The 72,089-nt window shown below is 43.9% G+C and overlaps 1 protein-coding gene across 2 annotated transcripts; it reads left to right on the top strand.

The window, feature by feature from the left end:
* Positions 1 to 15,570: 15,570 nt before the first annotated feature.
* LOC100276763 (CD2-binding protein-related) lies at positions 15,571 to 31,910 on the top strand. 2 transcript variants are annotated; one of them, XM_008653008.3, is made up of 10 exons: positions 15,571 to 15,882; positions 15,964 to 16,218; positions 16,312 to 16,437; positions 16,520 to 16,675; positions 16,886 to 17,015; positions 17,378 to 17,419; positions 17,882 to 18,178; positions 18,291 to 18,342; positions 18,491 to 18,568; positions 31,060 to 31,910. In XM_008653008.3, the coding sequence occupies exons 2-10, from the start codon at positions 16,099 to 16,101 to the stop codon at positions 31,154 to 31,156; spliced, it is 1,098 nt and encodes a 365-aa protein (XP_008651230.1). In that variant the 5' UTR covers positions 15,571 to 15,882; positions 15,964 to 16,098; the 3' UTR covers positions 31,157 to 31,910. The 2 variants fall into 2 exon arrangements, with proteins under 2 accessions (XP_008651230.1, NP_001143950.1); NM_001150478.1 differs by having other exon boundaries at positions 15,706 to 15,882; positions 16,002 to 16,218; positions 31,060 to 31,500.
* The last annotated feature ends 40,179 nt before the right edge of the window (positions 31,911 to 72,089 follow it).

Below are 72,089 nucleotides of genomic sequence, written 5' to 3'. Positions count from 1 at the left end.
ACTTGAGCTTCATCCTCATTTTGAGTCGGTAGAGATGCTTGCGTGGAGGAGGATGGTTGATCTTGTGCATTTGAAGGCTCTTCGGATTCCTTAGGACACACATCCCCAATGGACATGTTCCTTAGCGCGATGCACGGAGCCTCTTCAATACCTATCTCATCAAGATCAACTTGCTCTACTTGAGAGCCGTTAGTCTCATCAAACACAACGTCAGAAACTTCAACTTGTCCAGTGGACTTGTTAAAGACTCTATATGCCCTTGTGTTTGAATCATATCCTAGTAAAAAGCCTTCTACAGTCTTAGGAGCAAATTTAGATTTTCTACCTCTTTTAACAAGAATAAAACATTTGCTACCAAAGACTCTAAAATATGAAATATTGGGCTTTTTACCGGTTAGGAGCTCATAAGATGTCTTCTTGAGGATTCGGTGTAGATATAACCGGTTGATGGCGTAGCAGGCGGTGTTAACCGCCTCGGCCCAAAACCGATCCGAAGTCTTGTACTCATCAAGCATGGTTCTTGCCATGTCCAATAGAGTTCTATTCTTCCTCTCCACTACACCATTTTGTTGTGGCGTGTAGGGAGAAGAGAACTCATGCTTGATGCCCTCCTCCTCAAGGAAGCCTTCAATTTGTGAGTTCTTGAACTCCGTCCCATTGTCGCTTCTAATTTTCTTGATCCTTAAGCCGAACTCGTTTTGAGCTCGTCTCAAGAATCCTTTTAAGGTCTCTTGGGTATGAGATTTTTCCTGCAAAAAGAACACCCAAGTGAAGCGAGAATAATCATCCACTATTACAAGACAATACTTACTCCCGCCGATGCTTATGTACGCAATCGGGCCGAATAGATCCATGTGGAGTAGCTCAAGCGGCCTGTCGGTCGTCATGATGTTCTTGTGTGGATGATGGGCACCAACTTGCTTTCCTGCTTGGCATGCGCTACAAACCCTGTCTTTCTCAAAATGAACATTGGTTAGTCCTAAAATGTGCTCTCCCTTTAGAAGCTTATGAAGATTCTTCATCCCAACATGGGCTAGTCGGCGGTACCAGAGCCAACCCATGTTAGTCTTAGCAATTAAGCATGTGTCGAGTTCAGCTCTATCAAAATCTACCAAGTATAGCTGACCCTCTAACACTCCCTTAAACACTATTGAATCATCACTTCTTCTAAAGACAGTGACACCTACATCAGTGAATAGACAGTTGTAGCCCATTTTGCATAATTGAGATACAGAAAGCAAATTGTAATCTAATGAATCTACAAGAAAAACATTGGAAATAGAATGGTTAGGAGATATAGCTATTTTACCAAGACCTTTGACCAAACCTTGATTTCCATCCCCGAATGTGATAGCTCGTTGGGGATCCTGGTTTTTCTCATAGGAGGAGAACATCTTCTTCTCCCCTGTCATATGGTTTGTGCACCCGCTGTCGAGTATCCAACTTGAGCCCCCGGATGCATAAACCTTCAAAACAATTTTAGTTCTTGACTTTAGGTACCCAAACGGTTTTGGGTCCTTTAGCATTAGAAACAAGAACTTTGGGTACCCAAACACAAGTCTTAGAGCCCTTGTGCTTACCCCCAACAAACTTGGCAACTACCTTGCCGGATTTGTTAGTCAACACATAAGATGCATCAAAAGTTTTAAAAGAAAGACTATGTTCATTTGATGCACTAGGAGTTTTCTTCTTAGGCAACTTAGCATGGGTTGGTTGCCTAGAGATAGATGTCTCACCCTTATACATAAAAGCATGGTTAGGGCCAGAGTGAGACTTCCTAGAGTGAATTCTCCTAATCTTGCTCTCGGGATAACCGGCAGGGTACAAAATGTAACCCTCGTTATCCTGAGGCATGGGAGCCTTGCCCTTAACAAAATTAGACAATCTTTTAGGAGGGGCATTAAGTTTGACATTGTCTCACCTTTGGAAACCAATGCCATCCTTGATGCCAGGGCGTCTCCCACTATAGAGCATACTTCTAGCAAATTTAAATTTTTCATTCTCTAAGTTATGCTCGGCAATTTTAGCATCTAGTTTTGCTATATGATCATTTTGTTGTCTAATTAATGTCATGTGATCATGAATAGCATTAACATCAATATCTCTACATCTAGTGCAAATAGAAGTGTGCTCAACAGTAGATGTAGAGGGTTTGCAAGATTTTAATTCTACAACCTTAGCATGCAATATATCATTCTTGGTTTTAAGGTCGGAAATAGTAGTATTGCAAACATCAAAATCTTTAGCCTTGGCAATTAATTTTTCATTTTCATTCTTAAGGCTAACAAGAGATAAGTCCAATTCTTCAATCTTAGCAAGCAAATCATCATTATCATTTCTAAGATTGGGAATTGAAACATTACAAGCAATAGAATCAACCTTAGCTAATAAATTAGCATTTTCATTTCTAAGGTTGGTAATGGTGTCATGGCATGTGCTTAGCTCACTAGTTAATTTCTCACATTTTTCTAACTCTAGAGCATAAGCATTTTTAACCTTAACATGTTTCTTATTTTCTTTAATTAGGAAGTCCTCTTGGGAATCCAAAAGGTCATCCTTTTCATGAATGGCACTAATTAATTCATTTAATTTTTCCTTTTGTTCCATGTTAAGGTTGGCAAAAAGGGTGCGCAAATTATCTTCCTCATCACTAGCATTATCATCACTAGAGGACTCATATCTAGTGGAGGATTTAGATTTAACCTTCTTCCTTTTGTCGTCCTTTGCCATGAGGCACTTGTGGCCGACGTTGGGGAAGAGGAGTCCCTTGGTGACGACGATGTTGGCGGCGTCCTCGTCGTCGGAGGAATCGCTAGAGCTTTCGTCGGATTCCCACTCCCGACAAACATGGGCATCGCCGCCCTTCTTCTTGTAGTACCTCTTCTTCTCCTTTCTTCTCCCCTTCTTGTCGTCGCCCCTGTCACTGTCACTAGATATGGGACATTTTGCAATAAAATGACCGGGCTTACCACATTTGTAGCATACTTTCTTGGAGCGGGGTTTGTAGTCCTTCCCCTTCCTTTGTTTGAGGATTTGGCGGAAGCTCTTGATGACGAGCGCCATCTCCTCGTTGTCGAGCTTTGAGGCGTCGATTGGTTGTCTACTCGATGTAGACTCCTCCTTCTTCTCCTCCGTCGCCTTAAATGCGACGGGTTGTGCCGCGAATGTGGAGGGATCATCTAGCTCGTTAATCTTCTTCGAACCCTTGATCATATACTCAAAGCTCACAAAGTTCTCGATTACTTCCTCGGGAGTCATTAGTGTATATCTTGGGTTGCCACGAATTAATTGAACTTGAGTAGGGTTAAGGAAAATAAGAGATCTTAGAATAACCTTAACCACCTCGTGGTCATCCCACTTTTTGCTCTCGAGGTTGCGCACTTGGTTCACCAAGGTCTTGAGCCGGTTGTACATATCTTGTGGCTCTTCCCCTTGGCGGAGACGGAAGCGACCGAGCTCCCCCTCGATCGTTTCCCGCTTGGTGATCTTGGTGAGTTCATCACCCTCGTGCGCGGTTTTGAGTAGATCCCAAATCTCCTTTGCGTTCTTCAACCCTTGCACCTTGTTATATTCATCTCTAATTAGAGAGGCGAGGAGTATGGTTGTGGCTTGGGAGTTGAAGTGCTCGATTTGGGCTACTTCATCCTCCTCATAGTTTTCATCCCCTACGGATGGTACCTGTGCACCAAACTCAACAACATCCCATATACTTTTGTGGAGTGAGGTTAGATGAAATCGCATTAAATCACTCCACCTAGCATAATCTTCACCATCAAATGTTGGTGGTTTGCCTAATGGGACGGAAAGTAAAGGTGTATGTTTAGGAATGTGAGGGTAGCGTAGGGGGATCTTACTATACTTCTTACGCTCTTGGTGCTTAGAAGTGACGGATGCCGCGTCGGAGCCGGAGGTAGATGCCGATGAAGAATCGGTCTCGTAGTAGACCACCTTCCTCATCCTCTTTTTCTTGTCCCCACTCCGATGCGGCTTGTGGGAAGAAGATTTCTCCTTCTTCTCCTTGTGGTGTGAAGAAGACTTCTTCTCCTTCCCTTTGGAGGAGACTTTCTTCTCCTTCCTCTTGGTACGTGACTCTTCCGATGAAGTGCTCCCATGACTTGTAGTGGGCTTTTCGCCGGTCTCCATCTCCTTCTTGGCGTGATCTCCCGACATCACTTCGAGCGGTTAGGCTCTAATGAAGCATCGGGTTCTGATACCAATTGATAGTCGCCTAGAGGGGGGTGAATAGGGCGAAACTGAAATTTACAAATATAAACACAACTACAAGCCGGGTTAGCGTTAGAAATAATAATAAGTCCGAGAGAGAGGGCGCAAAACAAATCGCAAGCAAATGAAGAGTGTGACACACGGATTTGTTTTACCGAGGTTCGGTTCTCACAAACCTACTCCCCGTTGAGGAGGCCACAAAGGCCGGGTCTCTTTCAACCCTTCCCTCTCTCAAACGGTCCCTCGGACCGAGTGAGCTTCTCTTCTCAAATCACTTGGGAAACAAACTTCCCACAAGGACCACCACACAATTGGTGTCTCTTGCCTCAATTACAAGTGAGTGTTTGATCACAAGAAAGAATGCCAAAGAAAAGAAGCGATCCAAGCGCAAGAGCTCAAATGAACACTACAAATCACTCTCTCTAGTCACTAAGGCTTTGTGTGGAGTTGGAGAGGATTTGATCTCTTTTGGTGTGCTTTGCAATGAATGCTAGCTCTTGTATAGTGGTTGGAAGCTGGAAAACTTGGATACAATGAATGGTGGGGTGGTTGGGGTATTTATAGCCCCAACCACCAAACATGACCGTTGGTGGAGGCTGTCTGTCGTATGGTGCACCGGACATGTCCGGTGCACCAGCCACGTCACCAAAGCTGTTGCGATTTGACCATTGGAGTTCTGACTTCTGGGCCCGCCTGGATGTCCGGTGGCGCACCGGACATGTACTGTAGAGTGTCCGGTGCGCCAGTATGGGCGTGCCTGACGCCTGCGCGCTCTGGCGCGCATTAATTGCTGTTGCAGGCGACCGTTGGCGCGAAGTAGCCGTTGCCCCGCAGTTGCACCGGACAGTCCGGTGTACACCGGACATGTCCGGTGTACACCGGACATGTCCGGTGAATTATAGCGGAGCAGCCGCTGTGTTTTCTCGAGGCTGACAAGTTCCAGAGCCGCGTCCTCTTGGAGCACCGGACAGTCCGGTGAATTATAGCGTGCCGGCTTCTGAAAATTCCCGAGGCTGAGGAGTTCTGCGCGAGGTCCCCTGGTGCACCGGACACTGTCCGGTGCGCCACCGGACAGTCCGGTGCGCCATACTAGGGAGCCTTTCGGGATGCCTTTAGCTCTCTATTTTGAACCCAACTTTGGTCTTTTTAATTGACTTGTTGTGAACCTTTGACACCTGTATATCTTATACACTAGAGCAAACTAGTTAGTCCAATTGTTTGTGTTGGGCAATTCAACCACCAAAATTATATAGGGACTAGGTGTAAGCCTAATTCCCTTTCAGAAAGGGTTGAAAGAGACCCGGTCTTTGTGACCACCTCAACAGGGAGTAGGTTTGAAAGAACCGAATCTCAGTAAAACAAATCCTTGTGTCACACTCTTTATTTGCTTGCGATTTGTTTTGCACCCTCTCTCGGACTCGTTTCTATTTCTAACGCTAACCCGGCTTGTAGTTGTGATTAAGTTTGTAAATTTCAGATTCGCCCTATTCACCCCCCTCTAGGCGACTTTCACTCACCGCCACGGCCTTCAACAAATCGTCTCTCTTCCCCAACGAGCATCACACCTGCCTCATGGCAAAGGAGAAGAAGGTAAGCACTCGAAATACTATTGCATATGCTTCTTCAAGTGATGATGAATCTAGTGATGATGAAGTAGACTACGCAAGTTTATTCAAAGGCTTAGATAGAACTAAAATTGATAAGATAAATGAATTAATTGATGCGTTGAATGAGAAGAATAGATTGCTAGAAAAGCAAGATGATCTTTTATATGAAGAGCATGATAAATTTGTAAGTGTGCAAAAGTCTCTTGCTTTAGAAGTTAAAAGAAATGAAATGCTTTCATGTGAATTATCTACTTGTCACGAGTCTATTTCTAGTCTAAAGAGTGTCAATGATGACCTAAATGCTAAGTTAGAAGTAGCAAATAAATCTAGCTCATGTATTGAACATGTAGTAATTTGTAATAGGTGTAAGGATTTTAATGTTGATGCATGTGTTGAGCACCTTACTTCTATTGCAAAATTAAATGGTGAAGTGGCTAGTCTTAATGCCCAACTTAAGACTAGCAAGAATGACTTTGATAAACTAAAATTTGCAAGGGATGCCTACACTATTGGTAGACACCCCTCAATTAAGGATGGGCTTGGCTTTAAGAGGGAAGCCAAGAACTTAACAAGCCAAAGAGCTCCCATTTTCAACAAGGAAAAGGGAAAGGCTCCTATGGCTAATAGTAGTCAAAAGAATCATGCATTTATTTATGATAGAAAATTTTCTAGAAATGCTTATCATAATAGGAGTTGTAATGCTTATGATTCACATGCCATGATTGCTTCAAATTCTTCCTTTGTGCATGGTAGAGATATGCCTAGGAAAAATGTTGTTCATCATATGCCTAGGAGAAATGTTGTTAATATGCCTAGGAAAATGCATAATGAAAATGCTACTGTTATTCATGCCTGCAACACTGATTTTGTACTCACATGCAAAAATAAGAAAGTGGTTGCTAGGAAATTAGGGGCAAAATGCAAGGGAGACAAAACTTGCATTTGGGTCCCTAAGGCTATTGTTACTTACCTTGTAGGACCCAACAAGAGTTGGGTACCTAAAACTCAAGCCTAATTTGTCTTGCAGGTTTATGCATCCGGGGGCTCAAGCAGGATTATCGATAGCGGATGCACAAACCACATGACGGGGGAGAAGAAGATGTTCACCTCCGACGTCAAGAACAAAGACTCCCAAGATTCAATCATATTCGGTGACGGGAATCAAGGCAAGGTTAAAGGACTAGGAAAGATAGCTATTTCATCCGAGCATTCCATATCTAATGTGTTTTTGGTTGAATCGCTTGGGTATAACTTGTTGTTTGTTTGTCAATTATGTAATATGGGGTATAATTGCTTATTTACAAATGTAGATGTGTATGTCTTTAGAAGGAGTGACAGTTCATTAGCTTTTAAGGGTGTACTAGACGGCAAACTCTATTTAGTTGATTTTTCAAAGGAGGAGGCCGATCTAGATGCATGCTTAATCGCTAAGACTAGCATGGGCTGGCTGTGGCATCGCCGTCTAGCACATGTGGGGATGAAGAACCTTCACAAAATTCTAAAGGGAGAACATGTGTTAGGTCTAACAAATGTAACTTTCGAAAAAGATAGACCTTGTGCAGCTTGTCAAGCAGGTAAACAAGTGGGAAGTGCTCATCACAACAAGAATGTGATGACCACATCAAGACCTCTGGAGCTACTTCATATGGATATCTTCGGACCCGTCGCCTACCTCAGCATCGGGGGAAGTAAGTATGGTCTTGTTATAGTTGATGATTTTTCCCGCTTCACTTGGGTATTCTTTTTGCAGGATAAATCAGAAACCCAAGGGACCACCAAGCGCTTTCTAAGACGGGCTCAAAACGAGTTTGAGCTCAAGTTAAAAAAGAAAAGAAGCGACAACGGGTCCGAGTTCAAGAACCTTCAAGTGGAGGAGTACCTTGAGGAGGAAGGAATCAAGCACGAGTTCTCCGCTCCCTACACACCACAACAAAATGGTGTGGTAGAAAGGAAGAACAGGACGCTCATAGACATGGCGAGGACGATGCTTGGAGAGTTCAAGACGCCCAAGCGGTTTTGGTCGGAAGCTGTGAACACGGCTTGCCACGCCATAAACCGGGTCTACCTTCATCGCCTCCTCAAGAAGACGTCGTACGAACTCCTAACTGGAGAGCACCTAGAGGGGGGGTGAATAGGTGATCCTGTAAAAACTTAAAACTTAATGCCACAAACTTGATTAAGTGTTAGAGCAATAAAGCCAAGTGGCTAGAAAGGAGTTCTTGCAAAACACAATAACCACAAAGATATCAACATAGAGAGGCACAATGGTTTATCCCGTGGTTCGGCCAAGTTCAACACTTGCCTACTCCACGTTGTGGCGTCCCAACGGACGAGGGTTGCAATCAACCCCTCTCAAGTGATCCAAAGATCCACTTGAATACCACGATATTTCTTTTCCTTTCACTATATCCCGTTTGCGAGGAATCTCCACCACTTGGAGTCTCTCGCCCTTACAAAAGATTATCACAAATGAACACGGAAGTAAGGATGAGATGAGCAACACACACAAGTCCATAGCAATATATCACACACACGGCCAAGACTTGAGCTCAAATGAATATCTCAAAGTTCTCACTAGAACGGAGCTCAAATCACTAAGGATGTCAAACGAGTGCGCAAAGACGAAGTGTGAATGATCAAGAATGCTCAAAGTATGCTTGGTTTTGTTTCTCCATGCACCTAGGGGTCCCCTTTTATACCCCCAAGGCAGCTAGGAGCCGTTGAGAGCATTCCAGGAAGGCAATTCTTGTCTTCTGTCGACTGGCGCACCGGACAGTCCGGTGCGGATTTCTTTCCTGTTCTGGCGCAGCCGACCGTTGAAGGTTTGGAGCCGTTGGCGCACCGGACACTGTCTGGCACACCGGACAGTCCGGTGCCCCCTTCAGACCGTTGGCCCGGCCACGCGTCACGCGCGGATTGCGCGGCCGACTGTTGGCTCGGCCGACCGTTGGCTCACCGGACAGTCCGGTGAATTTTAGCCGTACGCCACCGATGAATTCCTGAGAGCGGCCTTTTCACCAGAGCCAGCCTGGCGCACCGGACACTGTCCGGTGCACCACCGGACAGTCCGGTGCATCCAGACTGAGCAGAGTCTTGGCTGCTCGAGCCAAGTCTTTTCCAATTGTCTTTTCTTTGATTCTAGCACTTAGACAATATGTTAGTACACAAAAACCAATGTACTAAGTCTAGAATCATACCTTTGTATTGATTTGCACTTTGTCCACCCTTTGGCATATACTCATTCCCTTAATGTGTGTTGGGCACCTAATCACCAAAATCTTCCCTTTCACTAACCGGTAACAAACCCAACGTTTCATATTTTCATGTATTTGGGAGTAAATGCTACATTTAGTGAAGAAAGGTAGGAATTCCAAATTTGCTCCCAAAGCTGTAGAAGGGTTTTTGTTAGGTTATGACTCAAATACAAAGGCGTATAGAGTCTTCAACAAATCATCAGGTTTGGTTGAAGTCTCTAGCGACGTTGTATTTGATGATACTAATGGTTCTCCAAGAGAGCAAGTTGATCTTGATGAAGTAGATGAAGAAGATGTTCCAACGGCCGCAATACACACCATGGCGATTGGAGATGTGCGACCACAGGAACAAAAGGAGCAAGATCAACCTTCTTCCTCAACAATGGTGCATCCCCCAACCCAAGACGATGAACAGGTTCATCAAGAAGAGGTGTGTGATCAAGGGGGAGCACAAGATGATCATGTTATGGAGGAAGAAGCACCACAGGCCCCTCCAACTCAAGTCCGAGCAACGATTCAAAGGAATCATCCCGTCGACCAGATATTGGGTGATATAAGCAAGGGAGTAACTACTCGCTCTAGATTAGCTAATTTTTGTGAGCATTACTCTTTTGTCTCTTCTATTGAGCCTTTCAGGGTAGAAGAAGCCTTGCTAGATCCGGACTGGGTGTTGGCCATGCAGGAAGAGCTCAACAACTTCAAGTGAAATGAAGTTTGGACACTGGTGCCTCGTCCCAAGCAAAACGTTGTGGGAACCAAGTGGGTGTTCCGCAACAAACAGGACGAGCACGGGGTGGTGACAAGGAACAAGGCACGACTTGTGGCAAAAGGTTATGCCCAAGTCGTAGGTTTGGACTTTGAGGAGACTTTTGCTCCTGTGGCTACGCTAGAGTCTATTCGCATTTTGTTGGCCTATGCCGCTCACCATTCTTTTAGGTTGTTCCAAATGGATGTGAAGAGTGCTTTCCTCAACGGGCCAATTAAGGAGGAGGTGTACGTAGAGCAACCCCCTGGCTTTGAGGATGAACGTTACCCCGACCACGTGTGTAAGCTCTCTAAGGCGCTCTATAGACTTAAGCAAGCCCCAAGAGCATGGTATGAATTCCTTAGAGACTTTCTAATTGCTAATGCTTTCAAGGTTGGGAAAGCCGATCCAACTTTATTTACTAAGACTTGTGATGGTGACTTATTTGTATGCTAAATTTATGTCGATGACATAATATTCGGTTCTACTAACCAAAAGTCTTGTGAAAAGTTTAGCAGGGTGATGACTCAAAAATTTGAGATGTCGATGATGGGCGAGTTGAACTACTTCCTTGGGTTCCAAGTGAAGCAACTCAAGGACGACACCTTCATCTCCCAAACGAAGTACACGCAAGATTTGATCAAGCGGTTTGGGATGAAGGACATCAAGCCCGCAAAGACTCCAATAGGAACCGACGGACATGTCGACCTCAACAAAGGAGGTAAGTCCGTTGATCAAAAGGCATACCGGTCTATGATAGGTTCTTTGCTTTATTTATGTGCTAGTAGACCGGATATTATGCTAAGCGTATGCATGTGTGCTAGATTTCAATCCGACCCAAGGGAGTGTCACCTTGTGGCCGTTAAGCGAATTCTTAGATATTTAGTTGCTACGCCTTGCTTCGGGATCTGGTATCCAAAGGGGTCAACCTTTGACTTAATTGGATATTCAGACTCTGATTATGCTGGATGCAAGGTTGATAGGAAGAGTACATCAGGGACGTGCCAATTCTTAGGAAGGTCCCTGGTGTCTTGGAGTTCTAAGAAACAAACTCTGTTGCCCTATCCACCGCTGAGGCCGAGTACGTTGCCGCAGGACAGTGTTGCGCGCAACTACTTTGGATGAGGCAAACCCTTAGGGACTTTGGCTACAATCTGAGCAAAGTCCTACTCCTATGTGATAATGAGAGTGCAATCCGCATGGCGGATAATCCTGTTGAACACAGACGCACAAAGCACATAGACATCCGGCATCACTTTTTGAGAGACCACCAGCAAAAGGGAGATATCGAAGTGTTTTATGTTAGCACTGAGAACCAGCTAGCCGATATCTTTACCAAACCTTTAGATGAGAAGACCTTTTGCAGGCTACGTAGTGAGCTAAATGTCTTAGATTCGCGTAACTTGGATTGATTTATAGCATACATGTGTTTTATGCCTTTGATCAAGTTACTTTATGCATTTATGAAATTTGTTGTTTATATATGGTGCTCAAGTTGTGCAAGGGATCCCCGGACCTCACAAGTCCATATGTGAATGATGCACATATTTAGGGGGAGAAGTGCTACAACTTGACCCTTTGAGACTAACATTTGTGCTTGAGTTTACTTCATGTAGTCTCAAAAGTGGATTGAAAGGGAAAGGTGGACTTGGACCATGAAAGACTTTCACTGCACTCCAATGAGAGGGTAACTTACTCCAAGTTCATCTCCATGCTCTTATTGCTGTTTTGCTCTTAATTGACAATTTTGGTGAGGCAATGAGGTTAAAAGGGCCAGAAATGATCCCGTTTTGGTGCTTGATGCCAAAGGGGGAGAAATTAAGGCCAAAGCAAGAAAAGGATCAGCTACCACTTGAGAATTTTGAAAATAGTAGAGTTAGAACTTTTGTTTTGTCAAAATTCTCTTAGTGTCTCTTATTGTCAAAAGTTGGTCTCTTGTGGGGAGAATGTTTGATTATGGGAAAAAGGGGGAGTTTTTGAATCTTTGATGAATTTCTCTTGGAATACCTCTCTTTATGAACTCAACAAGTGTGTTTGACTTAGAGATAGGAAATTGAATTTGATTTGCAAAAACAAACCAAGTGGTGGCAAAGAATGATCCAAATATGCCAAATTTGAATAAAAAACAATTCTTGTTCTCATTTGCATCGATGTTGCACTTCTATGTGTTGCTTTTTGTTGTGTTGGCATAAATCACCAAAAAGGGGGAGATTGAAAGGGAAATGTGCCCTTGGGCCATTTCTAAGTATTTTGGTGATTAAGTGCCCAACACAAATGGTTTAAGTATTAATTTGTGCCAAAGATTCAAGAAGTGAAAATCAAGGTACAAGGTATGATTCTAGACTTATTACATTGGTTTTTGTGTACTAACATATTTGTCTAAGTGCTAGAATCAGAGAAAATACAAAAGGAAAAAGACTTGGCTAGAGCAGCCAAAACTCTGCGCAGTCTGGGTGCACCGGACTGTCCGGTGGTGCACCGGACAGTGTCCGGTGCGCCAGGCTGGAGTCTGGTCAACTGGCCGCTCTCGGGAATTCGTCGGCGGCGTACGACTAAAATTCACCGGACTGTCCGGTGAGCCAACAGTCGGCCGAGCCAACGGTCGGCCGCGCAATCCGCGCGTGACGCGTGGCCGAGCCAATGGTCTGATGGGGGCACCGGACTATCCGGTGCGCACCAGACAGTGTCCGGTGCGCCAATGGCTCCAAATCTTCAACGGTCGGCTGTGCTAATTTAGGAAAGCAATCTACACCGGACACTGAACAGTGCCTGTCCAGTGGCACACCGGACTGTCCGGTGCGCCACCCGATAGAAGGCAAGAATTGCCTTCCTGGATTGCTCTCAACGGCTCCTAGCTGCCTTGGGGCTATAAAAGGGACCCCTAGGTGAATGGAGGAGTATACCAAGCATACTCTGAACATTCTAAGACTCCCGCACTCCATCCTCGCACACTCTATTGACATTCTTAGTGATTTGAGCTCCGTTCTAGTGGTGAACTTGTTGTGTTTCATTTGAGCTCAAGTCTTGGCTTGTGTGTGTGCGTATTGCTGGGATTTGTGTGTGTTGCTTTCCTCCCTTACATCCGTGCTTCTTTGTGATCATCATTTGTAAGGGCGAGAGACTCCAAGTTGTGGAGATTCCTCGCAAACGAGATATAGTGAAAGAAAGAAAAATACTGTGGTATTCAAGTGGATCTTTGGATCACTTGAAAGGGGTTGAGTGCAACCCTCGTCCATTGGGACGCCACAACGTGGAGTAGGCAAGTGTTGTACTTGGCCGAACCACGGGATAAACCACCGTGTCTCTTGTGCTTGTTCTCACTATGACTATTGTGTTTCACAAGAGCTCGGTCCCTAGTCGCTTGATTTCATTGTGCTAACACTTAATCAAGTTTTGTGGCTTTAAGTTTCAAGTTTTTACAGGATCACCTATTCGCCCCCCCCTCTAGGTGCTTTCAGCAGCTGAATTACATCCTATCATCAAGCCTTGGCCTTTCAGAGGATGAGGATTAGACTTTATAGGAGAAATTCATCCTTCATCATCAAAGGGGCATCAGTTCGTGTTAATTGCCACTGACTACTTTACCAAATGAACCGAAGTCATTGCTCTAAAGAACATGACACATTGGGAGGTAATTGAGTTCATAACTGAACATATTATTCATAGATTCGACATTCCCTAGACCTTGACTACAGATCAAGGGGCTTCTTTTATGTCGAAGGAGGTACGTGAGTTTGCTGAATCATATAGAATTAAATTGCTCAATTCGTCTCCATATTATGCTCAGGCCAATGGACAGGACGAGTCTAGTAATAGAACATTGATTAACTTCATAAAAAAGAAAATATCTGATAATCCTAAGTATTGACATAAGATTTTGTCCGAAGCTTTGTGGGCTCACAGAATATCTAACCACCGTGCTACTAAAGTTTCTCCATTTGAGCTTGTCTATGGGCAGGAAGCAGTTTTACCCGTGGAGATAAGTTTAAATGCTATCAGGATCGCCAGGCAAAATGGCTTAACTATCAGTGATTATTATAATTTGATGATGGACAATATTGATGAGGTGACCGATGAAAGAGTGGCAGCCTTAGGAGAAATATAAAAGGACAAGATCATGGTAGCCAATGCCTACAACAGGAAAGTCAAAGCTAAATCATTTCAGGTAGGTGACCTGGTGTGGAAGACCATCTTGCCTCTAAGAAACAAAGACCAGAAGTTTGGGAAGTGGTCACGAAGCTCGGAGGGTCCATACAAAGTAACACAAGTAATATATGGTAACACCTATTTACTGTAAACATTGCAAGGCAAAGATTTGTCCAAGGCTTTAAATGCACGTTTTCTCAAGCAGTACCATCCTAGTATGTGACAATATGTTTAAGAAAACTGATGTGATCATATTGAGTTAGTTGCTTTTGGTTTGCTCAGCTCCACCAAAAAGCAGGGGGCATATGTTGAGCACCAAGTTGAGGCCGGACAGTCCGGACGGTCCGCGCCGCTGGTTCGGACGGTCCGCGCGCGCAGAACCGATTAGGGTTCCGAGTTTCTTGCTGTGTTTGTTGGCTAGATTCACGAAATTAGCTCGAGGAGTTTGTTTGTAACGGGTCCAGCCCCCCTCCTCTATAAATACAGAGGAATACGTCCGATTTGTAATCATCAATCGAATCAATAACCGGTTTATCTCGCATTTATTTCTTGTACATTTAGGAGTAGTTGTAGTCTAGTTCTAGCTTAGCCTTCTAATCCCTAAATTCTCCGCTTCTCTTCGACTCTACGTCGATTAGAGGAGTCTAGGTTGGCCTGCCGAACCTAGACAACACCTAGGATCTCTCATCCCCGACGGGACCCCTACCGGGAGCGAGATCCAGGCGCCGCCGGTGACTTTCACCGTCCCTGCGCACGCGCGGACCGTCCGGCCGTCAGACAGAAAACCCTAAACCCTACTCCAGGTTGCGGACTGTTCGCGCCTGTGAAGAGAGCACCGCCGCCTGTTCTCACGCAGTGATTGGCGCCCAAAAATGGCACCACCAACCGGTTTTAAGGATCTCTCACGAATTTTTGTATCAAATGTTTTGGTTTTGCAAGAACAAAGTATATATGGTCTCGGTATCTCAGGCGTTTGAAGACGAGACAACATTTTTTTTGCTCCACTGTCCTCTAAAGATTTGTCAATCTAGCTTAAACTTTAAATAAAAATCATACAAATAATTGGTGCTATATTTTTCGGAAAGTGCTATATTTTTTCTTCACACGTGCTTGCGTTTTACTTAGTATTATAATAAATCTTCGAGCTATACAAGTTATCATGACTGTATAAGAGCAACTTCAATAAGTCCCAAAACATAAAAATTAGGTTTTCTTTAAAATATTAAACCCCTAAAAAAGTTTATAGTCCAATAACTATCAATAATTTCCTTAAAATCGTTTTGAATGGGTCACTGCGGGTCTTCTACTGCCGCATGCAAGGCAATAGCAGCAGTCGGTCATGGAGCAGGCTAGCAACGCGGGCTAAACTAGATGGTGGGCCCCATGACGAGCGCTCCCAGCAGAGGCGCGAAGGCAACGTGGGAAAAGGAAATTCTGACGCTTCTGAGTTGCGGGCGTTGGCGAAAATATGCGCAGCGTAGAGCTCGGTTTACGAGTGCGGATTGGGAGCGGGTCTAGAGAGCTATTGAAGCTATGTTTTTCTTTTTTCTTCTGTAATATAGTTTATGAATCGAATATGCAGATTTGTTGGAGTTGCTCTAATATATTTATTCAGTTATATTGTAGAGACACATTTGCTAGTAGAAAAATAAAGTCACCACCAACCAAACACTCCAAAATAAACTGCTTGCCCACCTAGGCCCATCCACGCAGCCCAAACCAGTTTAGAGTTCGAACTCCGTTGGGTTCGTCTCGTTTTGGTCCCACGTTCTCGCAGCTGACGCCGCCCCGTTCGCCTCCGTCGCCGCCGCCATCGCCACCGCCGAACCATGGAGACCACGGAGCCGTCGCGTGGCACCAAGCGCCCTCTCACCGCCACTGCAGGCGATGACGACGATGCTGGCCTGTAAGGCGGCCCGACACCTCTCCCTTGCTTTCCCTCTCGTCAAGTTATCCTGGTTAGGGTTTTGGTCTCACGCCCTAGCAGGGCTCACGTTGATTTTGTGTCTGTCGCCGCGCTCGCAGGGAGCGCAAGCCGCGGTTCCCTAAGGGGAAGAAGGCCAAGTACCGCGACGTCGGTGCGGAGGGAGGCCCCTCTGGCAACGCTGTGGACCTCGACAGCATGCTGAATCCGGAGCTTGCGGCGGAGCGGCGGGCGCGGCAGCGCCACGTCCAGCTCAAGGAGGGAGACGACGCGAAGGGAGGTGCCGCTGAGGTGAAGGGCTTCGAAGTCCGCTACAACGTATGCGCTGCTTCTCTGCTTGCCTCTTTTCCCCTGTTTATTAACATTGACAGCAAATGAATGCTAGGTGAGCTGTGTTTTGGCTCTCAACAGGACAGTGTTAACTTTGTTGACGATGGTATACGGATAGAGCCGTTTAACTTGGAGCGAGAAAGGGAAGAAGGGTATTTCGATGAGAATGGGAACTTTGTGGAGTATGCAAGAGGCAATGAGATTAAGGTATGAAGGTTTTCCGTTTAGCATCGTTAACATTATAGTATAAGAAGTTATCATTGGTGACACAAGCAGGTTTGTCTTGTAGGATGCTTGGTTGGACAGTGTGGAAGTTGACCCAACATATGCTGCAAAGGTTCAGAACAAAGGCAAAGAGAAAGTAGACGAGTTTGAGGACCTCTCTTCCGATGACATTGGGAGGCTAAAAAGGCAGATAGCAAACTTGCTTGAGCCAGGAGAAACGGTGTGTTTTTGTTGCATCATTTGCAAATATTTATGCAGTCCATTTTTTGTCCTTTATTGTTCAACAATTTATAGCATTTAGTTCCTGTGTCTACTTTACTGACTTACTATTTTGGGCTTAGCTACTGAATTATACTTGGTTTCCTCAATGGATTCCCATATATCAAAATATCTAAACTTACAACACTAAATATTGTACAACGACTGCTAGATAATGCAAGCCTTGAAAAGGTTGAAGGGTACATCCACGGATAAACGTGGAAAGATGGCTGAGGGGACTAAACGTATATTTGATGAATTGACTGAAGCTGCCATGAAGCTAATGGAGAACGGCGATTATAGTATGCTTTTCTTTGTTTAAATTTTACTCCCTCCATCCCAAATTATAAGTCATTCCAACTTTCTTGGAGAGTAAAAGCATCTAAAGTTTGACCAAATTTATATGATAAAATAATAACGTATGGGACCAACTAAGCATCATTAGATTCTTCATTAATTATATTTTCATAGTATACCTATCTGATGTCATAAACCTTTATAATTCTCTGTATAGTTTTGGTCAACTTGGGATACTTTGTCTCTTCAAGTGTGTTGGAACGTCTTATAATTTGAAACGGAGGGAGTATTTCATATTTTTTTGTCCCTACATTTGTCATTTCAGTGTCAATGTGACTTATTCCCTGTTGTGCACGTTTTGATGTAGATGTTTACTCAGATGATCGTGAGACCTTTGAACGCGAGGCTGGTTAGTTGTTTTCTTTCTTCCTAGCATATGGAAATTCCATTTCATGACCACCTAATTTCGCTTTGATGGTACTGGTTTATCAGAGCGAACTGATTGCACACAAAAGGATCACCGTCTTTGATTTTTTTTATCATCGCTTGAGTAAAAAAATGCAAAATACATAGGTTTTGCATTATCAAGGTTATCTCTACCTTTCCCCCAATGGAAACAGTCATGCTGTTGCTTTTGTGAATGCATGAGGTGCAGTACTATCGCTTGATTGCATGTTTAATGTTGTCATGTATCCCTGAAGTTAGCACCACTATGGCACTATGCATAACTTGATCTATGTTTATCTTGAGACATCAACCTGACCTACCTAGGGACGCACATTACAGTACTTTACTGCTTACTTAGTCATTTCCTTAAAATTGTCATTTCAAGAAATTTGTTTGATTTTTACTCCCTCTTTTGCCTTTGCAGCTGGGTATGAACGTTTGGCACGTGCTCGACTTGGTTTGCCAGAAGTTGATGGTGTCTCTGAAGACCAAAAATATAATCAGACACCATCATCTGCACTGGAAATTGACCAACCATCATCTGTACTGGAAATGGAACTTGGTCCCTCGACTGCCAATGTATATACAGCCACTGCTGCAATCAATGATGATGACAGTAACCTGGACATGTTTGGTGATGATGACAACGATGATACCAAACATAGTTCTGATGCCAATACTGTAGGTTCAGGTTTGAAACCTGGAACCTCAGATGTGAAGAGTAAGTTCACATCTTTGACTCTTTTTCTCTTTTGTGGAAATCTGTTGCACATTTCCCTTTCTTTCTGGCAACTCTTGTGTTTTCTTTCACAAATATTTTTTCCTTCCTGCAGAAGCCGATAATGGAAGTGTGGACTCAGACTATGTATACGATCCTTCTTCAGGGTAGGCTATAGTTGTTTCTATGCTGCTTTTTCGTAGATTATTATGGGTTGTTTTGAAAATAAAAAAAAAGATCAGCCACACTGATTGTTCTAATGTCTATACAGATTGCATTTGTTGATTGTGTATTTCTATTCATTTTCTCATGCAGTTACTACTATAGCAGCAGCACAGGCTATTACTATGACCCTAACTCTGGATATTATGGTTCTGCATCTACGGGAACCTGGTAAAATTGTCCCCAATTCATCCTTGATTTACGTTTAGTAGTTATTGCTTTTTTAATGTCAATCATTTCTTTAGAATGCAACGTCATTGTGGCTGCATGGTTTCTTTTTTCTTTAATGTACTTAGCTATGGGATAGAGTTATCAATCATCTTCTGAGAGGAATAATGAGTATCTCTTTGAACCAATTTGGGTTCATGCCTGGAAGGTCAACCATGGAAGCTATTTTCTTAATAAGACAAGTGAGTGGAGCAGTATAGAGAACAAAAGAAGGATCTTGATAGGAATCGGGGCTGATTCCCGGATTGATCGCAGGTTGTAGTGGTGGGTGATTGGTGGCCGGGGTTTGGGGCGCGATGCACAGCGGCGGGTCGCCGTGTTCACCGCGCGTGAGAGGAGAGAGGCGCGAGGAAAGGGGCAGCTAGGTCACAGTAATCTCCCGGCTCCCTCTGGGAAGCCGGAACAATCTTGTTTCTGCTTGATCTATAGAGTGGTGCTTACAATTATTTATACTCCCTTCTAATCCTTATCTAATGAGATAGATCTCCTATTTTCTCTCTAACAAATCTTATCTTCTAATCCTTATCTGCATGCAACCTTATCTTCTAATCCTTATCTGCATGCAATCTTATCTTCTAATCCTTATCTGCATGCTTTATGCTGTTGCCCGGCGCCTATAGTGGCGGCCGGTCATAACAGATCTACACATGGTTTTCGTGGACTTAAGAAGGCTTATGATAAAATACCAAGAAATGTTATGTTGTGAGCTTTGGACAAACATAAAATTCCAACGAAGTATGTTGGACTCATTAAGGTTAAGGACATATATAACAATGTTGTGATTAGTGTTCGAGCAAGTGATGTGGACATAGATGACTTCCCGATTAGAATAGGACTACATTAAGGATCATTTTTTGAGCCCTTACATTTTTGCCTTGGTGATGGATAAGGTCACAAGGGACATACAAGGGGATATCCCTTGGTATATGCTTTTTGTGGACGATGTAGTGCTAGTTGATGAAAGTCGGGTAGGACTAAATAGGAAACTAGACTTTTGGCGGATACTCTAGAATCCAAAGGTTTTAGACTCCGTAGAACTAAAACAGAGTATATGATATGAGATGTGATTTCGTGTCACACCCGGGTTTCGGGGCACCAAGACTCGGGCGCGAACATAATCACCAGATGTGCTGGGACCAAGTCTCACACATATGATGAATCATGACACAAGATCGAATGTCACATTTTTACTATATAATAGGAGTTATGTACAAAATAACTAAATAATTACATTATAAGGAGACAACGGTCCAGCAACCCAAAGTTGACTGTGAGACGACGGCCTAGACCTCTCACGAACACATCGCAGCATCCTCCATGCGCCTCATCCAGTGGTACCTGTTCTTGACCTGTGGGGGGTGTGAGACAGCAAGAGTGAGCTCACATACGTTCATAGCTCAACAACTTGTGGGGAATAATGTGCATGAACTCGCCAAAGGTGGGAGCTCACGTGAAGTTTAAGGCTTACCAAAGAGGATGGTTGCATCTGAGCATTGCTTTTAAAGTTGGTCAAAATTTTATTAGCAATTACTAAATATAAGTAAATACCAAACCCAATTAAGTAGTAGAACAAAAGTAACAACAACACCTGCGATGCAATGCATGTGACAAATTGAATTTAAGTTCCATAAATTAATCATGTGAGTGTCCGAGCTGCTCATGACCGTGAGCACGGCTAGTAAACCAGTTTTACACTCTGCAGAGGTTGCACATCTTTACCCACAAGTCATGTTACCCATCTGCCAAGAGACGGCCAATCCCATACACCTCTACCGAGGAGGTGAAGCAGGGTAACACTACGAGGCCTTTACAAAGTTTCACTAGCTTCAGAAAACCCGCTACAGTTTATAGGAAGCTCTAGTGCAGGAATCTCTCGCCTGACCGCCATCGCAGCAAAATCAACCCGAGGACCTCCCTACACTGACCACTCCCCTACTGCCCTTGCCCCTTTCGGGTAAGGTAGTCCTCCACTAGCTTTCGTAATTAGTCAGCCAAGGACGTCTCATAGCACCCTTGTGGTAGCACTGTTTTTTCGGGTGGTTCTCCATGTTCCAATTAACATAATGATCTTTACATGAACAGTAAATAACAACTGATAATAAAAGTATAATCATGAATAATGTGTATCTCTATACCCAAAACAACATAAAGCAATAGCAGGTACTACCAAAAAATTCAGTGGTAAACAAGGTATAAAGTTAGTCAAATTAGGGTAACCTATCAGGTCCCATCAAAATTAACCTATGCAGATCATTATGATTAATCAGAACATGACTGGGTAAAAAGAAGTGATCAAGGGCACAACTTGCCTGTGACTTGAGATTCCAGGTACCAACTTGCTCTTCAGGTGACACGTGTTTTCACTGCTAAACGTAGCAATACAGACAAACATGTATAGGCAAAATTAACATCACACCAAACATAAGAATAAATTGTGTAATAATATTCTACGCTGTGTAACGAGATCGTGGGAATAAGAACCACTAAATTCGGAGTTACGGTTAACAAGTTATGAATTTCTGAAGTTATTAAGCACCTAGAATAGATTAATTCAAATGAACAATTTTGATCCAAGTTTCATGGTTAAACAGTGTTACTAGTTGATAGACAATACTAATACAAAATTATTGCAACTGGAATGGGTTAAAAAGGAGCTAAGATGAATTTTCTATGAATTATACAAGTTCTGGAATTATTTTGCACTAGAAATCAATTTCCTAAATCCTTTTTCCTATTTTATCAGACTTCAGGACTGCGCGCACAATAACCAGAGAGTTCAGGGTTCTGTTTATAAGTTTACATGACTTGCCTGTAATTACTTTACATAACCTGTGGACTGCGGGTTGATTTGACAAAAGGGCAGGGGCTCTTTTAGAAAAGCGACCAGGGCCGAAGGGGTACGAGCGCGGCACAGCCGAGCGATCAAGATCTAACGGCTCAAATTAAATCGTAGCTTATATGAACCGGTACGCAACCGAGACCGCAGGATCTAGGATTGACCGTCTAGATTTTGAACACCAAGATCTGCTCCAAACCGTCCGATCCTATACCTATGGCTCAGATCTTATGCCCGAAGGGTTATAACTCTGATCTAATCTCCCACGTCCGTTCACAATCAAATGGAAGGGAGCCTTTCTCCACGCACCCGACGCAGCCGACGACGGCGCCGCCCCTGCCGCGACGGAGGTCTCGCCAGAGGAGGGGCATTGCCACCCTTGTCGCTCCAAACACCAATCCAAAGCACAACGGTGGAGGGCGGTTCCACGGTAACAGAAGAGCTCCGATGAGCAATTCGCCGGCAGCCGGTTGTTCTCCAGGCTTCAATCCTGCCCAGACACAACCCACGAGCACGCCCCTTCTTCCAAACCGGTTACCGTGCCCAGATTGGAGGTCAGACGGGGATCGACCACGGCGGAGCGCCCGCGCTGGTGCCCTGGTCACCGCTTAATTCGGCCACGGTGCACACAGGCGCGCGATTTGCTGATGGCTATAACTAAGGGAGGAAGAGAGGGGGAATAATAGGAGCCTTATATATCCTAGAGTCCGAGCAAGCAACCCCCACGAGATCTCCGGGTGAACATCCATGGCGGCCATGGTGCCATCGTTCGCGGGGTTCTGTTACTACGAGGAGAAGGAGTTGTCCACTGGAACCCACCACCCAGCTACCCGGTTCACATGGAAGCGGTGCGAGAGGGTGATAAGTACAGCGGCAATCGATTCCTAAGAACCCACGGCGGAGACGGCGAGATCCTCGGGAACGATGCACGGACACGGAGCAGCGACGGGGCTGGCCACGGGGTCCCACGCAGCAGAGACACCGGGATGACAACCATGAGAGCCAGCAGTGGCTGGCCATAGGGCCCCGCGCGGCAGTGACTGCAAGCGACGACGAAAGGCTGGCACGCGGGCCCGCATTGTCGGCGTGAGTAGGTGCGGCAGGGAAGAAAAGGTTTGGGCCGCGGGACTGGTGGCGGGGAAAGGTGCGAGTGGGCCGATCTGGCCAAAAACGGCTCAGCGAGGCATAGAGTGAAATCTTCACTTTTCATTTTTATTTTTCTGATTTATCCTAATTTCAAAACAAGCTTTAAATTTCAATTTTCGAATTAGATTTAAATAGAGTTCAATCTTAAAACAATTTACAGACAAAACTCCGATATGAATTCTAAAGTATAATTTTAGTTATTTATTTATTATTATTTTTTTAGCAAATGTTCTCAACATACAAGCCCTAAAAAATTACTTTTAGGAAAATAATTTTTAATGTGTAACATTCATTAAAAGGTGATTTTACTTACCCTCCTCAAGAATGTCCCTCAACCATATTAAAAAGAAATATATAACCTAATTCATATGAAGATATTTCCACTTTTCATTTAGTTTCTTTAATTAATTAATTAATTAATTTTATTTTTTTCTTTATACCAATTTTGGGCTTTACATTTCGGCACTACACATGAGGAAGGGGATGTTAGTTTGGAAGGTCAAATGTTGCCTAGGAAGGACACCTTTAGGGTTGATTTGGTGATAAGGGGATCACGAGGGGATTGGAGGGGATTGAGGGGGGAAATTAGTTCAGGGTAGCCCTTAGGTAGTTAGGATCAATGCTATAGAGAGACATGGATATTGATGAAGATGCTAGCAATAGAATCATAGCAGGGTGGGTGAAGTGTCGTCAAGCATCTAGAGTTCTATATGAGAAGAGGATACCATAGGAGCTAAATGGCAAGTTTTTTAGGACGACGATAAGACCAGCTAATATGCTATGTTCTATGGTGTAGAATGTTGCCCTACAAAAAGTTGACATGCTAAGTGTTGCGGAACTGCGTAGGTTATGTTGGATTTATGGTCATACAAGAAGGGACCGAGCCTGGAATGATGATATACGTGATAGGCTAAGGGTGGCACCAATTGAAGAAAAACTTGTCTGACATCGGTTGATATGGTTTGGATATGTCTAATGGAGACTGTCGGGTACCTAGGAATGGAGTACCCAAGGTAAGGCCCATAACCATTGTTTTCAGATCGTCCGACTAATTGCGATTAGTCGCGATTAGTCGGGCTGATCGGTACTCAGTGCTCGATAAGTGGGTTCGATTCGGTCAGGTGATCTGATCGTTCGACTAGTCGGCGATATGTAGCGATTAATGTCTGGTTAGCGATCAGTCACGTTAATTACTCAGGTTCAGAGTTTCAGAATTTATTTAAGACTTAAGACTTCAGTTGTATGATGATCTCATATAGGTGTTGCCTTCTTGGTCATGGTCTAGTAAGTTGTAGAATTACAGTTTCATATAGAATTGTTGCTGGAGATGTACTGCTGTTTTGGACTATTCAAGTATTCATACTGCTGTTTTGGACTATTTAAGTATTTATACTGCTGTTTTGGACTATTTATACTGCTGTCTTGTCTATACTTGTGCTTGTCCTAAGTAAGTCTCTATACTATATAAGTATATATCTATATATAGTGCTATGTATGTCCTGGAAATACATAGGACGACCAGGGACGATTAGGGTCGATCAGGGGCGACTGATCGTCGCCTAATCGCGACTAATCGCCCAGTGGCATCGATTAGACGATCTGAAAACAATGCCCATAACCTCTTTCCGGCCCATTTGTTGAGTAAGTCTGCGAGGTGAGACGAACGACCAAGTCCCCGCTGAGCAAGTCTGCGAGGCGAGACAGACGACCAAGCCCCCGCCGAGAAAGTCTACGAGGCGAGGCGGATGACCATGTCCCCGCCAAGCAAGTCCGCAAGGCGGAGCAGACGACCAAGTCTCCGCCGAGCAAGTCCGTGAGGCAGAGCAGACGACCAAGACCCCGCCGAGCAAGTCCGCGAGGCGGGGCGAACGATCGAGTTCCCACCGAGTGGACCCGCGAGGAAGGAGCCCATCCCAATGCTGCTGGCCCACGTTGGCTACGACGGGACACGCCATCCTTAGGCCACACCCGGGTAAATGTGTGGCGCACCGAAGGCGCGTCGAGTGGTCGTCATCAGAACACGAACCGTACACCCCCGCGTACGAACTCAGGCGCGCCACCACTACGATGTGGGGCTAGTCAAGCCCGGTCGTCGGATGACCTCGGTACTAGAATCCCAACAGTGACCCGAACACCCAGAAGGACTGGACAGTATGCCATACTTTGGTGATTACCTGACAAAGTCTTAGGATTTGTATCCCATTACCCCCCCTCCTTTCACTTGCAAACCCTTTCAGTTGATTAGCCACTGACCATTGCTTGTCAGGCATTTTAACACAAGGGGTTCTGTTAAACCTTCCTTGATGTGTTTCTTTTCAACTGTTCCAACAAGAAATTTTAGTAGGTATTGGCTTAGATGACCAAGTTAGTAATGTGAGCATTGTTGTGTATTATCTGGACATCATTGATGTGGTCTGGTCCTTTTGGTTGGTTTGCATAGGGGAGAATAGAGCAACATAGAGGATTGTGGGTGAGAACACCGAGAATATGGCAGACGAACAGAGGGTCGGATCTCTTCATCGGTCGCTCTGGCGTGAGACTCCGCCAGGGTGCCCAAGGAATCACCCCTCTAGGAGATTCTTATTTCTTCCGGTGCTCTCCCTATAACATCGTACTGCGCTTATATAGAGGTATGCACCCTTGACTCAATTGAAAAACCAACTAACCAAACTAGGAAACAGCAAACTGGCACACACCAGGAAGCAACAAACCGACTCCTAAACGAACTATTTGAGGATACTTTTGCTTCTAAACTTATGTAATTGCCAAATCTTAGCCACTTTTGTTGCTATTTTCTTCGTGGTTTGGCTGTCCTGCATGTTTGCGTCTTCTCTGGTGTTGGCGGCCAAAGGAGTCCATAACATTCTCCCCTTCCCAACAAACAACTCGTCTGCATGTTGTACATCTAGAAATCTTCACTTAAATTCTTCCAATTGTTCCCATGAGGAGTCTGTAGCTGGTCTGCCTACCTGATGCATCAAGACTTCCCACACTCCACAATTCAGTCGAGCTTTAATCTCTTTTTCAGGGGCAGGGATGATATATCCATGTAGTATCTCGGGTAAAGGACTGATTACCTTAGGAGCCTGTCCTTCATACTTCTTGAGCAACACCACATGGAAAACATCATGAATGTGGGCCCCTGAGGGCAGCTGTAATCGATAAGAAACTTCACCAATCCTTTGAACACTATATGGGCCATTAAACATAGGACTCAACTTAGAGTGAGAAGTGTCATGACTCACGATTGTCCGTTTCTGCAGCCTCAGCCAAACTCAATCACCTATTACAAAACATGTCTCTTCATGACTTGTCTTGAAAGTGCTTCATTGTTACTTGGGCGTCTAGTGAAAATTCTAACCAATTACAAAAGCGGAAGTCATTTGCAGTTTAACTCTAGCAACACAGAACAATTCTAACCAAAAAGAGCTAGTGAAAATTGTATCTCGGTCACCCAATATGGAGCAAAGAAACTCATGTAGTTTGACAATCTCTTCAAAAAATGCATTTGGTACTGAGGCGGCTGTCTAAGGGTGGCCCAACGAAATAGTAAGAAAATTTGGAGAACCTATCTTCCACTGTAAGCATTAGCTTTGCCACCTACCATAGGAAACCCTTCAATAAAATCCATGGCTATATCACTCTATACCTCATATGGAACGAGAAGGGGCTGCAATAACCCAATAGGATGTAGGTGTTCTAATTTGTGTCATTGACAGATGGAGCAGCCCCACACAAATTCCCTGACTCATGCCTTAGTACGGGGGTTATAAAAAGATGCTCGTAGTCTGTGTATTTGGAACAAAAATCTTTCCTTTGAACAACATATCATCCATCTCGGTCCATTCTTCCGGTGCTGTACTGTCAGTCATCTTGACCCTCTTGCAGCTACTTGTGAATTGGAAGTGTATTTAGTCTGCAATGTATCCAATAGCTAGAAGGTTGGGGATGAAATACTATGGACGATTGCTCCTTCCTTCTCGCTGTGACAACGCATCTGCAACTCCATTGAGTTTGCCCGGTTGATATTCTACCAGTAAACCATTCCTGAATAACTTGCTCACCCATGTATGCTGCAAAATAGTAAATATACAACCGATCAACGATGAACTTGATGTTGTAGTGGTTGGTCCTTACTGTGAAGAGGCACCCCTAGAGATAGGGAACCAGGGACGCAACGCCTTGACGAGCCCAATCAACTCCTCGTAAGACAAAAGCTTCTGGTTGAAGAAAGACATGGCGTCATCACCCTAGTGAAGCACCACGACGAAGCCTATATCAAATGAGTCACAATCTACGATGAAGTGCTTGAAGATATGCGACGTTTCAGTAGAGGTGTCGTCATTAGCGCCTGCTTGAGTTGGTCAAATGCAAGTTCGGTCTCATTCGTCCACACGAAGGTGTTGTGAACTGCGATGCACTCGCAAGATAGTCCCGGTACTCAGCCCTCCCGTAGGAGGCCCTAGGAGTAAACCAGATCTATTCTTCCTCCCCCTCTACTAACACCCTGCCCCTCCTTATATAGAGAGGTAACCCTAACTTAATAGCTAAGCAACATAACAAACCCTATCTGGCCGGCACTGTTCACGCGCTATAGTAACCGCACGTGAACAGTAGCCGCAGCTAACCTAGCCATAATGACATAGCTAATGGGCTAAGGCCCATAACATTCCATCCCTCCTTAAAAACAGCTCGTCCGCGAGCTGTAGTCAAGAAGAATTGACCCATACTAAACTAGCACTTAATGGCTCAATACTAAGTCTTTTACATCTTGACTTAGTATTTTATTCACCTAGAAAAAAATTGAACCACGTCAGTGGTCGGATCTATCGAAGGAGGACGTGTCGGCGACCAGATTGACTGATGACAGATGTGGCTGCGGTGGCGCAGAGGGCTCCCTGCGCCTGGCGAAGGTCGGTGGCACCCTCCGGTGTTGTAGCTCAGGTGACCACGCCGCGGCGGTGGCCAAGGTGGCTGACGTCGACCACAGCTGCGACGACGCAGCAGATGGCTGTCCGTGGTGCAGAAGATTGATGGCCACGACGCGAAGGATTGGTAGCTGTGGCATGGAGGGTTATCCCGCAGCAACACCTCTACAGGTTGGGCCACCATGGTGGCCGATTGTTGCAGATTAGGCGAGCAGATCCGCGCACAGTCAGGCCACGCCTGGACCTCCACGAGCACGAAGGCGGGCTGCAGCAGTGGCACGACCACCACAACGTAGAATGCCGCCTCCACCTCCTCCCTGGGTGTGTCGGGTTGCAGCCCATCGTCCTCGACCCGGCCGCCTTCGCCCGCGCCCAAGCTGCCCTCGCTCGCGCCCAAGCAGCCCGCGGTAGAAGCAGAGGGGCTGACCCACGCCTGCTCGAGCTTGGCTAGACGAGCGTCGTGGGAATCCAAACGGGCATTGATGGTGGCGAGTTGCGTGAGGATGAGGTCCATCTTGGCGGAGTAGGTCACAAGATCGTCGTGCGCGCTGGCCATGGTGGCGATGCGCGCGTAGTGGCTCTGATACCAATTTGTTGTGAACTGCGATGCACTCGCAAGATAGTCCCGGTACTCAGCCCTCCCGTAGAAGGCCCTAGGAGTAAACCAGATCTATTCTTCCTCCCCCTCTACTAACACCCTGCCCCTCCTTATATAGAGAGGTAACCCTAACTTAATAGCTAAGCAACATAACAAACCCTATCTGGCCGACACTGTTCACGCGCTACAGTAACCGCAGCTAACCTAGCCATAATGACATAGCTAATGGGCTAAGGCCCATAACAGAAGGCCTCTCACTTCAAGAGCGTCGCAAGATGCATAACTGCCTCCCCATAGCCTGCAATTAACTTGTGGTTGTATTCAGTGAACCTGAGGAAGCCTCACAATACTTGCAATGATCGAGGGCGTGGCCAAGCTTTTACGACTGATATTTTCATCGGATCCATGGCCATGCCAATTGCTGAAATAATGTGACCAAGAGAGGTCACTGATTATGTGTTGAAAGAACACTTGTATTTCTTTAGAAATAAGTGATGCTCTTGCAATCTCTAGAGAACCTATTTCACGTGTTGCAAGTACTCTGACTAGGATATGCTAAACATCAATATGTCGTCAAAAAACACAAGCACAAATTTTTCGATGAAAGGCTTGAGCATGCTATTCATCAAGGACTGGAATGTGGATGGCGCATTGGTAAGACCGAATGGCTTCACTAGGAACTCAAAGTGGTCCTGATGTGTCCTGAATGTTGTCTTGTCGATATCGTCTAGGTGCATGCACACTTGGTGGTAGCAGTTGCGGAGGTCGAGCTTGGTGAAGAACATCACACCACAGCCCATCCAACAACTCGTTGACCATTGAAGTTAGAAACTTATCTGATGCAATGATTGCGTCGATGAGGTGGAGGCAACCTGCGCAGATCTGTGAAATGTCGTTGAAGGACTCTAGTAGTGCCTCCAGCAGATCACGTGATGCTGAGAGTGGCACATATGTGTTGTGCCGTTGACCCCTATGGCCTTGCCCGCCGCATCGTGTGACCCTGGTACCAGAACGCCATAGATGGCTCTTTGAAGTTCCAGAGAATTGGCCCAAGGGAGCGCAACCATTGGACCCCCAGAACGACATCAAGGTCATCTAGCGGTAGTATGTAACAATTGATGGAGAATCTCTCAACATCGATGTTGACATGGATCTTGGGGTAGACCCCACGGCTGGTGACCTTTTCGCCATTGGTCACCTTAACGGAGAGGCCTAGATGTTGCTTCACTAGTAGATCGAGGCTCGATGCCACTACCTCCCAGATGGTGTGTGTCGAGTCGGTGTCTAGGAGTGCCACCAATGGTGTGTCGTTGATGATGACACACAACTTCATGGTGTTGTTGATGTAGATGTTGTCCAGGGCATGCTAGGAGATGCCTAGGTCATTCGTCGCTGCATGTTCCTCCATATCATCTTCCAGCTTGAGCAAGAACACACCTTTGGAGGCACAGTTGTGGTCGACGATATACTTCTCTGAGTAGTGATTAGCACTCCTCGTCGTGCTTGGTCGCCAATTCCTCAATCGTCGACCATTTAAATCGTGACCTTGCAGGGCCTGCTATCTCCGACTTAGCTTTGGTGTTGGTGCCATGACCTGTTGAACAAGAAACCGTGTTCTTGCTAGTAGGTGTCGTCTCTGATTGGTGCTTGCATGCCCATGCAAGGCTCATGGTTGTATGCAAATTGGAGGGACATTGGAGCTTGACATTGGTCCAGAATGGCTCACTGAGACTTGTAGTGAATAAATTGACTTGTTTTTGAAGCATAAGTCCTTGTAGCAGCACAGTAGCAAGGAGAAATGCCACACCTATTTGTCCATTGTACCCGTGCAATACAAGGTCCTTGAGCTTGACCAAGCCGTTGGTTCAGGGACGAGGCCTGAACTTCATGTTGATGAAGTTCGCAAAGCTAGCCTAGGAGAGGATACTATGGTCGTGGTCGATGGAGTAGTACCACTCGGCTATTGCGCCATCTATGAGCCAAACCTTCTCCTCAGCGAGCTTACGCATACCATGAAAGTAAATTTCATACTTGGTGAGCCGAGGGAGTGTGTCAGACTCGCCATCATAGTTGGGGAATGTCAGCTTGTGGCAATGAGGGTCGAAGTTTTCGTGCAAGCTCCGGTCGAAGAAACCATCGCCACCAGCACTTGGAACACGACCGCTACCTTTGCTGCCACCAATGGAGAGGGGATCAGTTGGAGGCATCTCAGATGTAGAATTATCCGTGGGTCGCTTCTCTAGTCACGCCAACTCGCGATCCTCGGAGGCCATTCAATTGTTGAGGGTTGTAAGCTGCGGCAAGATCTGGTCCAATTTTGCAATGTCGGAAGTCGCTATGTTAGGATCTTTGACAATGCCGGACATGGTTGTCGATGTGTCGGTTGTTCCTGATACCAATTGATGTGTTCTAGTTTTTCTAGGAGGTGTACGCATGGGAGAATAGAGCAACAAAGAGGATTATGGTAGAGAACGCAGAGAACACGGTGGACGAATAGAGGGTCGGATTCCTTCGTCGGCCGCTCTGGCATGAAACTCCACTAGGGTGGTGAAGGAACAAACTGACTCTCGCAATAAGTAGCAAACCAACTCCTAAACAAATTCTTTGAGGATATCTTTGTTTCTAAACTTATCTGATTGCTAAATCTTAGCCACTTCTGTTGTTATTTTCTTTTCGGCTTGGCTGTCCTGTCTGATTATGCGTTCTCTGGTATTGGTGGCCATGGTAAGAGTACATAACTATCACTTGCATTGCAATAGCATTAATCCCTTTTAGCTGACTGAGGTTGAAGGTGTGCTGATTTTGCACTTTGTATGCGTCGCAATAACTGAATACTTGTATTAGTTTTTTTTGCTGCTGCTTTTGTTAGAAAAGTTGTCGACTCTATAGGCCTCAGTTTCTGTGCTTATGTCTACAATCTGCACAGGTATTCATACGATGAGCAAACTGGAACATACAAAGAAATTCAGGATGAACAAACTGGCACGGTTAAAGAAGAGCTGGGAGATGCCATCAAGGAGTAACCGAGTTGCTACGGCCCTTCTCGTTCTTGATTGCTGATGCAACTGAGGTAGTTCAGACCGCCCAGTGTTCTTTAAAGCGAGGCAGCGAGCTGTAGCTTCAGTTTCTCGGTAGGCGCTTTGGGCCACGACTCGCTAAACTGCCTTGATAGATGTTTTATGAAGAAATTAAGAGGAAACCAGTCAGATCATACTATAGGTTGTAAACCAGAAAGTGATCGACTGCAACTGTACAATTGCAATATTACCGTTCTCGGCAGAGGCTTGTTTTATTAGCTACTATTCCTGCTATTTCTGTAGAAATATGCAATAACACCCAATTCCTATGTGAAGATGTGTTTGAACTTAACAGATGAGAACGTTATGTTTGGTGTGATTATGTCTAAGGCTCGAGAGCGTTCAGATTGGTAAACTAAATCGGGCAACCTGTGATCGTTGGAGTCTAAGACCGGCGCGGGGACAGTCAGGCAGAGAAAAGGTTCGGAGGTTGGAGACGCTTCAGGGTTGTTCAATCTTACTGTACTCTACAACCTCTTCCCGAAAAGGTGGGAACAATATTTTAGACCGACAACGTCTTCTCGGGAACACGGTTAGGCCCTGTTTACCTGTTTCGACGCCAAATTCTCTCCCCTGTAAAAACTACACTTATTTCTGTAAATTTCCTGTAATATTTTTTTTTGTGAAATTTCTGTCTCAAACAAGCCTATGGATAGTTTTTTAGCTATACATTGGCGAAGTATTTGTTTTTATGTTCCAACATGTATTCTTTTCTTTCTTTTGGGAATGGGCTGCGGCCCTGTATTCCGGAGCTCAGTACCACAGACCACACACAATAACACGAGCCAGCTTCAGTAATCGTAGATTACTTGGATGACTGCCTATAGCATTCCTATCTTTCTTACTAGTGGATGCCGCACGCCCTGGGCGTGATATCAAATTCGTATGTGATATGCGATAATAAACATAAATATATACATATGATTTATTTTAAGTGTACGGATAATATAATCAATGTAGCATTGTAGAATGCATACATGTCATCATACGAAATGCATTAGTAGCATATTACACAAAGATGTTGAAAGTATCAGTTGTAGGCGAAGGCAACAGAACCAGCAATGTCGTTCTGCAACGGTAGAAATGGATCCTTTTGTTCTGTAAAAGGTAATCAAGCACAGATGGTTAGGTAGTTGTCTTTGTGTCGCGGAACTGTATCGTCGATGCAGTCAATTTTTTGATGAAGGTAAGAAGGAAAATGGCAACACAGTAGCCAGCAACGAAACGCTAAAAGAAAAGAAAAAGATAACAGTTCATGTTGGTCCATGTCAACGATGAAAAAGCAACATAGAATATGGGAAAGAATGGGAATGGAACGTCTACAAACATAATAACTGCAAAAGCAACATGTAGTAAGAGGGCATGAAAAGAACCATGGTAAACTAAAAAATGTTCTTTAAATGCCGCTTTTGTTTTAGTTATAGACGCAAAGTCTGCCTAGAAAGATGGGTTGTATGTGTATGACTGTCAAAATCTATGTTTTAGGAAAAGAATTATTGTATTAAGTATAAATAGGAATTACATTATTCATGGTTTTATAAGGCGGCATTTCAAAATCGAGGGTGTGGACTGCTTCCAAGAGCTGCTTGGTCGTATGGTGTATTATTATTTCGATGAGGGAATGTGGTGAGAATACCTGTCAACGTAATTACAGACATGTAGCATTGGGACTAGAGATGGCAATGGGTAAATACCCACCGGGTATTAGTACCCCATATCCATACCCACAACACAAAAATAACCCCACCGGGTTACCCATATACACTGGCGGGTATGGATTTACCCCCATACCCATACCCATGTGGGTATGGGTCACCCATCGGGTCACCCATACCCACACAAATTAAACAACTATCAAAATATTATACTATACAAATGTCAAGTATATCCATATAAATACCATTACAAAATTTTCTAGCATCATTTAACCATCCATTCAACACATCAAAGATAATTGGATAAAGTAGTAACACTATGATAGTACTACATAGCACATTACGTGTTTCATTACATGGTCATTAAATTGTTGTTAAATAGTAAAAAAGTTGGATGACTAAAGTCCAAGTTCATGATTTGGATAAGTTTATATTGTGTATTTTATACCCACGGGTTAGCGGGTATGGGTGAAGGCAGAACGTTCTAATACCCGTTTACCCATTGGGTGAAGATTTTTGCCCAATAACAGACCCACGGGTAGAATATTTAGCCCACATACATACCCTAATGGAGTAAATACCCATCGGGTATCGGGTCGCGGGTACCCATTGCCATCTCTAATTGGGACAAAAAATTTGGGAAAACCTTTTTGTGGGGGATTGTAATGTATTGGATAGAAGTTTAGGATCATTGGATGTTAAATTGTTGGTATCCTGCGGTGACATTTGGGGTAACAGTTGAAGTATGGTTGCATATAGCTAATTTTTCACGACAGTAAAACATATCTTGTGTGAAGTGTCAGCATCCTTTTTTGAGTTCTTTTTGCCGTTGTTTTGTGTTAAATGGTTTTGTAACAAAAAAATGAGTGTTGTTGGGGGCCTTCTCCCTTCAAAGGTCTTAAAAAACGCAACTGTCTGTATGTTTTCAGTATGATATGGATTGTTACAGGAGGCTTCGGCTTCGGGATGAAGGTTTCTTTTACATAGCAAGGTGAAGATGAAGCCCGAGGATAGTAAGAATGAACGGCGAAGCTGTAACCAAGGAGCTTCGGCTTTGATGTAATGATGAAGGCCAGGAATGATGTTGACCGAAAAGGGACAAAGACTACTTAGTCCTTGATGTTTTGTATTATAAAAATAGATAAGTGTCAGGTACATGAATATAATTTTACCTGGGCCGCGTCCCATGCCTATAAATAGATGAACAGTAGCACCGTACTATTCACGCTGGATTGTAATCACTCTTCCGCATTCACGTCTTTGAGCAAGACGAAGGTATCAATGTAACAGAAATGATGTTGAATATTCATTTATGTTTTATGGAACACGAATATAAATGAATTAATAAGTCTTCATCTTTATCCTTTCGTATTCCTATTCATATATTAAATAATCTCTCGTGATCTTCGTCTGATGAGTATTATCCCTATGTGGAGATAATGCTCCGGAAGACGAAGATCCTTAATCCTTAACGATTGTGTTGCCTTGTTCTTGATTCATACCATTTGAAAACAAGTGACCAACATTGGCGCCCACCTCCGGTGAACCTGAACGACCACCTTTGGCAAGCATCCACATTCGTCATGCCACTGAATAAGACAACAGTGCCAGGGGCTGCTCTGCAGCCACTGGATAAATCAGGACACACTCTCCCTGCGAGAAGCTAGGAGCTAGAAGAGAAAGGCTACTAGCCCAACACTTCATGAGGAGGAACTGGACTAGGAGATTAGGGACTTAGAGACGATTCACCAGCAAGTACAGAGGAAGAAGGAAAAGATGCTTCGGTTGACCGACCTTCAGAGGAAGATTGACGAAGCAGCTGAGGAAATGTGTCATCTCACTCAGGATGACCAAGACCGAAGGCCCCAACATAGGGAGCTTCGTCAAGAAAGCCCAATCAATGAAGACGAATAGTACGACGATTTTCACCACGGTAACTTTGCTTTCGATGATGCTTCTCCTTTGATAGCAGAATTACAGGCTACTCCGTGGCCACCATCCTACAAGCCACCTCAGCTATCCATGTATGATGAGCATTCGGATCTAAAACAGTTCCTGATGAGCTACGAGGCAACAATATCCTCGTATGGGGGCAACACTGCCGTCATGGCGAAGCCCTTCGTCATGGCAGTTAGAAGTGTGGCCCAGACATGGTATTCCTCTCTTCGGCCAGGGACAATTACGTCATGGCAGAAGCTGAAGGACGTGCTAGTCACCAGCTTCCAGGGCTTCCAAATGAAGCCAGCCACTGCTCAGGCCCTGTTCCATTGCACACAGGACCATGAGGAGTACCTGCAAGCATACGTCTGAAGGTTCTTGCATTTGAGAGCTCAAGCGCCTATAGTGCCCAATGAGATTGTCATTGAGACCATGATCAAGGGGCTTCGACCAGGACCCACAACTCAATATTTTGCAAGGAAGCCACTTCAGACCTTGGAGAAACTTCTCCAGAAGATGGATGAATACATCCGAGCCGACAATGATTTCCACCAAAGAAGGGAGGAAGCATATAGATATTCTGAGATGACTAGGGGCTTCGGAGGAAGACTCCATCCCAGGCATGTCAGGACAATCCACAACCCCAATGCTAACGATGATAGGGCCAATAATGCTTAGAGCAGTCAGCACAACTCACAGTCTTCGGGCATGCAACAAACTTCCTATAGACCACCATGAAAGTCGCCTAGAGGAGGGTGAATAGGAAAAATATGAAATTTATAAAGTTTAAGCACAACTACAAGCCGGGGTTAGCGTTAGAAATATAATTGAGTCCGAAAGAGAGGGCGAAAACAAATCACAAGCAAATAAGAATGGATGACACGATGATTTGTTTTTACCGAGGTTCGGTTCTTGCAAACCTACTCCCCGTTGAGGTGGTCACAAAGACCGGGTCTCTTTCAACCCTTTCCCTCTCTCAAACGGTCACCTAGACCGAGTGAGCTTCCTTCCTTGATTTCCTGGGTCACTTAGACCCCGCAAGGACCACCACACAATTGGTGTCTCTTGCTTTGCTTACAAGGCTTTGAGAGTAAGAATGAGAGAAAGAAGAAAGCCAACCAAGCAACAAGAACAACAAAAGAACACAAGCCGATCTTCTCACAAGTCCTAAAAACTAGAGTTGAATTGTGGACTTTGATTTGATCGGAGGCTCTGATTTGTGTCTTGGAGTGTTGTGTATTGCTCTTGTATTGAATGAGGAGTAGTGAATGCTTGGGTGCCTTGAAGAGTGGTGGTTGGGGGGTATTTATAGCCCCAACCACCAAAATGGCCGTTGGGGAACTCTGCTGTCGACGTATGCACCGGACAGTCCGGTGCGCGGACATGTGGGCCACCAGACAGTCCAGTGGTGCACCGGACAGGTCCTGTTCACTGTCCGGTGCGCCATCTGTACCTGCTCTGACTTCTGCGCACGCAGTCCGCGCACTGTAGCGTTGTCAGCCGACCGTTGAACTCGACCGTTGCGCTGGCGACCGTTGCTCCGCTTAGCACACTGGACAGTCCGGTGCTACACCGGATAGTCCGGTGAACTATAGCGGAGTGGCTTCCCAAATTTCCGAAGGTGGCAAGTTTGGAGTTGATCTCCCTGGTGCACCGGACACTGTCCGGTGCGCAAGACCAGGGCAGCCTTCGGTTGTCTTTTGCTCTTTTTATTTGAACCCTTTCTTGGACTTTTTATTGGTTTGTGTTGAACCTTTGGCACCTGTAGAACTTATAATCTAGAGCAAACTAGTTAGTCCAATAATTTGTGTTGGGCAATTCAACCACCAAAATCATTTAGGAAAAGGTGTGAGCCTATTTCCCTTTCAATCTCCCCCTTTTTGGTGATTGATGCCAACACAAACCAAAGCAAATATATAAGTGCAGAATTGAACTAGTTTGCATAAGGTAAGTGCAAAGGTTACTTGGAATTAAACCAATTTACATTACATAAGATATGCATGGATGCTTTCTTCTATTTTAACATTTTGGACCACGCTTACACCACATGTTTTGTTTTTGCAAATGTTTTGGAAATTCTTTTTAAAGTTTTTTTGCAAATAGTCAAAGGTATATGAATAAAATTTCGAGAAGCATTTTCAAGATTTGAAATTTTCTCCCCCTGTTTCAAATGCTTTTCCTTTGATTAAACAAAACTCCCCCTCAATGAAATTCTCCTCTTAGTGTTCAAGAGGGTTTTAGATATTAATTTTGAAAGGGGTCATACCAATTTGAAAGTATATCAAAAATAAGATTCCCATTTGAAAAACTTCTTTAATACAAATTGAAAGAACATAATTTTTGAAATCGGTGGTGGTGTGGTCCTTTTGCTTTGGGCTGATACTTTCTCCCCCTTTGTCATGAATCGCCAAAAATGGATACTTGTGAAATATAAGCCCTTTATTACTTTCTCTCCCTTTGGCAAACAAAATATGAGTGAAGATTATACCAAATTGGAGAGCGGTGCGGAGTGACGGCGAAGGATGAATAGTTCGATGGAGTGGAGTGGAAGCCTTGTCTTCGCCGAAGACTCCATTTCCCTTTCAATCTATGACTTAGCATGTAATACACTTGAAAACCACATTAGTCATAGAAAATGAAAGAGATATGATCAAAGGTATATAAATGAGCTATGTGTGCAAGGAATCAATCAAAGTTCCTAGAATCAAGAATGTTTAGCTCATACCTAAGTTTGGTAAATGTTTTCTCATCTAGTGGTTTTGTAAAGATATCGGCTAATTGTTCTTTGGTGCTAACATAAGCAATCTCGATATCCCCCCTTTGTTGGTGATCCCTCAAAAAGTGATACCGAATGGCTATGTGCTTAATGCGGCTGTGCTCAACGGGATTATCCGCCATGCGGATTGCACTCTCATTATCACATAGGAGGGGAACTTTGGTTAATTTGTAACCATAGTCCCTAAGGGTTTGCCTCATCCAAAGTAATTGCACACAACAATGGCCTGCGGCAATGTACTCGGCTTCGGTGGTAGAAAGATCTACAAAGTTTTGTTTCTTTGAAGCCCAAGACACCAAAGATCTTCCCAAGAACTGGCAAGTCCCTGATGTGCTCTTTCTATCAATTTTACACCCTACCCAATCAGCATCTGAAAAACCAATTAAATCAAAAGTGGATCCCTTGGGGTACCAAAGGCCAAACTTAGGAGTATAAACTAAATATCTCAAGATTCGTTTTACGACCCTAAGGTGAACTTCCTTAGGATCGACTTGGAATCTTGCACACATGCATACAGAAAGCATAATATCCGGTCGAGATGCACATAAATAGAGTAAAGATCCTATCATCGACCGGTATACCTTTTGATCTACGGATTTACCTCCTGTGTCGAGGTCGAGATGCCCATTAGTTCCCATGGGTGTCTTGATGGGCTTGACATCCTTCATCCCAAACTTGGTAAGAATGTCTTGAATGTACTTCGTTTGGCTAATGAAGGTGCCCTCTTGGAGTTGCTTGACTTGAAATCCTAGAAAATACTTCAACTTCCCCATCATAGACATCTCGAATTTTTGAACCGTTATCCTACTAAACTCTTCACAAGTAGATTTGTTAGTAGACCCAAATATGATATCATCAACATAAATTTGGCACACAAACAAATCATTTGCTATTGTTTTAGTAAAGAGAGTATGATCGGCTTTTCTGACTTTGAAGCCATTAGCGATAAGAAAATCTCTTAGGCATTCATACCATGCTCTTGGGGCTTGCTTAAGCCCATAAAGCGCCTTAGAGAGCTTATATACATGGTTAGGATACTCACTATCTTCAATGCTGGGAGGTTATTCAACATAGACCTCCTCCTTGATTGGTCCATTAAGGAAGGCACTTTTCATGTCCATTTGGTAAAGCTTAAAGCCATGGTAAGTAGCATAGGCAAGTAATATACGAATTGACTCAAGCTAGCTACGGGTGCATAGGTTTCACCGAAATCCAAACCTTCGACTTGTGAATAACCCTTGGCCACAAGTCAGGGTTTGTTCCTTGTCACCACACCATGCTCATCTTGTTTGTTGCGGAAGATCCACTTGGTTCCTACAACATTTTGGTTAGGACGTGGAACAAGATGCCATACCTCATTCCTCGTGAAATTGTTGAGTTCCTCTTGCATCGCCAACACCCAATCCGAATCTCTTAATGCATCTTCTACCCTATATGGATCAATAGAAGACATAAAAGAGTAATGTTCACAAAAATGAGCAACACGAGATCGAGTAGTTACCCCCTTATGAATATCGCCGAGGATGGAGTTCACGGGGTGATCTCGTTGTATTGCTTGGTGGACTCTTGGGTGTGGCGGTCTTGGATCCTCATCATCTTCCTTATCTTGATCATTGGCATCTCCCCCTTGAGCATTGTCCTCCTCTTGAGGTGGCTCTTCTTGATCTTCATTTTCATCATCTTAAGCTTGATCCTCATCTTGAGTTGGTGGAGATGCTTGATTTGAAGATGATGGTTGATCTTGTGCATGTGGAGGCTCTTCGGATTCCTTAGGGCACACATCTCCAATGGACATGTTCCTTAGCGCGACGCACGGAGCCTCTTCATCATCTAGCGTATCAAGATCAACTTGCTCTACTTGAGAGCCATTAATCTCATCAAACACAATGTCACAAGAAACTTCAACTAGTCCAGTGGACTTGTTAAAGACTCTATATGCCCTTGTGTTTAAATCATAACCAAGTAAAAAGCCTTCTACAGCCTTAGGAGCAAATTTAGATTTTCTACCTCTTTTAACAAGAATAAATCATTTGCTATGAAAGACTCTAAAATATGAAACATTGGGCTTTTTACCAGTTAGGAGTTCATATGATGTCTTCTTGAGGATTCAATGAAGGTAGAGACAACTGATGGCGTAGCAAGCGGTGTTGATTGCTTCCGCCCAAAACCGGTCCAAAGTCTTGTACTCATCAAGCATGGTTCTTGTCATGTCAAGTAGAGTTCTATTCTTCCTCTCCACTACACCATTTTGTTGTGGCGTGTAGGGAGAAGAGAACTCATGCTTGATGCCCTCATCCTCAAGGAAGCCTTCTATTTGTGAGTTCTTGAACTCCATCCCGTTGTCGCTTCTAATCCTTTTGATCCTTAAGCCAAACTCATTTTGAGCCCATCTCAAGAATCCTTTTAAGGTATCTTGGATTTGAGATTTTTCCTGCAAAAAGAACACCAAAGTGAAGCGAGAATAATCATCCACAATAACAAGACAATACTTACTCCCGCCGATGCTTATGTAAGCTATCGGGCCGAATAGGTCCATGTGGAGTAGCTCAAGCGGCCTATCGGTCGTCATGATGTTCTTGTGTGGATGGTGAACACCAACTTGCTTCCCTGCTTGACATGCGCTACAAATCCTGTCTTTCTCAAAATGAACATTTGTTAGTCCCAAAATGTGCTCTCCCTTTAGAAGCTTGTGAAGATTCTTCATCCCAACGTGGGCTAGTCGGTGATGCGGCGATGCCAGAGCCAACCCATGTTAGTCTTAGCAATTAAGCAAGTGTCGAGTTCAGCTCTATTAAAATCAACTAAGTATAGCTGACCCTCTAACACTCCTTTAAATGCTACTGAATCATCACTTCTTCTAAAGACAGTAACACCTATATCTGTAAAAAGACAATTGTAGCCCATTTTGCATAATTGAGAAATAGAAAGCAAGTTGTAATCTAAGGAATCTACAAGAAAAACATTGGAAATAGAATGGTCAGGAGATATAGCAATTTTACCAAGTCCTTTGACCAAACCTTGATTTCCATCCCCGAATGTGATAGCTCTTTGGGGATCATGGTTTTTCTCGTAGGAGGAGAACATCCTTTTCTCCCCAGTCATGTGGTTTGTGCACCCGCTATCAATTATCCAACTTGAGCCCCCGGATGCATAAACCTATAAAACAAATTTAGGCCTTGTTTTTAGGTACCCAAACGGTCTTGGGTCCTTTGACATTAGAAACAAGCACCTTGGGTACCCAAACACAAGTCTTTGACCCCCTGTGTTTGCCCCCAACATATTTGGCAACTATTTTGCCTGATTTGTTAGTCAAAACATAAAAAGCATCAAAAGTCTTAAATGAAATATTAGGTTAATTTGATGCTATAGGAGTTTTCTTCTTAGGCAATTTAGCATGAGTGGATTGCCTAGAACTAGATTCCTCACTCTTATATATAAAAGCATGATGAGAGCCAGAGTGAGACTTCCTAGATTGAATTCTCCTAATTTTGTGTTCGGGATAACCGGCAGGGTATAAAATGTAGCCTTCATTATCCTGAACCATGGGAGTCTTACCCTTAACAAAATTAGACAACTTCTTAGGGGCATTGAGTTTGACATTGCCTCCCTGTTGGAAGCCAATGCCCTCCTTAATGCCATGACGTCTCCCACTATAGAGCATGCTTCTAGCAAATTTAAACTTTTCATTTTCTAAGTCATGCTCATTAATTTTGGCACTAAGTTGAGCTATGTGATCATTTTGTTGTTTAATTAAAGCTAGGTGATCATGAATAGCATCAACATTAATATCTCTACATCTAGTGCAAATAGTAACATGCTCAACGGTAGATGTAGAGGGTTTGCAAGTGTTTAATTCAACAACCTTAGCATGTAAAATAGCATTCTCATCTCTAAGATTGGAAATAGAAACATTGCAACCATTTAAATCTTTAGCCTTAGCAATTAATTTTTCATTCTCAATTTTAAGGCTAAAGAGAGATGCATTCAATTTGTCAATCTTAGCAATCAAATTAGCATTATCATTTCTAAGTTTGACAAGAGAATCATCACTAACATTTAATTTCTCAACTTTAGCAATCAATTTATCATATTCAAATCTAAGGTTGGAAATAGTGTCATGGCAAGTGCTTAGCTCACTAGTTATTTTTTCACATTTTTCTATCTCCTGAGCATAAGCATTTTTAATTTCAACATGCTTCTTATTTTCTTTAATAAGGAAGTCCTCTTGGATATCCAAGAGTTCATCCTTCTCATGAATAGCACTAATCAATTCATTCAATTTTTCTTTTTGTTGCATGTTTAAGTTGGCAAAAAGGCTGAGCAAATCATCCTCATCATCACTAGAACTAGCCTCATCGCTAGATGTAGCATATTTAGTGGAAGCTCTAGATTTCACCTTCTTGTTTTTGCTGTCCTTTGCCATGAGGCACTTGTGGCTGACGTTGGGGAAGAGGAGACCCTTGTTGATGGTGATGTTTGTGGCGTCCTCGTCGGAGAAGGAGTCGGTGGAGCTCTCATCGGAGTCCCACTCCCGACAAACATGGGCATCGCCGCCCTTCTTCTTGTAATATTCTTCTTCTCCTTCCTTCTTCCCTTCTTGTCGTTGCCCCTGTCACTATCACTTGATAATGGACATTTAACAATGAAATGACCGGGCTTACCACACTTGTAGCAAACTTTCTTGGAGCGGGGCTTGTAGTTGTAACACCCGGATTTTAGGGGTCCAAAACCCGGGCGCTAACATAATCACCAGGTGTGCTGGGACCAGGTCTCACACATATGATGAATCATGGCACAGGATCGAATGTCACATCTTCATATATAACAGGAGTTCTATACAAAATAAATAATTACATTATAAAGAGACAACGGTCCAGCAACCCAAAGTTGACTGGGAGACGACGACCTAGACCTCTCACGAACACATCACGGCATCCTCCAAGCGCCTCATCCTGTGGTACCTGTTCTTGACCTGTGGGGTGTGAGACAGCAAGAGTGAGCTCACATACGTTCATCGCTCAACAAGTTGTGGGGAATAATGTGCATGAACTCGCCAAAGGTGGGAGCTCACATGAAGTGTAAGGCTTACCAAAGAAGATGGTTAGAGCTGAGCATTGCTTTTAAAGTTGGTCAAAATTTTATTAGCAGTTACTAAGTATAAGTAAATACCAACCCAGTTAAATAGTAGAACAAAGGTAACAACTTCACCTGCGATGCAATGCATATGACAAATTGAGTTTAAGTTCCATAATTTAAACATCAGAGAGTCCTGAGCTGCTCATGACCGTGAGCTCGGCTAGTATACCAGTTCTACACTCTGCAGAGGTTGTACCCTTTACCCACAAGTCGTGTATCCCATGTCGCCAGGGTTTGCAAGGCCCTTAGACACTACCAAGGTGAATGGCTAGGGATCCACTACGAGGCCTTTACAAAGTTCCACTAGCTTCCGAAAACCCGCTACAGTTTATAGGAAGTTCCAATGCAGGAATCCCTTGCAGGACCGCCATCGCAGCAAAATCCTCCCGAGGGCCTCCCTACACTGACCACTCCCCTACTGCCCTTGCCCCTTTCGGGTAAGGTAGTCTTCCACTAGCTTTCCTAGTTAATCAGCCAAGGGCGTCCCATTAAACCCTTGTGGTGGCACGTGTTACTCAAGTTAAGCTCTATGTTCCAATTAACATTAATGAACTAGACATGAACATAAACAGAATAACAAGAATAATTGGAACATAGATATAATAAATGATTATCCCAAAACCATGTAAAGCAATAGCAAACTACCCAGTGATTCAGGGGTAAACAAGGTAATGAGATAAACAAATCTAGGGTGACCTATTGGGTCCCATCAAAATTAACCTATGCATGGATAAGTGATATTAAAGAGCATTCTTGGGTAAAAAGTGGTCAAGGGCACAACTTGCCTGAGACTTGAGATTCCAGGTACCAGGATGATCTTCAGATTCTCGTGACCTCACTGCTAGTCGTAGCAATTCAAACAAACATGGTATAGGCAAAATTAACATTACACCAAACATAAGAACAAAATACACATTAATAATATACACATTAAAATAAGATCATAGGAACAGGAATCATTAATTTTGGAGTTATAGATTTGAAGTTATGAATTTTCAAAGGTTTTATGTGTTTAAAATGGATTAAGTGAGAGATTAAATTCCTAATTGTTTTTATGACAAAACAGAGGCTCTAGGTGGTAGAGAATAAAATTACAAAATTTTAGAAAGTGGAATGGATTAATTTGGACTAAAAATGGATTTTCTATGATTTAAACAAGTTCTAGCATTTATTTATCTATTAAAAATCCATTTATAAACTATTTTCTATGTTTTATAATACTCTGGACTGGGCCTCAATTATTGCAAAGCGCAGGGGGCTCTGCGCAATGTTTCCTAGACTCAAAGAACAGCACCCGGGGACTGCGGGTTGTTTTTAAATAAACAGAGGGGCTCTTTAGCAATATGGGCACGACGAAAGGGTATCGGTGAATCTGAGCCGTTGGATCCAACTCTAAGGGCCACGATTAGATCCACATAAGTCTGAACCGGTACGCGTTAACGGCCGCAAGATCGGAGATCGACGGCCATAGATTAATGGAACACGATCTGTTTGGATCCGCAGGATACCGATCCGACGGCACAGATCCAATCACCTAAAGCGGTACGCCTAGCTAATCTGGGCCGCCAGCAGTCAGATCAACGGTCGGGATCTAAACACCGAAGAGGTATGCCCCGATCTAATCTCCATCGTTTATTTCGCGATCGACGGCCACAGGCCCTTCTTCTTCCCTCGACCAAACGCACGGCGGCGCCGCCCCGCACGCTCGGCGGAGCACGCCGGCGAGGATGCAATCGGCCGTTCCCGAGCGCCATATACAAATTGGACCGAGCTACACGTTGAGAAGGAAGAGACGAGCACGGTGTACGGGTCCATACCGAGAATCGCACCGTGAAGCGCCCTGGCCACGGAGAGTTGCGGCCGCGAGCAGATGCTCCACGACGGTGAGAAATCGCCGCGCCGCCAAGGCTTCCCGAGCACCAAATCCTTCACGCACGCGATCTTCACCTCCCAGTGAACCCTTCCGCCCAGTTGCCCGACACCAAGCGCTGGTAGTGGGGAGGGGGCGTAGCGGCGGCGCTCGGCTCGATTCCTCCCAATGCTGCGCTCACGGTAGAGGACCATGAAGAAGGGGGAATCGACGGGTACATTTATAGCGCAGGGAAAGGAGTCCGCGTCGAGGACAATCGGTTGGCGGGGAAGGGAGGACCCCGAGATTCCCGGCGACGACCATGGCGGGATTGCGCTTCTCCGTCGCGGGCTCGGTTCCGAGGTGAACGGTCGAGCTGACAACGCGGGTCCCACGAACAGAGGAAGCAAGGATGCGGCAGTGGAAGCGGCTGACGAGACGGGCCCGCAAGGCAGTGAGCGCGCGCAGTTATCGCATGAAGCCACCGACTGATGGGCCCCGCTGGTCAGTTGCAGTGGGGGGCGTTGCACCTGCGGGAGCGAAGTTGGGCCGCGCGCAGGGGAAGGAAAGGAGGTGGGCCGAGCAGGGGGAATTCGGCCCAAGGTGAGTTTTTCCCTTTTTATTTTCTTTTTCTTTTATAATTTCTGTTTTATTTCCAAATCAAAACTCAAACTAGATTCAAATTATGGTTTTTAATTTCCAGATTTCAAACATCAAATCAAATTCTAATTATTCTATTACTTGTACTGAAATTATTTATTTATTATTCTCCATATTGTGTAAAAGAATAACTTTATTAAAATTTCCTTTCTCCCCTATGTTTTATATTTTCTTTTGAGGTCAATTCAAATTATGTTTCCTTGATTCAAATAAGATGCATCACATAACATCAGTATGGGGTGCACTTTTCTTTATTTGTTCATTTGTTATTTGCATAATTTAATGTCATTAGCTGAGTATAAAAAGGAAATCAAGGAATCCCCGAAACATCCACTTATATATTCACTTATTTATCCATTTTTTTTTCTACCAATTTTTGGGCTTTACAAATCCTACCCCCTTAAAAATAATCTCGTCCTCGAGATTAGTAATAAAAGGGATGTATGCTTATATTGTTCTCGGAACATATGCACAAACAAAGAAATCTCGGCATGATGCATAATCCTTTAACAACACATAGGTTTGATAGACCTTACTGTTCCTTCTAAAATAATATCATATCATCTACTAACTAAAGTAACATCTAGATCTTACAAATCATCATAATTTATATTTATGTAGCTTGGTGGAGCTGGTGGTGGTGGTGGAGGTTGTTGTTGTTGTTGTCTCTCCAACCGTGCTTGCCTTATTTCTTGGCGGACCTGACGTATTTCCTCGCGTTCTTGTCTTATCTGATTTTGCATCTCGGTCACCAGGTCTGTTAATTGTTGTATTACCAGTCTTTGGGAAGCAACCACTTGATCGATTTCAACAGGTGGAGGATTTGGAGGATTCATTTCTGTTTGCTGTTACGTGATAATCTTTCCTTTCCTGGTATTGACCATGAAAGTTAGAAGCATATGGTAATAGTTTTGCAAAGGAAATTATTCAATAAGCGGAATGAATAAGCTAGTAGCTGGTTATAATCTGAAGATTCTTTAGTAGGGCTTAATCTTTGTTTTACGTCCAGATTGGGGTAACCAGTTGTATAAGGTGAATATCCAAGGGTAAGATGGAATCTGTCAAGATGAGAGATATATATGGGTGAGATAGACTACAAGATGTAGGTTAAAAGTTTGTTTGTTATTAGGTGGGAATAGAAAGGTTATACCATTCATCATGGCTCTATGGGTTGGGTTAGCTCATGGTTGAGTTGATCCAATGTGCTAAGTTAAGTTAATACATGGCTAGTGGGGTCTAATCTCTTCTACTAGTGTCATTAATCTGTTTAAGTGGACCACATTAAGTTAGATAACATTAGACCACCCTAGATCAGGTCACATTAGGTAAGATAAGATCTAGATTAGATTGGATATGACTAGATTAGACTAGTTTAGGTTAGATAGGTCCAACAGGGTAGAATATGTATTATTAAGATATGTTAGGATGTTTTGAGATTAGTTAGATATGTTATGCTAAGATAGAATCTCTTCAAGATAAGATGGATTTATTAAGGTAAGAAGAACCTTTTAAGATGAGGTGGATCTAGTAAGATATGAGGGAATCTTATAAGATACGATGAATCTATTAAGATATGGGAGAGTCTTTTAAGATTAGAGGGATCTCTATGGGATAGATACATTTTAATGGAGGATAATCTAAATTGCTTAGTTTTCTTATGAATTCTATTTAAGCCTATGCAGATGTAATTGTGGACATTACTCCACAACCCATCACACTCAAACAAAGTTCCAAATCAGACAAGTATCTTAAGAACAAGCATTCAAGCATACAAATATTTACAAAAATAGTTTTGATTTTGTCCCTAATATGAGGTCTTCTGTTCCTAAAAGTCACTTTAAGCACAGGATTTCAAAGTGTGAAATCCAAGTTTGTCTTTAGAAGGAAAAGGTAAGAATAATCAGAGTAAGCGGAAATAGATGAGAAAAAGATTAAGATAAGTTTAGAAAAGAATCAGAATAAGCAAAGGTAGGTAAGTATTGGTTGTCCAGTTCTATCTAGGTTTCGTCCTACAGTCAACATTCCTCTGATACCACTTCTGTAACACCCGGATTTTAGGGGTCCAAAACCCGGGCGCTAACATAATCACCAGGTGTGCTGGGACCAGGTCTCACACATATGATGAATCATGGCACAGGATCGAATGTCACATCTTCATATATAACAGGAGTTCTATACAAAATAAATAATTACATTATAAAGAGACAACGGTCCAGCAACCCAAAGTTGACTGGGAGACGACGACCTAGACCTCTCACGAACACATCACGGCATCCTCCAAGCGCCTCATCCTGTGGTACCTGTTCTTGACCTGTGGGGTGTGAGACAGCAAGAGTGAGCTCACATACGTTCATCGCTCAACAAGTTGTGGGGAATAATGTGCATGAACTCGCCAAAGGTGGGAGCTCACATGAAGTGTAAGGCTTACCAAAGAAGATGGTTAGAGCTGAGCATTGCTTTTAAAGTTGGTCAAAATTTTATTAGCAGTTACTAAGTATAAGTAAATACCAACCCAGTTAAATAGTAGAACAAAGGTAACAACTTCACCTGCGATGCAATGCATATGACAAATTGAGTTTAAGTTCCATAATTTAAACATCAGAGAGTCCTGAGCTGCTCATGACCGTGAGCTCGGCTAGTATACCAGTTCTACACTCTGCAGAGGTTGTACCCTTTACCCACAAGTCGTGTATCCCATGTCGCCAGGGTTTGCAAGGCCCTTAGACACTACCAAGGTGAATGGCTAGGGATCCACTACGAGGCCTTTACAAAGTTCCACTAGCTTCCGAAAACCCGCTACAGTTTATAGGAAGTTCCAATGCAGGAATCCCTTGCAGGACCGCCATCGCAGCAAAATCCTCCCGAGGGCCTCCCTACACTGACCACTCCCCTACTGCCCTTGCCCCTTTCGGGTAAGGTAGTCTTCCACTAGCTTTCCTAGTTAATCAGCCAAGGGCGTCCCATTAAACCCTTGTGGTGGCACGTGTTACTCAAGTTAAGCTCTATGTTCCAATTAACATTAATGAACTAGACATGAACATAAACAGAATAACAAGAATAATTGGAACATAGATATAATAAATGATTATCCCAAAACCATGTAAAGCAATAGCAAACTACCCAGTGATTCAGGGGTAAACAAGGTAATGAGATAAACAAATCTAGGGTGACCTATTGGGTCCCATCAAAATTAACCTATGCATGGATAAGTGATATTAAAGAGCATTCTTGGGTAAAAAGTGGTCAAGGGCACAACTTGCCTGAGACTTGAGATTCCAGGTACCAGGATGATCTTCAGATTCTCGTGACCTCACTGCTAGTCGTAGCAATTCAAACAAACATGGTATAGGCAAAATTAACATTACACCAAACATAAGAACAAAATACACATTAATAATATACACATTAAAATAAGATCATAGGAACAGGAATCATTAATTTTGGAGTTATAGATTTGAAGTTATGAATTTTCAAAGGTTTTATGTGTTTAAAATGGATTAAGTGAGAGATTAAATTCCTAATTGTTTTTATGACAAAACAGAGGCTCTAGGTGGTAGAGAATAAAATTACAAAATTTTAGAAAGTGGAATGGATTAATTTGGACTAAAAATGGATTTTCTATGATTTAAACAAGTTCTAGCATTTATTTATCTATTAAAAATCCATTTATAAACTATTTTCTTTGTTTTATAATACTCTGGACTGGGCCTCAATTATTGCAAAGCGCAGGGGGCTCTGCGCAATGTTTCCTAGACTCAAAGAACAGCACCCGGGGACTGCAGGTTGTTTTTAAATAAACAGAGGGGCTCTTTAGCAATATGGGCACGACGAAAGGGTATCGGTGAATCTGAGCCGTTGGATCCAACTCTAAGGGCCACGATTAGATCCACATAAGTCTGAACCGGTACGCGTTAACGGCCGCAAGATCGGAGATCGACGGCCACAGATTAATGGAACACGATCTGTTTGGATCCGCAGGATACCGATCCGACGGCACAGATCCAATCACCTAAAGCGGTACGCCTAGCTAATCTGGGCCGCCAGCAGTCAGATCAACGGTCGGGATCTAAACACCGAAGAGGTATGCCCCGATCTAATCTCCATCGTTTATTTCGCGATCGACGGCCACAGGCCCTTCTTCTTCCCTCGACCAAACGCACGGCGGCGCCGCCCCGCACGCTCGGCGGAGCACGCCGGCGAGGATGCAATCGGCCGTTCCCGAGCGCCATATACAAATTGGACCGAGCTACACGTTGAGAAGGAAGAGACGAGCACGGTGTACGGGTCCATACCGAGAATCGCACCGTGAAGCGCCCTGGCCACGGAGAGTTGCGGCCGCGAGCAGATGCTCCACGACGGTGAGAAATCGCCGCGCCGCCAAGGCTTCCCGAGCACCAAATCCTTCACGCACGCGATCTTCACCTCCCAGTGAACCCTTCCGCCCAGTTGCTCGACACCAAGCGCTGGTAGTGGGGAGGGGGCGTAGCGGCGGCGCTCGGCTCGATTCCTCCCAATGCTGCGCTCACGGTAGAGGACCATGAAGAAGGGGGAATCGACGGGTACATTTATAGCGCAGGGAAAGGAGTCCGCGTCGAGGACAATCGGTTGGCGGGGAAGGGAGGACCCCGAGATTCCCGGCGACGACCATGGCGGGATTGCGCTTCTCCGTCGCGGGCTCGGTTCCGAGGTGAACGGTCGAGCTGACAACGCGGGTCCCACGAACAGAGGAAGCAAGGATGCGGCAGTGGAAGCGGCTGACGAGACGGGCCCGCAAGGCAGTGAGCGCGCGCAGTTATCGCATGAAGCCACCGACTGATGGGCCCCGCTGGTCAGTTGCAGTGGGGGGCGTTGCGCCTGCGGGAGCGAAGTTGGGCCGCGCGCAGGGGAAGGAAAGGAGGTGGGCCGAGCAGGGGGAATTCGGCCCAAGGTGAGTTTTTCCCTTTTTATTTTCTTTTTCTTTTATAATTTCTGTTTTATTTCCAAATCAAAACTCAAACTAGATTCAAATTATGGTTTTTAATTTCCAGATTTCAAACATCAAATCAAATTCTAATTATTCTATTACTTGTACTGAAATTATTTATTTATTATTCTCCATATTGTGTAAAAGAATAACTTTATTAAAATTTCCTTTCTCCCCTATGTTTTATATTTTCTTTTGAGGTCAATTCAAATTATGTTTCCTTGATTCAAATAAGATGCATCACATAACATCAGTATGGGGTGCACTTTTCTTTATTTGTTCATTTGTTATTTGCATAATTTAATGTCATTAGCTGAGTATAAAAAGGAAATCAAGGAATCCCCGAAACATCCACTTATATATTCACTTATTTATCCATTTTTTTTCTACCAATTTTTGGGCTTTACAGTAGTCCTTCCCCCTCCTTTGCTTGAGGATTTGGCGAAAGCTTTTGATGATTAAAGCCATCTCCTCATTGTCGAGCTTGGAGGCGTCGATGGGGAGCCTACTTGACGTAGACTCTTCTTTCTTCTCCTCCGTCGCTTTGAATGCGACGGGTTGCACCTTGGGTGTGGAGGTGGCGCCTCGCTCGATGTTTTGTTTGGAGCCTTTGATCATTAACTCAAAGCTCACAAACTTTCCTATCACTTCCCCGGGAGACATTAGTTTATATCTAGGATCACCACGAATTAATTGTACTTGAGTAGGGTTAAGAAAAACAAGTGATCTAAGAATAACCTTGACCATTTCATGGTCATCCCATTTGGTGCTCCCGAGGTTGCGCACTTGGTTCACCAAGGTTTTGAGCCGGTTGTACATGGCTTGTGGCTCCTCCCCTTGGTGAAGCATGAAGCGACCGAGCTCCCCCTCGATCGTTTCCCTCTTGGTGATTTTGGTCACCTCGTCTCCTTCGTGCGCGGTCTTGAGTACATCCCAAATCTCTTTGGCACTCTTCAACCCTTGCACCTTATTATACTCCTCTCGACTTAAAGAGGCGATGAGTATAGTAGTGGCTTGGGAGTTGAAGTGCCGGATTTGGGCAACCTCGTCCGAGCCATAGCCTTCATCCCCCACGGATGGTTCCTGTGCACCAAACTCAACAATGTCCCAAATGCTAGCGTGGAGTGAGGTTAGATGGTGCCTCATTTTATCACTCCACATACAATAATCTTCACCGTTAAAGACCGGTGGTTTGCCTAGTGGGACAGAAAGTAAAGGAGTGCGTTTGGAAATGCGAGGATAGCGTAGGGGGATCTTACTAAACTTCTTGCGCTCATGGCGCTTAGAAGTGACGGACGGCGCGTCGGAGCCGGAGGTAGAAGGCGACAAAGAGTCGGTCTCGTAGTAGACTACCTTCTTCATTTTCTTCTTCTTGTCGCCACTCTGGTGAGACTTGACGTGGGGAGGTGATTCCTTCCTCTTCTTGTTGCCGGACTCCCCCGATGGAGCCTTCCCATGGCTTGTGGCGGGCTTCTCGCTGGTCACCATTTCCTTCTTGGCGTGAGCTCTCGACATCACTTTGAGCGGTTAGGCTCTTAATGAAGTACCGGGCTCCGATACCAATTGAAAGTCGCCTAGAGGGGGGGGGGGGGGGGTGAATAGGCAAATCTGAAATTTATAAAGTTTAAGCACAACTACAAGCCGGAGTTAGCGTTAGAAATATAATTGAGTCCGAAAGAGAGGGCGAAAACAAATCACAAGAGAATAAAAATGGATGTCACGGTGATTTGTTTTACCGAGGTTCGGTTCTTGCAAACCTACTCCCCGTTGAGGTGGTCACAAAGACCGGGTCTCTTTCAACCCTTTCCCTCTCTCAAACGGTCACCTAGACCGAGTGAGCTTCCTTCCTTGATTTCCCGGGTCACTTAGACCCCGCAAGGACCACCAAACAATTGGTGTCTCTTGCTTTGCTTACTAGGCTTTGAGAGCAAGAATGAGAGAAAGAAGAAAGCCAACCAAGCAACAAGAACAACAAAAGAACACAAGCCGATCTTCTCACAAGTCCTAAAAACTAGAGTTGAATTGTGGACTTTGATTTGATTGGAGGCTTTGATTTGTGTCTTGGAGTGTTGTGTATTGCTCTTGTATTGAATGAGGAGTAGTGAATTCTTGGGTGCCTTGAAGAGTGGTGGTTGGGGGGTATTTATAGCCCCAACCACCAAAATGGCCGTTGGGGAACTCTGATGTCGACGGGCGCACCGGACAGTCCGGTGCGCCACCGGACACTGTCCGATGCGCCAGCCACGTCACCCAACCGTTAAGGTTCGACTGTTGGAGCTTCTGACATGTGGGCCACCGGACAGTCCGGTGGTGCACCGGACATGTCCTGTTCACTGTCCGATGCGCCATCTGTGCCTGCTCTGACTTCTGCGCGCACAGTCCGCGCACTATAGCGTTGTCAGCCGACCGTTGAACTCGACCGTTGCGCTGGCGACCGTTGATCCGCTTGGCACCCTGGACAGTCCGGTGCTACACCAGACAGTCCGGTGAATTATAGCGGAGTGGCTTCCCAAATTCCCGAAGGTGGCAAGTTTGGAGTTGATCTCCCTGGTGCACCGGACACTGTTCGGTGGCACACCGGATAGTCCGGTGCGCCAGACCAGGGCAGTCTTCGGTTGTCTTTTGCTCTTTTTATTTGAACCCTTTCTTGGACTTTTTATTGGTTTGTGTTGAACCTTTGGCACTTGTAGAACTTATAATCTAGAGCAAACTAGTTAGTCTAATAATTTATGTTGGGCAATTCAACCACCAAAATCATTTAGGAAAAGGTGTGAGCCTATTTCCCTTTCACACCAGCCCTGAGAGGCAGGGGAGAAGCTTTGGCGGAGGAAGGTACGATAATCAGCCCAAGAAATTGTTCTGCCTGTTCTGTGGTGAGGACAAGGGACACACAACAAGGACGTGCCAAGTCACGATCCAGAAGCAGAAGGAAATTGCTGAAGCCGAAGCACGACAAAATCAGCCGAAGCAGGTCCTACACACTACTTCGTGCTATTCCTGGTATATCCCGGAGTACGTAGGCAATCAACAGCCTACGACTTCTGCCGCTTCGGCAAGTCACTCTCAAGCTTCCTGGGCTCAGTTACCACCACCACCACCACTGGCGCCTGCCCCAAGTCATGATCAGCAGCCAGAAGGGTATCTTCAGCCTCAGCAGCAACGTGACCTTCGGGAGCAGTCCGAAGCTCGCACAGTTAATAGTACTGTACCCGAGTGAAGGCACATCTACTGAAGGTGGCACAACATTTCAGCCAAAAGAGAGCTCTGATTCGTTATATTTTTACTCCTTTTGCTTTTACATTTCTTTCTAAAAGGACAATGCAGGAAGTTTTAACCTTCAGCTTGATGTAATAAACCTGTGGTTATATTATCGAGTGTGACAAGAATGAGTTAAGAAGTTCTAAAGTCATCCCTAAGGAAACACAGAGTAAATTCCGAAGCTCAAAATACGTTCCTAAGGGAGCGTAGAGTAAGTTCCAAAGCTCAAAAGTCGTTCCTAAGGGAGCACAAAGTAAGTTTTGAAGCTCCAAAGTCGTTCCTAAGGGAATGCATAGCTAAGATACCACCTAAATCAAAGGTGAAGAAGCTCCAAAGTCGTTCCTAAGGGGATGCAGAGCTTAGATACCACCTAAATCAGAGGTGAAGAAGCTCCAAAGTCATTCCTAAGGGGATGCAGAGCTTAGCTCAAAAGCCGTTCCTAAGGGAATGCAGAACTAAAAAAACCACCTAAGGGTGAAGAGACTCAAAAGTCGTTCTTAAGGGGATGCATAGTCTGGGTGTGTATTCGTGTGGGTTTTTCTTCGGCATAAACATCATTTCACATCATATTATCATATCGCATAGAATCCCATCATACATCATTTTTGCATCAGCAAGAAACCATGGAGAAGAAGGAAAATTCCTCCTTCAAAAATACATATCGGATCATGAAAAGAATGTGCTATACCACAAGATATGCCTGCGACAGATATATTTTTACACAGGAAAGGGATCTTCATCAGCAGTATTACTACATAACAACTGTGGCCTAATATATAGTATTGGACCGACAGAGGGGAATCTTTTTCTTCGCGACGCATGAAAAGAAGGGAAGGTGTTTTTTTCGCCAGCGGCTCAAAAACGGTATGTACGAAGGTTTCATGCATCACAAAGAAATATATAATATTAATACACATGCAAATAGTTGATACTCGATTTTTACAAAGAGACAAAGGCCATATACAAACATTAAACTCCTAAGTATACAAAGTTTTAATCTTCTTTTACCACTTTCTCAGCGGCTTCGTTCAACAGTTTGTTGACAGCTTCGTCAACAGCTTCGTTAGCGATTTTTACTATATCTAACGCTTCCTTCATGGCCGGGTCAGCTTCGGGGTCATAGGGTTCCGGTGGAGGTGAAAGTTCCGCTGCATCATAAAAAATGTTTGTTAATTCCGAAGCTAAAAACAAACCCTGAAGCCCAACTTTAGTTAAGGTACCTATAAGTCTGGCGCGCTCTGCAGCTTCTTCAGCATTTTTGGCCTCTTCTTGAGCGTCGTGAGATTCCTTTTCATTTTCCTAATAGCTTCGTCAGCTATCTCCCGTCCGCCTTTTGTCCATACTTCGGAGTAAAATTTACCGCTTAACGAAGACGCTTCGGCTGAAGGATTCTTAATGTCGTAGGCTGAGATAACAAATTCTGGCTGAACAACAGCCTTCACATGGTCATAGCCGACCTTTTCTAAAATTGATACAGCCCCGCGGGCACCAGCAAAAGCACAGAAATCCCCTCGGTCGTTGAGTATCTCGTCAAAAGCTTCGACCTCCCCACTGATCCACTGGATAACCCCATCCGGGTCACCGCGGATGAACTTCTGCTTGAAAGAGTACACTCCCACCTTTGCAAAACTGTTCTTTAGGTTCTTGGCGCATTCCAAGGATACTTCGTAGCATCTCTCTTTGGAATCGCGGAGCTCTTCGACATTCTTTTGTGCCCTTGATTTTTCAATTTCGCTTATCTCGTGCTTCGCCATTGCAACTTCAAAATTTTCATTCGTTTCTGCAATCTTCTTCTTTAAATCTTCAACTTCGACTCTGTGAGCTTCGATTTGTGCAGTAAGTTTGGCTTCGCTAGATTTCAACCTGTCCACTAAGGAAAGCAATATATTATCTTTTTCGAGAGCTTTGTTCCTTAGTGTAATGACTTCTGATCGAAGATTCCCATGAGCTATTTGACACCTCTCTTCTTCTGCTTCCTTTTGGGCCTTTAAAGCCTTGCTTAGAATCAAGCCCTAAAAAAACGAACGAAGGATGAGCGCATAATGATAGCAAGAAAAGCTACAAACACAATTTATTTTACAAGAAAAAAATATGCACATTCAGGTTATTCTAAGCAAGGCTATCTGCAAGATCATCCTTCGACATTGCAGATAGGCCAAGTTCAAGCTTCGGGTACCCCATGTTTTTCATCATTTCTCGGCAAACATGGATCTCTTTATTGTCTGGCAGACAATACAGAAAATCATCTTCATCATCGCCACTGTACAACAAGGATCCTCAGGGATACTTCAGATCCTCGGCATACTGTTTTGCTTCGGCAATCTGCTCCTCTGATAACTGCTTCCCTGAAGCATGTCGCACAATGAATTCTAACTCTTTAGCAGGAGCTTTAGGAGCAGAAGATTTGGATTTTTCATAAGCACTCCCTTTTTCCAGGATCATCAGTGCGCTTTTCGAAGGTCTAGCTTCAGCGGAAGCTTTCGAGGGCCCAGCTTCAAAAATAGTTTGCACCATGTTGGCCTCGTCAGATTTCTTTGAAACTTTACCTTCCGTGCTAGGCGCTTCACCAGAAGCAGGAGTTGATGTTTTCACAGACAACATCTAGCACACTGGCCATTCTTCTTTTCCTTGGAGTTGTTGCGGGGATGCTTGATGGCTTCGGCAGTTCCGTTGTGCATGGGGGGGGGGGAGCTCAGTGCTTTTAACTGCTCTAATGCCTTTTCCAGTTTCGGCTCTTCAGCCGGTTTTGTCCTAGCTTCGACTGGCACAGAGCGACTTGGCTCTGTAATAAGAGCGGCCCTCTCAATTAGCTTCGGCACATCGGCCGTTTCAATGCGTCTGGGCCGATGTGTCAAAACTTTAACCTTTTTTGACCTCGACGTACCAGCAGTTGCCGAAGTAGTAGCTTTCCTCTTTTTCCCTTGTTTCCGTGAGGGATAATAGTATTCCGGGTACACAAACCCGATAACATCGAACACTCTATTTAATCTTTTTTTGCCGTGAGCCCCGAAGGCAGTTGTCATGGCTTCATCTTCGACCTTGGAATATGCTCCAAGCAGCTCGTCACTAGTCGCTTCTATGACATTTAGCCGGTCTTCATTCGGTTCATCAAATTGGCTCCTGTACCTGATGGTATACTTCAGGTAGACTAAATCACCTTGGCTAGAGCCAGCAGCAGTCTCCTTCGACATTTCCCACCCATCTGCAAGTGGCCACACTCTATAAGCAATGTGCTCTTGCACTAAGTCTCTTGTGCCTATGTAAGTACACACTGTATTGAAAGCCACCTGACATGTTTGTATATCATTCCCAAGGGCAGTGGCTGACCTCCTAATGCCGAAGCGAGACCATATAGGGCGTTGAATAATCCCTTTTACATCCTCCCTTTGACTTAGGTCATTCTTCACGTAAAACCATTCCTGCATCCAGGAGCCTAGTCATCTCTTCTGAAATGTGGGAACTGGGTATATCTTCTCAGACTGAGGCACGAAACTGTAACAACCAAAGTTGTTGTAATACTGCTCCTTCCCGGTAGCCTTCGTCTCATAAGATAACTCATGGATGTTGCAAAAGCATATTGCATCTAGTTCCAGTCCTTGGCTCCTCATGGCCCATATAAAGATCTCCACTTTAATGATGGCTTCGAGAGTAAGTTGATGAAGGTAAATTTCAAAGGTTTTCAGAACCTCGACCAACAATTTGTCCAGGGGGAACCGAAGCCTGGCTTTCATGAAGCTTCTGAAAACCACCACTTCGTCAGCTTCGGGAAGAGGAACATTATTCTCCCCTCCGGCCCTCACGATTGAGATATCACAAAAATACCTCCCCCTTATTGCATCGATATGCCCTTGTTTAATAGTTGATTTTCCGAAGACAACATGACTTGGTCTCCATGGCCGATCTACGGCATCGTCATTTCCACTTTCCACATCGAAGCTTTCACTATCGCTAAAGTTTTCAGAAATCCCAGCTAACATCTCATTGGCAATCTTCTCTATGTTGGTTTTTTCCATGGCTTCGTAAAACTCGCCCAATGCTGGATCAACGATCTTCTTCTCATCATCCATTTAGACAATGGTTGCTAGAATGCCAAAGCTCAAAAACCAATCAAACTCGACGACGTAAGAAAGGTTAAAATGGCAAACACAATGCGAGTAGCTCAAATAGCATGAAAATACTCACAACACAGGTTTCTATTTATACTCAGAACTCTACAGATTGGTGGGTCCCGCAGGTTAGTGCAATTCGCTATTCTAGCGAAGGGAAGGTGTTTTTTCGGACCTTCGGCTAAAGGCCTTCGTTCACGTCGCAGTCTAAATTTGTTATAAAGAAACAAATCAATACTGCGAGGGGCTACTGTTGGGGGCCTTGGGGCCTTCTCCCTTCGAAGGTCCTCAAAAATGTAACTGACTGTATGTTTTCAGTATGACATGGATTGTTATAGGAGGCTTCGGTTTCGAGATGAAGGTTTCTTTTACATAGCAAGATGAAGATAAAGCCCGATGATAGTAAGAATGAACGACGAAGCTGTAACCAATGAGCTTCAGCTTTGACGTAATGATGAAGGCTGGGCATGATGTTGACCGAAAAGTGACAAAGACTATTTAGTCCTTGATGTTTTGTATTATAAAAATAGATAAGTGTCAGGGACATGAATGTAATTTTATCTGGGTCGCGTCCCGTGCCTATAAATAGATGAACAGTAGCACCGTACTGTTCACGCTGGATTGTAATCACTCTTTCGCATTCACGTCTTCGAGCAAGACGAAGGTATCAATGTAACAGAAATGCTGTTGAATATTCATTTATGTTTTATGGAACACGAATATAAATGAATTAATGAGTCTTCATCTTTATCCTTTCGTATTCCTATTCATATATTAAATAATCTCTCGTGATCTTCGTCTGATGAGTATTATCCCCATGTGGAGATAATGCTCCGGAAGACGAAGATCCTTAATTCTTAAAGATTGTGTTGCATTGTTCTTGATTCATAGCATTTGAGAACAAGTGACCAACAAGTGTTATTAAATATGAATCCGTTGTCGTAATAGATAATAGTGAGATGAAAAGAATGCAAAGAGAAATATGTGTGCCTAGTGTTGTCTTCATCGAAAATGCCAAGGATTTGACTATCTGCATAACAAATTAGTGGAACTAAGGAAGGCTGCAAGAGAATAGAGAGCTATATATTAAAGGAAATCTAAGCAGATTATTGTTCTATGGACATAATTGTTACATAGGAACATCCAAGTGCAGGAGTTTGTCTAATGATAATGGTGAATGTTCTAGCGACAGAGGGAAGTAGTACTATGTTGGAGTAGATGATGTTGTTTCTTCGTTGTCCAAAAGAAAACCTTAGATAATGTTTTGTGTCAACCATGTGATTCAAGGATAGACAATACTTGAAATACTTTCGTGTTAGTATGAAATGAGTATTTTGTAGGAGTAATTGCGAATGCGTATTTTGTGGAAACAATCACAACAATACCAGTAGGGATTGTTGGGCCAATAATAGTAGATATATTTTAAACAGAGTTTGTAGTAGTTCTTTTGTTATCTCCCTCTTTTTTTTGAAGTAAAGGTACTGTAGGAGGGTCCTACAGTAATATTATTAAATCAAAAGAACTGAGTTTAGGGAGGAGGAGGGAGATTACAAAGAAATGAAAGATAGAGTGAGCCGAAGGGGAAGAGTTACAACCCTAAATTGAGAAGCCAAGATGCAATGTCTTCTTTAAGAGCAGGCTTGACTCTATCGCATAACATGGCAATTTCACTCCTAAACATAGCCTTGCACTCAGGAACCGAAGGGGGAATTTCATTGAAGATCCAATTATTTCTGCACCTCCAAATGCACCACGTCATGATGATAATAGCTTCAAGCCTCCAGGGGACTTGCAAGCGTCTTCTAATTCTCATTAGGGTATGTAGAAGATCCGTAGAACATGGCGGTAGGAAGCCCAAAAGAAGCCAACATCTCCTAGCAAAGTTGCACCTGAAGAAAAGATGGATAGGTGTTTCTTCAATCTGGAGGATACAATTATCGCCGGTGAAGGAGTCTAAAGGCATTGCACGACGCCTGAGAAGGGAGCGAGTATTCAATCTATTTTTGAGCAACAGCCAGAAGAAGACTTTGTGCTTGGGCTGACATTTAGACTTCCATAACCAAACGAATAGAGGGAGCGTTTGACGGGTGCCAGACAAGTGAGCATAAACCTTATGAGAGGAAAACCGAGTGGAAGAGGCACTGCATCTCCAAATATCATTGTGATCAAGCAACTGAATATTATCAAGGGTGTCCTGAAGTGAGAGAAGTTGCTCGAACGCTTCAGCAGAGAGGGGGATATGGAGCATTTCATTCGGGGAAGCTAACCAAGCTTGATGGATGTTAATCTCTTTGACAGAGGCAAAAGACCAGAGATCCGGGAACTTTTCAGATAAACATTGCCCATTCCATCGATCATGCCAGAGAAGCGTAGATTTACCATTTCCAATTTCCACTTGGGCAATTTCCTTAAAAGAATCATGGATTTTGAGAATATCTTTCCACCAAAATGAGCCAACAGGTTTAGTTGAGGGCAGAGAGTTGCTGTAATGAGTGTCCCAGATAATGTTAACCCATGGGATGTTGACTCTATTAAAGAATTTGTGGAGGCATTTCATAAGGAGTGCTTTATTCTGCCACTCAAGGTTGATGACTCCAAGACCCCCTTGAATTTTTGGCCTGCAAACTGATTTCCAAGCAACTTGAGGAGGTTTTTTTGCATTTATGTCTGCCCCTCTCCAGAGACAATGCCGTCGAAGTTTGTCAATCTGTTTGATCACAGTTTTTGGGAGCTTCAGGGTGCACATGTAATAGGTTGGAAGAGAAGAAAATACCGCATTGACCATTTGTAGTCTGCCAGCCTAAGGTAGAAAAATAGAGGTTGAAGCTAGTCTTCTTTCAATCTTCTGAATGAGAGGGAGGAAAGCTTCCAAGTTGGGTTTTTTAAGCCCCAAAGGAAGACCAAGATACGTGAAGGGCAAAGCCCCGACCTTGCAGTGGAATGTATTTGCTAGCAAAGCCATTTTCTGCTCTGAAACATTGATGGGGTAAATATTAGATTTGTTATAATTCATATGGAGCCCTGTAGAGTCAGCAAATGAATTAAGCATTGCTTTAAGAAAGAAGAGTTGTCTAGGGCATGCTTCCAGAATCAGAATTGTATCATCTGCGTATTGGATAATCGGGAAGTCGGATCCACAGGAGAGCGGGATCGGGAGCTTGAGGATGCCACAATCCTTGGCCTTGTTAATAATTGACTGGAGCAGATCAGCAGCTAAGACAAAGAGAAGGGGGGACAAGGGGTCCCCCTGCCGAACCCCACGCCTGCAGTGAAAGCGTCTGCCCGGAACCCCATTCAAAAGAACTTGTGACGAGCCAGAGCCAAGAATCAACGAAATCCAGTGAAGCCATCTATCCCCAAAGCCCTTATGCTTCAAAATATCAATGATAGCTGCATGCTCAAGTTTGTCAAAGGCCTTTTCAAAGTCCAATTTTAGGATGACCATTTCCTTACCCGATTTATGACAAATAGAGATGTATTCAAAGGCCCATGCCAGACAATCTTGAATTGTCAGCCCCTTTAGGAAGCCATATTGATTCTGGTGAATTAGACTAGTAATAACCAGTTGCAGTCTATTGGCCAGAAGCTTCGTCAGGATTTTCATGCTTGTATTGAGGAGAGAAATCGGTCTATAGTCCCCCACTGAAGTAGGCGAACTATGTTTAGGGATGAGGGTCACATAAGAACCATTGATGCTTTCTAAGCAGATTGAACCCTCATAAAATTTATCACAAAGCTCATAGAAGTCCGAAGCAATTACCGGCCAGCATTTTTTCACAAAATCCGTGTTAAAACCATCAGGACCTGGGGATTTATTGGAAGGAAGATTTCTGATGATCTGGTCTATCTCACTGTGAGAGAAAGGCAAATCCAGTGTGGACAGGTTATGAGCAGGCTGAATCAATTCAGATAAATTGAAAACCATAGATGTTGGCTGAGAGGACCCTAAACGATTTTTAAAGGCATGAAACAGAACCTCTTCTTTGTCTTTATGAGAGAAAACCACCGAGCCATTGTCACAAGACAGAGACAAGATACTGTTGTGACGATGCTTGGAAGTGGCATTAGCATGAAAAAATTTAGTGCCCGCATCCCCCAACGAGGCCCATTTGATTTGGCCTCTTTGCTTCCAATAGGAACGCTAATTGGAAAGAAGACCCTGCAAGTGTTGGACTAGAGCGCTCTTAAAGTTCCATTCTTGAATCGTTAGATCTCTGCTTTCCTCAATAAAATCCATCAATTGAATAATCAATTCCATCTTAGCAATCAACTTAGCTAGATTGGGTAAAGATTTCTACCACCATGGATCACTTTTCTTGCTCTTTTAAATTTGGCCATAAGCCATTTTGCAGGATCAGGTTGAAAGAGATTTTGTTCCCAGGAATCTTGAAATCTGGAATGAAAGTCCTCAAGCTGAAGCCAATAGTTCTCAAATCTGAAAATGGGCGGTTTGGGAACGTTAGATTGAATGTTGACCATCCTGGGAACATGATCCGAGGCACTCCTGGCCAGGGAAAAGGCAGAGGTGGCCGGGAACATGGAAGACCAGGCAGGAGAAACGAAGCACCAGTCCAATTTTTCAAGCAAAGGATGACGCTGCATATTAGACCAAGTGAAAGCTTGCCCTCTGAGAGGAATTTCTTGTAAACCCAGCTGACTGATTGCCGCATTGAAATTGAGCATTCTAATAGGGTCACCACCCTGCTTGTTACGATTTTCAAGGGACCTAATCATGTTGAAATCACCAAGGAAAATCCAAAGTTTGTCATCATCAATTTCAAGGTTAGAAAACCAGGCAATAAAAGCTTCTCTACCATGAGGAGAGCAAGGGGCATAAATGTTGGAGAGCCACCAGACTTACCCATTTAGTTTGGATTGGAAACGAATAGTGTGCCCAAACGAGTTATGATCAACTACCTCAGTCTCAAAGAGGGAGCTTTTCCAGATAGTGATGAATCCTCCCGAGGCTCCAATAGAAGGGCCGAAAGCAAATTTATCTAAATGGCGATTGCAGAAGAGACGAATATAAGAGTCATCGAAGGATTCCTTTTTTCTTTCCTGAATACAGACAATGTCACATTTGGATTCCAAAATATTGTTCCGCAAAGAGTTCCACTTGGAGTCAGAGTTAATGCCTCTGATGTTGTGAGACAAAATTTTAAGTGACCGATGAGAACTCTGAAAAGGATTATCCATTGAAAACCAGAAATAATTCACTGCATAAGTCGAGTATGCCAAGCATACATCGACAGAAGCCCAAGCATACAATATGAGGGGGTATGCTAATTCATAGTTTCCCAAAAAAGTGGGGCAGTGGGTGCCAACACCCCCCCCGAAATCTAGACATAATAAAAGCCAAAAAGGCTTAAATAAACCCCATATTTTCTTTGAACCCAGAAAACGCTGTCACACCCGGGTTTCGGGCACCAAGACCCGGGCGCGAACATAATCAGCAGGTGTGCTGGGACCAAGTCTCACACATATGATGAATCATGGCACAGGATCGAATGTCACATCTTTACTATATAACAGGAGTTCTATACAAAATAAATAAATAATTACATTATAAGGAGACAACGGTCCAGCAACCCAAAGTTGACTGGGAGACGACGACCTAGACCTCTCACGAACTCATCACAGCATCTTCCACGCGCCTCATCCTGTGGTACCTGTTCTTGACCTATGGGGGGTGTGAGACAGCAAGAGTGAGCTCACATACGTTCATTGCTCAACAAGTTGTGGGGAATAATGTGCATGAACTCGCCAGAGATGGGAGCTCATGTGAAGTGTAAGGCTTACCAAAGAGGATGGTTGAAGCTGAGCATTGCTTTTAAAGTTGTTCAAAATTTTATTAGCAATTACTAAGTATAAGTAAATACCAACCCAATTAAGTAGTAGAACAAAAGTAACAACACCACCTGCGATGCAATGCATATGACAAATTGAATTCAGTTCCATAAATTAATCATGTGAGGGTCCGAGCTGCTCATGACCGTGAGCACGGCTAGTATACCAGTTTTACACTCTGCAGAGGTTGCGCATCTTTACCCACAAGTCATGTTACCCATCTGCCAAGGGATCGCGACTTCCCATACACCTCTACCGAGGAGGCGAGGCAGGGTAACACTACGAGGCCTTTACAAAGTTCCACTAGCTTCAGAAAACCCGCTACAGTTTATAGGAAGCTCCAATGCAGGGTTCTTGCCTGACCGCCATCGCAGCAAAATCAACCAAGGACCTCCCTACACTGACCACTCCCCTACTGCCCTTGCCCCTTTCGGGTAAGGTAGTCCTCCACTAGCTTTCCTAATTAATCAGCCAAGGGCGTCCATAAACCCTTGTGGTAGCACTGTTTTCCCGGGTGGTCGCTCCATGTTCCAATTAACATAATGATCTTATCATGAACAGTGATAATAAACAGATAATAAAAGTGTGATCACGAATAATGTATCTTCATACCCAAAACCACATAAAGCACTAGCAAGTACTACCCAAAAAGTTCAGTGGTAAACAAGGTATAAAGATAGACAAAATAGGGTAACCTATTGGGTCCCATCAAAATTAACCTATGCAGATCATTATGATTAATCAGAACATGGCTGGGTAAAAAGAAGTGATCAAGGGCACAACTTGCCTTCAATGAGCTCTTGCTCAGCTACTTCTATCTGCTGCTCACCAGGATCCTCAGTCACGGACTCTTTTACTCGACACAATACAAACAAGCATAGTGTATATAGAGAAATTAACATCACACCAAACATATAAACAAAATACACAGTAATAACCTACACATTAAAATAAAATCCTAGGAACAGGAATCATAATTTTTGGAGTTATAGATTTTAAGGTATGAATTTTCAAAGTTTTATGTGCTAATAATAGGATTAAGTGAGAAATTATTTTTATTACTGTTTTCATGTCAAAACAGAGACTCTAGGTGATAGAGAATAATATTACAAAATTTTAGGAAGTGGAATGGCTCAATTTGGACCAAGTATGGATTTTCTATTAATTTATCAAGTTCTAGTAATTATTTTCATATTAAAAATCTATTTTCAATTCATTTATTCAAATATAAGTCAGCTCTGGACTAGGCCCAATTTCTGGAAGTCCAGGGGCCCCGGGGTAACATTTCTAAGACACAGCGCACAGCCACGATGGACGTCGGGTTGAATTCTCATTTACTTAGGGTTCTTTTAGCAATTGCGCTAGTTGAAGGGGTACGGGAGAGTCTCTGCCGTCAGATCTAAAGCCGACGACCTAGATTAGGCCTGAGCTCCTGCGAAACGGTAAGCAATCCTAGCCTTTAGATCCTAGTTCAACCGTCCAGATTTTATGTTTCTCTCAATGAACTCTAGGCGCCAGATCAGAAATGAACGGACCGGATCGAAACAGGCGAACCGGTATGCGCGGACTAATCACAGCCGTCCGCACCGATCCGACGGCGCACGATCTCCGCCCCAACTGGGCGGACACCGGTGGCGGAGCGAAGCTCCCACGGCGGTGCGCCATGACCGGCGATCGCACCGACCCGATTACCGGTCCTAAACTTTAATCCGAAAGCAGTAGCACGAAGCGGTAACAGTATGGGATCGCGCAGGATGCTACTCACCGGGATTCGCAGAGGTGAACCGGCCACCCACGGCGCACAGCGGAACTCGAAATCCGGCGACGAATTTCGGACACCACCGCGGTCGCCACCTCCCCGGACGGCCACAAAACCTTAACCAGGCACCCCGCAAAGCTCCCGGACATGACTCGTGCGCCTGGAACTTTGGCGAAGATGATAATGGCGCTGGCGGGCGATTCCTGGCCGTAGTTCAAGCCTGAGCCACCTGTTCTTGCCGCGATTTGCTAGATTAAAGGGGCTATGGGCACAGAGGTTCGTGGGGGTCAGGTCTTATAGGCTAACGACTCGAATCAGCGAGAAACCTGGACAGGGGGCGAGTTCTCCGGAGATTTCGGAGGTCGCTACGCGAATTCTGTTGGCGTGAGAGCGATTGATCTGACGGCTTGGTCCCATCGGTCACGGACAAAGCGACGAAAGCGAGCGCAAGAGGTACTGGCGGGTAGGCCCGGCCCGTCAGTGAGACAGGAACCCAGGCGTGCGCGCGAGATGGGACGAACTGGGCCGAGTTCAGGTAGTTTGGGCCCATGTGCCATTTTCCCATTTTCTTTCCCTTTTTTCTTTCTTTTCCTGGTTCCTTTTTCTCACATTTTTGGAATTCAAGTTCAAACCCAAATTTGGTTGGGGATTCATTACTAAATTTAAGTTTAATTCCAAGACCCTAGTAAGGCTAGAGATATCTACATATAAAATTTTTCTTGCACATTTTAATTAAGATTTTCCTTTCCTCTTCTTTACCTTAGAGTTTTGCTTTCAAATGTAGGAGTTAAATTCTATGTATTCATTAGTATCTTGTTAATGACACCTTTATTTTTATTGTCCACATATGCGCAATCAAGTAAAACCCAGCATGATGCATAATTTAGTGATGTCATTTATTACTTATTTATTCTTTTTTTTAAATGGGGTGTTCACATGAAATGATAAACATGGATAACACATATGGCTATAAAGTGATATAATTTCTCTTTTTAGACTTTTCTTACAAAGTGGGTATTACAAATCCTACCCCCCCTTAAAAATAATCTCGTCCTCGAGATTTGTAAGGAAAGGGATGTAGAAAGCCATAGGTTTTGGTTGTAGTTTAGCTTCAAGTTTTTTTAAGTGGTTTTAAGCACACATGTTTTCATATTTTTTAAGGAATTGATTAGGAAAGCATGGATATCAAGCCATCTAATATGTAGGATAAAAGGTGTCTTTAAAGCGTGGATAGATTTGGGTAAGAAAGAGTAAGGTAAGGAAAGGCTCCATCCAGGATTTGTGGATCATGATTCCTCTTGAAGTTGGATTTGACTCATCTCCTTCCTTGTTGAGGTCGAGCTCTTCTTTTCAGACCTTGGTGTCTTCATCCGTGTTAGGGACAAGAGGTTAGGATAGATTTGTAGGCAACAACTTAGCAGGTAGTGTAGTTGGTTTAGTAGTCAGCTATGGGTTGAATGAGATTAGTTAGAATCTAGTTTGGTTGTTTGCTATTAGATAGGTTATGTAACCTGTTATGTAGGTCAAGTTGTTGGGTATGGCCGGGTTGACCTAAGTCACCAATTTAGGCTTATGTGGATTTGGAGTATGGCTTTATCCTTGTACCAGCATTAAGTAACTCACACTAGGTTGGATCATAATAGATTAGATAAAATCTAGATTAGGTTGGATATAACTAGATTAGACTAGTTTAATTTAGATAAATCCACTAGGGTAGGATATATCTTATTAGAATATGTTAGAATCTGTTGGGATAGTATGGATCATATGGTGTAGGTAGGTTAGAAGCTCTATTAGGTTAACACAGAGGGATTATGCAACCATCGGATGGTTAGGATAGTTGCATGAGGCCGAGTTGGTATAAGACATTAATTTAGGTTAAGTTATGTTTGTGGAAGCAGTGTCTAACCCATATCACTAGATTAACTAACATGTTAATAACTCACTTTAGATTGGATAATATTAGATTAGATGGGATCTAGATTAGATCGGTTAAGATATGAGGTCAGTTAGATCTATTAGGATAAGATAACATCTTTTCAAGATAAGATGAATCTATTAAGGTGAGAGGGTATCTTTTAAGATAAGATGGATCTATTGAGATGAGATAGATCTTTAATGAAGGATAATCTAGATTATTTAGTTATCTTATGAATTATATTTATGCCTATATATATGCAGATGTAATTGAGGACATTACTCCACAATTCATCACACTCAATCAAAGATACAAATCAGACAAGTATCATAAAAACAAACACTCAAGTATACAAATATTTACAAAAATAGTTTTGATTTTGTCCCTAAGATGAGGTCTCCTATTCCTAAAGTCACTTTAGGCACAGGATTTCAAAGTGTAAAATCCATATTTGTCTTTTAGAAAGAAAAGATAAGAATAATCAGAGTAAAGCAAAAATAGATGTGAAAAGATTAAGAAAAGTTTAGAAAGAATCAGAGTAGCAAAGGTAAGTAGATAATGGTTGTCCAGTTCTATCTAGGTTTCGTCCTACAGTCAACATTCCTCTGATACCACTTCTGTCACACCCGGGTTTCGGGCACCAAGACCCGGGCGCGAACATAATCAGCAGGTGTGCTGGGACCAAGTCTCACACATATGATGAATCATGGCACAGGATCGAATGTCACATCTTTACTATATAACAGGAGTTCTATACAAAATAAATAAATAATTACATTATAAGGAGACAACGGTCCAGTAACCCAAAGTTGACTGGGAGACGACGGCCTAGACCTCTCACGAACTCATCACAGCATCCTCCATGCGCCTCATCCTGTGGTACCTGTTCTTGACCTGTGGGGGGTGTGAGACAACAAGAGTGAGCTCACATACGTTCATTGCTGAACAAGTTGTGGGGAATAATGTGCATGAACTCGCCAGAGATGGGAGCTCATGTGAAGTGTAAGGCTTACCAAAGAGGATGGTTGAAGCTGAGCATTGCTTTTAAAGTTGGTCAAAATTTTATTAGCAATTACTAAGTATAAGTAAATACCAACCCAATTAAGTAGTAGAACAAAAGTAACAACACCACCTGCGATGCAATGCATATGACAAATTGAATTTAGTTCCATAAATTAATCATATGAGGGTCCGAGCTGCTCATGACCGTGAGCACGGCTAGTATACCAGTTTTACACTCTGCAGAGGTTGCGCATCTTTACCCACAAGTCATGTTACCCATCTGCCAAGGGATCGCGACTTCCCATACACCTCTACCGAGGAGGCGAGGCAGGGTAACACTACGAGGCCTTTACAAAGTTCCACTAGCTTCAGAAAACTCGCTATAGTTTATAGGAAGCTCCAATGCAGGGTTCTTGCCTGACCGCCATCACAGCAAAATCAACCAAGGACCTCCCTACACTGACCACTCCCCTACTGCCCTTGCCCCTTTCGGGTAAGGTAGTCCTCCACTAGCTTTCCTAATTAATCAGCCAAGGGCGTCCATAAACCCTTGTGGTAGCACTGTTTTCCCGGGTGGTCGCTCCATGTTCCAATTAACATAATGATCTTATCATGAACAGTGATAATAAACAGATAATAAAAGTGTGATCACGAATAATGTATCTTCATACCCAAAACCACATAAAGCACTAGCAAGTACTACCCAAAAAGTTCAGTGGTAAACAAGGTATAAAGATAGACAAAATAGGGTAACCTATTGGGTCCCATCAAAATTAACCTATGCAGATCATTATGATTAATCAGAACATGGCTGGGTAAAAAGAAGTGATCAAGGGCACAACTTGCCTTCAATGAGCTCCTGCTCAGCTACTTCTATCTCCTGCTCACCAGGATCCTCAGTCACGGACTCTTTTACTCGACACAATACAAACAAGCATAGTGTATATAGAGAAATTAACATCACACCAAACATATAAACAAAATACACAGTAATAACCTACACATTAAAATAAAATCCTAGGAACAGGAATCATAATTTTTGGAGTTATAGATTTTAAGGTATGAATTTTCAAAGTTTTATGTGCTAATAATAGGATTAAGTGAGAAATTATTTTTATTACTGTTTTCATGTCAAAACAGAGACTCTAGGTGATAGAGAATAATATTACAAAATTTTAGGAAGTGGAATGGCTCAATTTGGACCAAGTATGGATTTTCTATTAATTTATCAAGTTCTAGTAATTGTTTTCATATTAAAAATCTATTTTCAATTCATTTATTCAAATATAAGTTAGCTCTGGACTAGGCCCAATTTCTGGAAGTCCAGGGGCCCCGGGGTAACATTTCTAAGACAGCGCACAGCCACGATGGACGTCGGGTTGAATTCTCATTTACTTAGGGTTCTTTTAGCAATTGCGCTAGTTGAAGGGGTACGGGAGAGTCTCTGCCGTCAGATCTAAAGCCGACGACCCAGATTAGGCCTGAGCTCCCGCGAAACGGTAAGCAATCCTAGCCTTTAGATCCTAGTTCAACCGTCCAGATTTTATGTTTCTCTCAATGAACTCTAGGCGCCAGATCAGAAATGAACGGACCGGATCGAAACAGGCGAACCGGTATGCGCGGACTAATCACAGCCGTCCGCACCGATCCGACGGCGCACGATCTCCGCCCCAACTGGGCGGACACCGGTGGCGGAGCGAAGCTCCCACGGCGGTGTGCCATGACCGGCGATCGCACCGACCCGATTACCGGTCCTAAACTTTAATCCGAAAGCAGTAGCACGAAGCGGTAACAGTATGGGATCGCGCAAGATGCTACTCACCGGGATTCGCAGAGGTGAACCGGCCACCCACGGCGCACAGCGGAACTCGAAATCCGACGACGAATTCCGGACACCACCGCGGTCGCCACCTCCCCGGACAGCCACGAAACCTTAACCAGACACCCCGCAAAGCTCCCGGACACGACTCGTGCGCCTGGAACTTTGGCGAAGATGATAATGGCGCTGGCGGGCGATTCCTGGTCGCAGTTCAAGCCTGAGCCACCTGTTCTTGCCGCGATTTGCTAGATTAAAGGGGCTATGGGCACAGAGGTTCTTGGGGGTCAGGTCTTATAGGCTAACGACTCGAATCAGCGAGAAACCTGGACAGGGGGCGAGTTCACCAGAGATTTCGGAGGTCGCTACGCGAATTCTGTTGGCGTGAGAGCGATTGATCTGACGGCTTGGTCCCATCGGTCACGGACGGAGCGACGAAAGCGAGCGCAAGAGGTACTGACGGGTAGGCCCGGCCCGTCAGTGAGACAGGAACCCAGGCGTGCGCGCGAGATGGGACGAACTGGGCCGAGTTCAGATAGTTTGGGCCCATGTGCCATTTTCCCATTTTCTTTCCCTTTTTTCTTTCTTTTCCTGGTTCCTTTTTCTCACATTTTTGGAATTCAAGTTCAAACCCAAATTTGGTTGGGGATTCATTACTAAATTTAAGTTTAATTCCAAGACCCTAGTAAGGCTAGAGATATCTACATATAAAATTTTTCTTGCACATTTTAATTAAGATTTTCCTTTCCTCTTCTTTACCTTAGAGTTTTGCTTTCAAATGTAGGAGTTAAATTCTATGTATTCATTAGTATCTTGTTAATGACACCTTTATTTTTATTGTCCACATATGCACAATCAAGTAAAACCCAGCATGATGCATAATTTAGTGATGTCATTTATTACTTATTTATTCTTTTTTTAAATGGGGTGTTCACATGAAATGATAAACATGGATAACACATATGGCTATAAAGTGATATAATTTCTCTTTTTAGACTTTTCTTACAAAGTGGGTATTACAAACGCAAACCATTCACCCATAAGACATAAAATGTTGAGAAGTCTGGGGAGGTCACCACAGTGGCCACTACAGGCCCAACCACACAAGGAGTAGCTTTGCTGCGATACATAATTAAACCAAAAGAAGACAAGCACCGCGACACCTCAGACCCAAGCTGAGACAAAAGAGACGGCTACGCATTACAGCCCCGCCGAGGAATGAGACTCCGTGTCATCATCCATATCAGAAACGTCCCTTTGATCTGCAGATGGAGAACTCGGCTCATTTGTGGAGCAAGACGAGGAACGCGGCCTCTGAATGGCAACACTGGAGGACCTGGAGTTGTTTAAGGAGTTAAGACTTAGTTTTTGGGGGTCCACATTGCAGAAGTCGACGCCCAATTCCTTGATAGTCCTGTGGGAAAGCGATGGTGGTGAAGGAGACCCAGCACAGCACGAGCAATTATTTTTTCTGCCAAAACAAGGCTTAAAGCCTTTGACCTTTTCTCTGAGCCTAGCACTTCTTCTCACTTCAGTGTCGACCAAGGCTACACGTTTCTTCCTGTTCACAGCTGTAGAAATCACAGGGGACTGAGCCTCCACAAGTGAATCCTGGCTGGGAGGGAGCAAGCATTTGGGGGGTATCTTAAAGGGTACAGTTTCCATGTTGGGCTCCATGAAAGCTGAAAGAGCCCCTGACAGCAGAAATTTTCTGGCCCACTCAAAAGAATCCGGCCTCATAAGTAGGCCCATAAAGAAAGCTGCCCACAATTTTGGAACGGAGATGAGGTCTGCGCTGGGGGGGCAAAGCTCAGCCCAGGAGGAGAAACGCTTTCTGGCCAAGAAATCTTCGTAGGCAGGGTCCCGAGAGGGCTAATCCAGATGAGTCATGAAGCCCACAATGAAGTTATCATCGGCATTCAGATTCAAATTTTGCGCGCCCTGGTCGTTCTGATCGTTATTTCCCTCCAAAAACGGGTCCGCTGGGGGGAGGGCTGGTAGAGCAAGCACAACAACTTCTTGATCTTGGACATCCTCCTGAGGGAAGTTGACAGCTTGCGGGATAACGATATCGTTGAAAAGGCCCACCGATTCATCTGAAGGTAAGTCCTCAAGACCGGAGAACTGGTAACTGAATTGTTCTCTTCATTGTTGACTACTGGAACAGGTGCAGGTGGTTGTTCTTGTTGGACCTGT

The sequence above is a fragment of the Zea mays genome, chromosome 7 (genome assembly GCF_902167145.1).
Source record: "Zea mays cultivar B73 chromosome 7, Zm-B73-REFERENCE-NAM-5.0, whole genome shotgun sequence".
In the NCBI taxonomy this organism is placed as follows: domain Eukaryota; kingdom Viridiplantae; phylum Streptophyta; class Magnoliopsida; order Poales; family Poaceae; genus Zea; species Zea mays.
The sequence above is the reverse complement of the archived record's forward strand: the minus strand, read 5'-3'. Positions and strand labels throughout refer to the sequence as shown.

Excerpts from the sequence above, each read along its gene's own strand:
- LOC100276763 (NM_001150478.1), top strand. The coding sequence starts at position 15,806 with ATGGAGACCACGGAGCCGTCGCGTGGCACCAAGCGCCCTCTCACCGCC. Across the intron at positions 16,219-16,311 it reads GCTTCGAAGTCCGCTACAAC|GACAGTGTTAACTTTGTTGA; the intron begins GTATGCGCTGCT and ends GGCTCTCAACAG. Across the intron at positions 18,343-18,490 it reads GTATACGATCCTTCTTCAGG|TTACTACTATAGCAGCAGCA; the intron begins GTAGGCTATAGT and ends TTTCTCATGCAG.